This window comes from Lonchura striata, chromosome 18 (genome assembly GCF_050655825.1).
Source record: "Lonchura striata isolate lonStrDom1 chromosome 18, ASM5065582v1, whole genome shotgun sequence".
In the NCBI taxonomy this organism is placed as follows: domain Eukaryota; kingdom Metazoa; phylum Chordata; class Aves; order Passeriformes; family Estrildidae; genus Lonchura; species Lonchura striata.
In genome coordinates, this window is record NC_140720.1 from 9,986,453 (window position 1) to 10,056,024 (window position 69,572).

A 69,572-nucleotide genomic window follows, 5' to 3' on the forward strand; every position below is an offset into this window, starting at 1 on the left:
AGGTTCCTGATGTCAGTTTGTAGGGCTCCCTTGGGTCTATCAGGGCAGTACAAGTTTGAGGTGGGGAAAACTTCGGTGTGGGGTGCGTTCTTCGATATTAAGATTTTTTGCAATCAGGGCCAGGGGCCCCTGGGCACATCCTTTTTCCATTTTCCCTGGGAAAGAAAACTCAGCAGTCCCGGTTCCTGATGTCAGTTTGTAGGGCTCCCTTGGGTCTATCAGGGCAGCACAAGTTTGAGGTGGGGACAACTTCGGTGTGGGGTCCATCCTTCGATATTTGGATTCTTTGCAGTCAGGCCCCAGCCCAGGGCCAGTGGCCCCTGGGCACATCCTTTTTCCATTTTCCCTGGGAAAGAAAACTCAGCAGTCCAGGTTCCTGATGTCAGTTTGTAGGGCTCCCTTGGGTCTATCAGGGCAGCACAAGTTTGAGGTGGGGACAACTTCGGTGTGGGGTACATCCTTCGATATAAAGATTTTTTGCAGTCAGGGCCAGGGGCCCCTGGGCACATCCTTTTTCCATTTTCCCTAGGAAAGAAAACTCAGCAGTCCAGGTTCCTGATGTCAGTTTGTAGGGCTCCCTTGGGTCTATCAGGGTAGGACAAGTATGAGGTGGGGACAACATCGGTGTGGGGTCCATCCTTCGATATAAGGATTTTTTGTAGTGAGGTCCAGGGCCAGGGGCCCCTGTGCACAACCTTTTTCCATTTTCCCAGGGAAAGAAAACTCAGCAGTCCAGGTTCCTGATGTCAGTTTGTAGGGCTCCCTTGGGTCTATCAGGGCAGCACAAGTTTGAGGTTGCAACAGCTTTGGTGTGGGGTCCATCCTTCGATATAAGGATTTTTTGCAGTCAGGGCCAAAGGCCCCTGGGCACATCCTTTTTCCATTTTCCCTGGGAAAGAAAACTCAGCAGTCCAGGTTCCTGATGTCAGTTTGTAGGGCTCCCTTGGGTCTATCAGGGCAGCACAAGTTTGAGGTGGGGACAACTTCGGTGTGGGGTCCATCCTTCGATATAAGGATTTTTTGCAGTCAGGGCCAGCGGCCCCTGGGCACATCCTTTTTCCATTTTCCCTGGGAAAGAAAACTCAGCAGTCCAGGTTCCTGATGTCACTTTGTAGGGCTCCCTTGGGTCTATCAGGGTAGCACAAGTTTGAGGTTGCAACAACTTCGGTGTGGGATCCATCCTTCGATATAAGGATTTCTTTTAGTGAGGTTTTTGCCCAAGGCCACGGGACCCTGGGCACATCCTTTTTCCATTTTCCCTGGGAAAGAAAACTCAGCAGTCCAGGTTCCTGATGTCAGTTTGTAGGGCTCCCTTGGGTCTATCAGGGCAGCACAAGTTTGAGGTGGGGACAACTTCGGTGTGGGGTCCATCCTTCGATATAAGGATTCTTTGCAGTCAGGCCCCAGCCCAGGGCCAGGGGTCCCTGTGCACATCCTTTTTCCATTTTCCCTGGGAAAGAAAACTCAGCAGTCCAGGTTCCTGATGTCAGTTTGTAGGGCTCCCTTGGGTCTATCAGGGCAGCACAAGTTTGAGGTGGGGACAACTTCGGTCTGGGGTCCATCCTTCGATATAAGGATTCTTTGCAGTCAGGGCCAGGGGCCCCTGGGCACATCCTTTTTCCATTTTCCCTGGGAAAGAAAACTCAGCAGTCCAGGTTCCTGATGTCAGTTTGTAGGGCTCCCTTGGGTCTATCAGGGTAGCACAAGTTTGAGGTGGGGACAACTTCGGTGTGGGGTCCATCCTTCTATATAAGGATTCTTTGCAATCAGGGCCAGGGGCCCCTGGGCACATCCTTTTTCCATTTTCCCTGGGAAAGAAAACTCAGCAGTCCAGGTTCCTGATGTCAGTTTGTAGGGCTCCCTTGGGTGTATCAGGGCAGCACAAGTTTGAGGTGGGGACAACTTCGGTGTGGGGTCCATCCTTCGATATAAGGATTTTTTGCAGTCAGGGCCAGGGGCCCCTGGGCACATCCTTTTTCCATTTTCCCTGGGAAAGAAAACTCAGCAGTCCAGGTTCCTGATGTCACTTTGTAGGGCTCCCTTGGGTCTATCAGGGTAGCACAAGTTTGAGGTTGCAATAACTTCGGTGTGGGGTCCATCCTTCGATATAAGGATTTTTTGTAGTGAGGTACCTGTCCAGGGCCAGGGGCCCCTGGGCACAACCTTTTTCCATTTTCCCTGGGAAAGAAAACGCAGCAGTCCAGGTTCCTGATGTCAGTTTGTAGGGCTCCCTTGGGTCTATCAGGGCAGCACAAGTTTGAGGTGGGGACAACTTCAATGTGGGGTCCGTCCTTCGATATAAGGATTCTTTGCAGTCAGGGCCAGGGGCACCCGGGCACACCCTTTGGCCATTTTCCCTGGGAAAGAAAACTCAGCAGTCCAGGTTCCTGATGTCAGTTTGTAGGGCTCCCTTGGGTGTATCAGGGCAGCACAAGTTTGAGATGGGGACAACTTCGGTGTGGGGTCCATCCTTCGATATAAGGATTCTTTGCAGTGAGGTCCCTCTCCAGGGCCAGGGGCCCCTGAGCACATCCTTTTTCCATTTTCCCTGGGAAAGAAAACTCAGCAGTCCAGGTTCCTGATGTCAGTTTGTAGGGCTCCCTTGGGTCTATCAGGGCAGCACAAGTTGGAGGTTGCAACAGCTTTGGTGTGGGATCCATCCTTCGATATAAGGATTCTTTGCAGTCAGGGCCAAAGGCCCCTGGGCACATCCTTTTTCCATTTTCCCTGGGAAAGAAAACTCAGCAGTCCAGGTTCCTGATGTCACTTTGTAGGGCTCCCTTGGGTCTATCAGGGTAGCACAAGTTTGAGGTTGCAACAACTTCGGTGTGGGGTCCATCCTTCGATATAAGGATTTTTTGTAGTGAGGCCACAGTCCAGCGCCAGTGGTCCTGGGCACATCCTTTTTCCATTTTCCCTGGGAAAGAAAACTCAGCAGTCCAGGTTCCTGATGTCAGTTTGTAGGGCTCCCTTGGGTCTATCAGGGCAGCACAAGTTTGAGGTGGGGACAACTTCGGTGTGGGATCCATCCTTCGATATAAGGATTTCTTTTAGTGAGGTTTTTGCCCAAGGCCACGGGAGCCTGGGCACATCCTTTTTCCATTTTCCCTGGGAAAGAAAACTCAGCAGTCCAGGTTCCTGATGTCAGTTTGTAGGGCTCCCTTGGGTCTATCAGGGCAGCACAAGTTTGAGGTGGGGACAACTTCGGTGTGGGGTCCATCCTTCGATATAAGGATTCTTTGCAGTCAGGCCCCAGCCCAGGGCCAGGGGTCCCTGTGCACATCCTTTTTCCATTTTCCCTGGGAAAGAAAACTCAGCAGTCCAGGTTCCTGATGTCAGTTTGTAGGGCTCCCTTGGGTGTATCAGGGCAGCACAAGTTTGAGGTGGGGACAACTTCGGTCTGGGGTCCATCCTTCGATATAAGGATTTTTTGTAGTGAGGTCCCGGTCCAGCGCCAGGGGCCCCTGTGCACATCCTTTATCCATTTTCCCTGGGAAAGAAAACTCAGCAGTCCCGGTTCCTGATGTCAGTTTGTAGGGCTCCCTTGGGTCTATCAGGGCAGCACAAGTTTGAGGTGGGGACAACTTCGTTGTGGGGTCCATCCTTCGATATAAGGATCCTTTGCAGTCAGGCCCCAGCCCAGGGCCAGTGGCCCCTGTGCACATCCTTTTTCCATTTTCCCTGGGAAAGAAAACTCAGCAGTCCAGGTTCCTGATGTCAGTTTGTAGGGCTCCCTTGGGTCTATCAGGGCAGCACAAGTTTGAGGTGGGGGAAAACTTTGGTGTGGGATCCATCCTTCGATATAAGGATTTCTTGTAGTGAGGTTTTTGCCCAAGGCCACGGGACCCTGGGCACATCCTTTTTCCATTTTCCCTGGGAAAGAAAACTCAGCAGTCCAGGTTCCTGATGTCAGTTTGTAGGGCTCCCTTGGGTCTATCAGGGCAGCACAAGTTTGAGGTGGGGACAACTTCGGTGTGGGGTACATCCTTCGATATAAAGATTTTTTGCAGTCAGGGCCAGGGGCCCCTGGGCACATCCTTTTTCCATTTTCCCTGGGAAAGAAAACTCAGCAGTCCAGGTTCCTGATGTCAGTTTGTAGGGCTCCCTTGGTTCTATCAGGGCAGCACAAGTTTGAGGTGGGGACAACTTCGGTGTGGGGTCCATCCTTCGATATAAGGATTTTTTGTAGTGAGGTCCCGGTCCAGCGCCAGGGGCCCCTGTGCACATCCTTTATCCATTTTCCCTGGGAAAGAAAACTCAGCAGTCCAGGTTCCTGATGTCAGTTTGTAGGGCTCCCTTGGGTCTATCAGGGCAGCACAAGTTTGAGGTGGGGACAACTTCGGTGTGGGGTCCATCCTTCGATATAAGGATTTTTTTGCAGTCAGGGCCAGGGGCTCCTGGGAACAACCTTTTTCCATTTTCCCTGGGAAAGAAAACTTAGCAGTCCAGGTTTCTGATGTCAGTTTGTAGGGCTCCCTTGGGTCTATCAGGGCAGCACAAGTTTGAGGTGGGGACAACTTTGGTGTGGGGTCCATCCTTCGATATAAGGATTTTTTGCAGTCAGGGCCAGGGGCCCCTGGGAACAACCTTTTTCCATTTTCCCTGGGAAAGACAACTCAGCAGTCCAGGTTCCTGATGTCAGTTTGTAGGGCTCCCTTGGGTCTATCAGGGCAGCACAAGTTTGAGGTGGGGACAACTTCGGTGTGGGGTCCATCCTTCGATATAAGGATTTTTTGCAGTCAGGGCCAGCGGCCCCTGGGCACATCCTTTTTCCATTTTCCCTGGGAAAGAAAACTCAGCAGTCCAGGTTCCTGATGTCACTTTGTAGGGCTCCCTTGGGTCTATCAGGGTAGCACAAGTTTGAGGTTGCAACAACTTCGGTGTGGGATCCATCCTTCGATATAAGGATTTCTTTTAGTGAGGTTTTTGCCCAAGGCCACGGGACCCTGGGCACATCCTTTTTCCATTTTCCCTGGGAAAGAAAACTCAGCAGTCCAGGTTCCTGATGTCAGTTTGTAGGGCTCCCTTGGGTCTATCAGGGCAGCACAAGTTTGAGGTGGGGACAACTTCGGTGTGGGGTCCATCCTTCGATATAAGGATTCTTTGCAGTCAGGCCCCAGCCCAGGGCCAGGGGTCCCTGTGCACATCCTTTTTCCATTTTCCCTGGGAAAGAAAACTCAGCAGTCCAGGTTCCTGATGTCAGTTTGTAGGGCTCCCTTGGGTCTATCAGGGCAGCACAAGTTTGAGGTGGGGACAACTTCGGTCTGGGGTCCATCCTTCGATATAAGGATTCTTTGCAGTCAGGGCCAGGGGCCCCTGGGCACATCCTTTTTCCATTTTCCCTGGGAAAGAAAACTCAGCAGTCCAGGTTCCTGATGTCAGTTTGTAGGGCTCCCTTGGGTCTATCAGGGTAGCACAAGTTTGAGGTGGGGACAACTTCGGTGTGGGGTCCATCCTTCTATATAAGGATTCTTTGCAATCAGGGCCAGGGGCCCCTGGGCACATCCTTTTTCCATTTTCCCTGGGAAAGAAAACTCAGCAGTCCAGGTTCCTGATGTCAGTTTGTAGGGCTCCCTTGGGTGTATCAGGGCAGCACAAGTTTGAGGTGGGGACAACTTCGGTGTGGGGTCCATCCTTCGATATAAGGATTTTTTGCAGTCAGGGCCAGGGGCCCCTGGGCACATCCTTTTTCCATTTTCCCTGGGAAAGAAAACTCAGCAGTCCAGGTTCCTGATGTCACTTTGTAGGGCTCCCTTGGGTCTATCAGGGTAGCACAAGTTTGAGGTTGCAATAACTTCGGTGTGGGGTCCATCCTTCGATATAAGGATTTTTTGTAGTGAGGTACCTGTCCAGGGCCAGGGGCCCCTGGGCACAACCTTTTTCCATTTTCCCTGGGAAAGAAAACGCAGCAGTCCAGGTTCCTGATGTCAGTTTGTAGGGCTCCCTTGGGTCTATCAGGGCAGCACAAGTTTGAGGTGGGGACAACTTCAATGTGGGGTCCGTCCTTCGATATAAGGATTCTTTGCAGTCAGGGCCAGGGGCACCCGGGCACACCCTTTGGCCATTTTCCCTGGGAAAGAAAACTCAGCAGTCCAGGTTCCTGATGTCAGTTTGTAGGGCTCCCTTGGGTCTATCAGGGCAGCACAAGTTTGAGATGGGGACAACTTCGGTGTGGGGTCCATCCTTCGATATAAGGATTCTTTGCAGTGAGGTCCCTCTCCAGGGCCAGGGGCCCCTGAGCACATCCTTTTTCCATTTTCCCTGGGAAAGAAAACTCAGCAGTCCAGGTTCCTGATGTCAGTTTGTAGGGCTCCCTTGGGTCTATCAGGGCAGCACAAGTTGGAGGTTGCAACAGCTTTGGTGTGGGATCCATCCTTCGATATAAGGATTCTTTGCAGTCAGGGCCAAAGGCCCCTGGGCACATCCTTTTTCCATTTTCCCTGGGAAAGAAAACTCAGCAGTCCAGGTTCCTGATGTCACTTTGTAGGGCTCCCTTGGGTCTATCAGGGTAGCACAAGTTTGAGGTTGCAACAACTTCGGTGTGGGGTCCATCCTTCGATATAAGGATTTTTTGTAGTGAGGCCACAGTCCAGCGCCAGTGGTCCTGGGCACATCCTTTTTCCATTTTCCCTGGGAAAGAAAACTCAGCAGTCCAGGTTCCTGATGTCAGTTTGTAGGGCTCCCTTGGGTCTATCAGGGCAGCACAAGTTTGAGGTGGGGACAACTTCGGTGTGGGATCCATCCTTCGATATAAGGATTTCTTTTAGTGAGGTTTTTTCCCAAGGCCACGGGAGCCTGGGCACATCCTTTTTCCATTTTCCCTGGGAAAGAAAACTCAGCAGTCCAGGTTCCTGATGTCAGTTTGTAGGGCTCCCTTGGGTCTATCAGGGCAGCACAAGTTTGAGGTGGGGACAACTTCGGTGTGGGGTCCATCCTTCGATATAAGGATTCTTTGCAGTCAGGCCCCAGCCCAGGGCCAGGGGTCCCTGTGCACATCCTTTTTCCATTTTCCCTGGGAAAGAAAACTCAGCAGTCCAGGTTCCTGATGTCAGTTTGTAGGGCTCCCTTGGGTGTATCAGGGCAGCACAAGTTTGAGGTGGGGACAACTTCGGTCTGGGGTCCATCCTTCGATATAAGGATTTTTTGTAGTGAGGTCCCGGTCCAGCGCCAGGGGCCCCTGTGCACATCCTTTATCCATTTTCCCTGGGAAAGAAAACTCAGCAGTCCCGGTTCCTGATGTCAGTTTGTAGGGCTCCCTTGGGTCTATCAGGGCAGCACAAGTTTGAGGTGGGGACAACTTCGTTGTGGGGTCCATCCTTCGATATAAGGATCCTTTGCAGTCAGGCCCCAGCCCAGGGCCAGTGGCCCCTGTGCACATCCTTTTTCCATTTTCCCTGGGAAAGAAAACTCAGCAGTCCAGGTTCCTGATGTCAGTTTGTAGGGCTCCCTTGGGTCTATCAGGGCAGCACAAGTTTGAGGTGGGGGAAAACTTTGGTGTGGGATCCATCCTTCGATATAAGGATTTCTTGTAGTGAGGTTTTTGCCCAAGGCCACGGGACCCTGGGCACATCCTTTTTCCATTTTCCCTGGGAAAGAAAACTCAGCAGTCCAGGTTCCTGATGTCAGTTTGTAGGGCTCCCTTGGGTCTATCAGGGCAGCACAAGTTTGAGGTGGGGACAACTTCGGTGTGGGGTACATCCTTCGATATAAAGATTTTTTGCAGTCAGGGCCAGGGGCCCCTGGGCACATCCTTTTTCCATTTTCCCTGGGAAAGAAAACTCAGCAGTCCAGGTTCCTGATGTCAGTTTGTAGGGCTCCCTTGGTTCTATCAGGGCAGCACAAGTTTGAGGTGGGGACAACTTCGGTGTGGGGTCCATCCTTCGATATAAGGATTTTTTGTAGTGAGGTCCCGGTCCAGCGCCAGGGGCCCCTGTGCACATCCTTTATCCATTTTCCCTGGGAAAGAAAACTCAGCAGTCCAGGTTCCTGATGTCAGTTTGTAGGGCTCCCTTGGGTCTATCAGGGCAGCACAAGTTTGAGGTGGGGACAATTTCGGTGTGAGGTCCATCCTTCGATATAAGGATTTTTTGCAGTCAGGGCCAGGGGTTCCTGGGCACATCCTTTTTCCATTTTCCCTGGGAAAGAAAACTCAGCAGTCCAGGTTCCTGATGTCAGTTTGTAGGGCTCCCTTGGGTCTATCAGGGCAGCACAAGTTTGAGGTGGGGACAACTTCGGTGTGGGGTCCATCCTTCGATATAAGGATTTTTTGCAGTCAGGGCCAGGGGCCCCTGGGCACATCCTTTTTCCATTTTCCCTGGGAAAGAAAACTCAGCAGTCCAGGTTCCTGATGTCACTTTGTAGGGCTCCCTTGGGTCTATCAGGGTAGCACAAGTTTGAGGTTGCAATAACTTCGGTGTGGGGTCCATCCTTCGATATAAGGATTTTTTGTAGTGAGGTACCTGTCCAGGGCCAGGGGCCCCTGGGCACAACCTTTTTCCATTTTCCCTGGGAAAGAAAACGCAGCAGTCCAGGTTCCTGATGTCAGTTTGTAGGGCTCCCTTGGGTCTATCAGGGCAGCACAAGTTTGAGGTGGGGACAACTTCAATGTGGGGTCCGTCCTTCGATATAAGGATTCTTTGCAGTCAGGGCCAGGGGCACCCGGGCACACCCTTTGGCCATTTTCCCTGGGAAAGAAAACTCAGCAGTCCAGGTTCCTGATGTCAGTTTGTAGGGCTCCCTTGGGTCTATCAGGGCAGCACAAGTTTGAGATGGGGACAACTTCGGTGTGGGGTCCATCCTTCGATATAAGGATTCTTTGCAGTGAGGTCCCTCTCCAGGGCCAGGGGCCCCTGAGCACATCCTTTTTCCATTTTCCCTGGGAAAGAAAACTCAGCAGTCCAGGTTCCTGATGTCAGTTTGTAGGGCTCCCTTGGGTCTATCAGGGCAGCACAAGTTGGAGGTTGCAACAGCTTTGGTGTGGGATCCATCCTTCGATATAAGGATTCTTTGCAGTCAGGGCCAAAGGCCCCTGGGCACATCCTTTTTCCATTTTCCCTGGGAAAGAAAACTCAGCAGTCCAGGTTCCTGATGTCACTTTGTAGGGCTCCCTTGGGTCTATCAGGGTAGCACAAGTTTGAGGTTGCAACAACTTCGGTGTGGGGTCCATCCTTCGATATAAGGATTTTTTGTAGTGAGGCCACAGTCCAGCGCCAGTGGTCCTGGGCACATCCTTTTTCCATTTTCCCTGGGAAAGAAAACTCAGCAGTCCAGGTTCCTGATGTCAGTTTGTAGGGCTCCCTTGGGTCTATCAGGGCAGCACAAGTTTGAGGTGGGGACAACTTCGGTGTGGGATCCATCCTTCGATATAAGGATTTCTTTTAGTGAGGTTTTTGCCCAAGGCCACGGGAGCCTGGGCACATCCTTTTTCCATTTTCCCTGGGAAAGAAAACTCAGCAGTCCAGGTTCCTGATGTCAGTTTGTAGGGCTCCCTTGGGTCTATCAGGGCAGCACAAGTTTGAGGTGGGGACAACTTCGGTGTGGGGTCCATCCTTCGATATAAGGATTCTTTGCAGTCAGGCCCCAGCCCAGGGCCAGGGGTCCCTGTGCACATCCTTTTTCCATTTTCCCTGGGAAAGAAAACTCAGCAGTCCAGGTTCCTGATGTCAGTTTGTAGGGCTCCCTTGGGTGTATCAGGGCAGCACAAGTTTGAGGTGGGGACAACTTCGGTCTGGGGTCCATCCTTCGATATAAGGATTTTTTGTAGTGAGGTCCCGGTCCAGCGCCAGGGGCCCCTGTGCACATCCTTTATCCATTTTCCCTGGGAAAGAAAACTCAGCAGTCCCGGTTCCTGATGTCAGTTTGTAGGGCTCCCTTGGGTCTATCAGGGCAGCACAAGTTTGAGGTGGGGACAACTTCGTTGTGGGGTCCATCCTTCGATATAAGGATCCTTTGCAGTCAGGCCCCAGCCCAGGGCCAGTGGCCCCTGTGCACATCCTTTTTCCATTTTCCCTGGGAAAGAAAACTCAGCAGTCCAGGTTCCTGATGTCAGTTTGTAGGGCTCCCTTGGGTCTATCAGGGCAGCACAAGTTTGAGGTGGGGGAAAACTTTGGTGTGGGATCCATCCTTCGATATAAGGATTTCTTGTAGTGAGGTTTTTGCCCAAGGCCACGGGACCCTGGGCACATCCTTTTTCCATTTTCCCTGGGAAAGAAAACTCAGCAGTCCAGGTTCCTGATGTCAGTTTGTAGGGCTCCCTTGGGTCTATCAGGGCAGCACAAGTTTGAGGTGGGGACAACTTCGGTGTGGGGTACATCCTTCGATATAAAGATTTTTTGCAGTCAGGGCCAGGGGCCCCTGGGCACATCCTTTTTCCATTTTCCCTGGGAAAGAAAACTCAGCAGTCCAGGTTCCTGATGTCAGTTTGTAGGGCTCCCTTGGTTCTATCAGGGCAGCACAAGTTTGAGGTGGGGACAACTTCGGTGTGGGGTCCATCCTTCGATATAAGGATTTTTTGTAGTGAGGTCCCGGTCCAGCGCCAGGGGCCCCTGTGCACATCCTTTTTCCATTTTCCCTGGGAAAGAAAACTCAGCAGTCCAGGTTCCTGATGTCAGTTTGTAGGGCTCCCTTGGGTCTATCAGGGCAGCACAAGTTTGAGGTGGGGACAATTTCGGTGTGAGGTCCATCCTTCGATATAAGGATTTTTTGCAGTCAGGGCCAGGGGTTCCTGGGCACATCCTTTTTCCATTTTCCCTGGGAAAGAAAACTCAGCAGTCCAGGTTCCTGATGTCAGTTTGTAGGGCTCCCTTGGGTCTATCAGGGCAGCACAAGTTTGAGGTGGGGACAACTTCGGTGTGGGGTCCATCCTTCGATATAAGGATTTTTTGCAGTGAGGCCCAGCCCAGGGCCAGGGGCCCCTGGGCACATCCTTTTTCCATTTTCCCTGGGAAAGAAAACTCAGCAGTCCAGGTTCCTGATGTCAGTTTGTAGGGCTCCCTTGGGTCTATCAGGGCAGTACAAGTTTGAGGTGGGGACAACTTCAGTGTGGGGTCCATCCTTCGATATAAGGATTTTTTGCAGTCAGGGCCAGGGGCCCCTGTGCACATCCTTTTTCCATTTTCCCTGGGAAAGAAAACTCAGCAGTCCAGGTTCCTGATGTCAGTTTGTAGGGCTCCCTTGGGTCTATCAGGGTAGGACACGTATGAGGTGGGGACAACATCGGTGTGGGGTCCATCCTTCGATATAAGGATTTTTTGTAGTGAGGTCCAGGGCCAGGGGCCCCTGTGCACACCCTTTTTCCATTTTCCCAGGGAAAGAAAACTCAGCAGTCCAGGTTCCTGATGTCAGTTTGTAGGGCTCCCTTGGGTCTATCAGGGCAGTACAAGTTTGAGGTGGGGCCAACTTTGGTGTGGCGTCCATCCTTCGATATAAGGAGTTTTTGCAGTCAGGGCCAGGGGCCCCTGGGCACAACCTTTTTCCATTTTCCCTGGGAAAGAAAACTCAGCAGTCCAGGTTCCTGATGTCAGTTTGTAGGGCTCCCTTGGGTCTATCAGGATAGCACAAGTATGAGGTGGGGACAACTTCGGTGTGGGGTCCATCCTTTGATATAAGGATTTCGTGTAGTGAGGTCCCGGTCCAGCGCTAGGGGCCCCTGGGCACATCCTTTTTCCATTTTCCCTGGGAAAGAAAACTCAGCAGTCCAGGTTCCTGATGTCAGTTTGTAGGGCGCCCTTGGGTCTATCAGGGCAGCACATGTTTGAGGTGGGGACAACTTCGGTGTGGGGTCCATCCTTCGATATAAGGATTTTTTTGCAGTCAGGGCCAGGGGCTCCTGGGAACAACCTTTTTCCATTTTCCCTGGGAAAGAAAACTTAGCAGTCCAGGTTTCTGATGTCAGTTTGTAGGGCTCCCTTGGGTCTATCAGGGCAGCACAAGTTTGAGGTGGGGACAACTTTGGTGTGGGGTCCATCCTTCGATATAAGGATTTTTTGCAGTCAGGGCCAGGGGCCCCTGGGAACAACCTTTTTCCATTTTCCCTGGGAAAGAAAACTCAGCAGTCCAGGTTCCTGATGTCAGTTTGTAGGGCTCCCTTGGGTCTATCAGGGCAGCACAATTTTAAGGTGGGGACAACTTCGGTGTGGGGTCCATCCTTCGATATAAGGATTCTTTGCAGTGAGGCCCCAGCCCAGGGCCAGGGGCCCCTGGGCACATCCTTTTTCCATTTTCCCTGGGAAAGAAACCTCAGCAGTCCAGGTTCCTGATGTCAGTTTGTAGGGCTCCCTTGGGTGTATCAGGGCAGCACAAGTTTGAGGTGGGGACATCTTCGGTGTGGGGTCCATCCTTCGATATAAGGATTCTTTGCAGTGAGGCCCCAGCCCAGGGCCAGGGCCCCTGGGCACATCCTTTTTCCATTTTCCCTGGGAAAGAAACCTCAGCAGTCCAGGTTCCTGATGTCAGTTTGTAGGGCTCCCTTGGGTCTATCAGGGCAGCACAAGTTTGAGGTGGGGACAACTTCGGTGTGGGGTCCATCCTTCGATATAAGCATTTTTTGCAGTCAGGGCCAGGGGCCCCCGGGCACATCCACTGGCCATTTTCCCTGGGAAAGAAAACTCAGCAGTCCAGGTTCCTGATGTCAGTTTGTAGGGCTCCCTTGGGTCTATCAGGGCAGCACATGTTTGAGGTGGGGACAACTTCGGTGTGGGGTCCATCCTTCGATATAAGGATTTTTTGCAGTCAGGGCCAGGGGCCCCTGGGCACATCCTTTTTCCATTTTCCCTGGGAAAGAAAACTCAGCAGTCCAGGTTCCTGATGTCAGTTTGTAGGGCTCCCTTGGGTCTATCAGGGCAGCACAAGTTTGAGGTGGGGACATCTTCGGTGTGGGGTCCATCCTTCGATATAAGGATTTTTTGCAGTCAGGGCCAGGGGCCCCTGGGCACATCCTTTTTCCATTTTCCCTGGAAAAGAAAACTCAGCAGTCCAGGTTCCTGATGTCAGTTTGTAGGGCTCCCTTGGGTCTATCAGGGCAGCACAAGTTTGAGGTGGGGACAAATTCGGTGTGGGGTCCATCCTTCGATATAAGGATTCTTTGCAGTGAGGCCCCAGCCCAGGGCCAGGGGCCCCTGGGCACATCCTTTTTCCATTTTCCCTGGGAAAGACAACTCAGCAGTCCAGGTTCCTGATGTCAGTTTGTAGGGCTCCCTTGGGTCTATCAGGGTAGGACAAGTATGAGGTGGGGACAACATCGGTGTGGGGTCCATCCTTCGATATAAGGATTTTTTGTAGTGAGGTCCAGGGCCAGGGGCCCCTGTGCACATCCTTTTTCCATTTTCCCTGGGAAAGACAACTCAGCAGTCCAGGTTCCTGATGTCAGTTTGTAGGGCTCCCTTGGGTCTATCAGGGCAGCACAAGTTTGAGGTGGGGACAACTTCGGTGTGGGGTCCATCCTTCGATATAAGGATTTTTTGCAGTCAGGGCCAGGGGCCCCTGGGAACAACCTTTTTCCATTTTCCCTGGGAAAGAAACCTCAGCAGTCCAGGTTCCTGATGTCAGTTTGTAGGGCTCCCTTGGGTCTATCAGGGCAGCACAAGTTTGAGGTGGGGACATTTTCGGTGTGGGGTCCATCCTTCGATATAAGGATTCTTTGCAGTGAGGACCCAGCCCAGGGCCAGGGGCCCCTGGGCACATCCTTTTTCCATTTTCCCTGGGAAAGAAAACTCAGCAGTCCAGGTTCCTGATGTCAGTTTGTAGGGCGCCCTTGGGTCTATCAGGGCAGCACATATTTGAGGTGGGGACAACTTCGGTGTGGGGTCCATCCTTCGATATAAGGATTTTTTTGCAGTCAGGGCCAGGGGCTCCTGGGAACAACCTTTTTCCATTTTCCCTGGGAAAGAAAACTTAGCAGTCCAGGTTTCTGATGTCAGTTTGTAGGGCTCCCTTGGGTCTATCAGGGCAGCACAAGTTTGAGGTGGGGACAACTTTGGTGTGGGGTCCATCCTTCGATATAAGGATTTTTTGCAGTCAGGGCCAGGGGCCCCTGGGGACAACCTTTTTCCATTTTCCCTGGGAAAGAAAACTCAGCAGTCCAGGTTCCTGATGTCAGTTTGTAGGGCTCCCTTGGGTCTATCAGGGCAGCACAATTTTAAGGTGGGGACAACTTCGGTGTGGGGTCCATCCTTCGATATAAGGATTCTTTGCAGTGAGGCCCCAGCCCAGGGCCAGGGGCCCCTGGGCACATCCTTTTTCCATTTTCCCTGGGAAAGAAACCTCAGCAGTCCAGGTTCCTGATGTCAGTTTGTAGGGCTCCCTTGGGTGTATCAGGGCAGCACAAGTTTGAGGTGGGGACATCTTCGGTGTGGGGTCCATCCTTCGATATAAGGATTCTTTGCAGTGAGGCCCCAGCCCAGGGCCAGGGCCCCTGGGCACATCCTTTTTCCATTTTCCCTGGGAAAGAAACCTCAGCAGTCCAGGTTCCTGATGTCAGTTTGTAGGGCTCCCTTGGGTCTATCAGGGCAGCACAAGTTTGAGGTGGGGACAACTTCGGTGTGGGGTCCATCCTTCGATATAAGCATTTTTTGCAGTCAGGGCCAGGGGCCCCCGGGCACATCCACTGGCCATTTTCCCTGGGAAAGAAAACTCAGCAGTCCAGGTTCCTGATGTCAGTTTGTAGGGCTCCCTTGGGTCTATCAGGGCAGCACATGTTTGAGGTGGGGACAACTTCGGTGTGGGGTCCATCCTTCGATATAAGGATTTTTTGCAGTCAGGGCCAGGGGCCCCTGGGCACATCCTTTTTCCATTTTCCCTGGGAAAGAAAACTCAGCAGTCCAGGTTCCTGATGTCAGTTTGTAGGGCTCCCTTGGGTCTATCAGGGCAGCACAAGTTTGAGGTGGGGACATCTTCGGTGTGGGGTCCATCCTTCGATATAAGGATTTTTTGCAGTCAGGGCCAGGGGCCCCTGGGCACATCCTTTTTCCATTTTCCCTGGAAAAGAAAACTCAGCAGTCCAGGTTCCTGATGTCAGTTTGTAGGGCTCCCTTGGGTCTATCAGGGCAGCACAAGTTTGAGGTGGGGACAACTTCGGTGTGGGGTCCATCCTTCGATATAAGGATTCTTTGCAGTGAGGCCCCAGCCCAGGGCCAGGGGCCCCTGGGCACATCCTTTTTCCATTTTCCCTGGGAAAGACAACTCAGCAGTCCAGGTTCCTGATGTCAGTTTGTAGGGCTCCCTTGGGTCTATCAGGGCAGCACAAGTTTGAGGTGGGGACAACTTCGGTGTGGGGTCCATCCTTCGATATAAGGATTTTTTGCAGTCAGGGCCAGGGGCCCCTGGGCACATCCTTTTTCCATTTTCCCTGGGAAAGAAAACTCAGCAGTCCAGGTTCCTGATGTCAGTTTGTAGGGCTCCCTTGGGTGTATCAGGGCAGCACAAGTTTGAGGTGGGGACAACTTCGGTGTGGGGTCCATCCTTCGATATAAGGATTTTTTGCAGTCAGGGCCAGGGGCCCCTGGGAACAACCTTTTTCCATTTTCCCTGGGAAAGAAACCTCAGCAGTCCAGGTTCCTGATGTCAGTTTGTAGGGCTCCCTTGGGTCTATCAGGGCAGCACAAGTTTGAGGTGGGGACATTTTCGGTGTGGGGTCCATCCTTCGATATAAGGATTCTTTGCAGTGAGGACCCAGCCCAGGGCCAGGGGCCCCTGGGCACATCCTTTTTCCATTTTCCCTGGGAAAGAAAACTCAGCAGTCCAGGTTCCTGATGTCAGTTTGTAGGGCGCCCTTGGGTCTATCAGGGCAGCACATGTTTGAGGTGGGGACAACTTCGGTGTGGGGTCCATCCTTCGATATAAGGATTTTTTTGCAGTCAGGGCCAGGGGCTCCTGGGAACAACCTTTTTCCATTTTCCCTGGGAAAGAAAACTTAGCAGTCCAGGTTTCTGATGTCAGTTTGTAGGGCTCCCTTGGGTCTATCAGGGCAGCACAAGTTTGAGGTGGGGACAACTTTGGTGTGGGGTCCATCCTTCGATATAAGGATTTTTTGCAGTCAGGGCCAGGGGCCCCTGGGCACATCCTTTTTCCATTTTCCCTGGGAAAGAAAACTCAGCAGTCCAGGTTCCTGATGTCAGTTTGTAGGGCTCCCTTGGGTCTATCAGGGCAGCACAATTTTAAGGTGGGGACAACTTCGGTGTGGGGTCCATCCTTCGATATAAGGATTCTTTGCAGTGAGGCCCCAGCCCAGGGCCAGGGGCCCCTGGGCACATCCTTTTTCCATTTTCCCTGGGAAAGAAACCTCAGCAGTCCAGGTTCCTGATGTCAGTTTGTAGGGCTCCCTTGGGTGTATCAGGGCAGCACAAGTTTGAGGTGGGGACATCTTCGGTGTGGGGTCCATCCTTCGATATAAGGATTCTTTGCAGTGAGGCCCCAGCCGAGGGCCAGGGCCCCTGGGCACATCCTTTTTCCATTTTCCCTGGGAAAGAAACCTCAGCAGTCCAGGTTCCTGATGTCAGTTTGTAGGGCTCCCTTGGGTCTATCAGGGCAGCACAAGTTTGAGGTGGGGACAACTTCGGTGTGGGGTCCATCCTTCGATATAAGGATTTTTTGCAGTCAGGGCCAGGGGCCCCTGGGCACATCCTTTTTCCATTTTCCCTGGGAAAGAAAACTCAGCAGTCCAGGTTCCTGATGTCAGTTTGTAGGGCTCCCTTGGGTCTATCAGGGCAGCACAAGTTTGAGGTGGGGACAACTTCGGTGTGGGGTCCATCCTTCGATATAAGGATTTTTTGCAGTCAGGGCCAGGGGCCCCTGGGAACAACCTTTTTCCATTTTCCCTGGGAAAGAAACCTCAGCAGTCCAGGTTCCTGATGTCAGTTTGTAGGGCTCCCTTGGGTCTATCAGGGCAGCACAAGTTTGAGGTGGGGACATTTTCGGTGTGGGGTCCGTCCTTCGATATAAGGATTCTTTGCAGTGAGGACCCAGCCCAGGGCCAGGGGCCCCTGGGCACATCCTTTTTCCATTTTCCCTGGGAAAGAAAACTCAGCAGTCCAGGTTCCTGATGTCAGTTTGTAGGGCGCCCTTGGGTCTATCAGGGCAGCACATGTTTGAGGTGGGGACAACTTCGGTGTGGGGTCCATCCTTCGATATAAGGATTTTTTGCAGTCAGGGCCAGGGGCCCCTGGGCACATCCTTTTTCCATTTTCCCTGGGAAAGAAAACTCAGCAGTCCAGGTTCCTGATGTCAGTTTGTAGGGCTCCCTTGGCTCTATCAGGGCAGCACAATTTTAAGGTGGGGACAACTTCGGTGTGGGGTCCATCCTTCGATATAAGGATTCTTTGCAGTGAGGCCCCAGCCCAGGGCCAGGGGCCCCTGGGCACATCCTTTTTCCATTTTCCCTGGGAAAGAAACCTCAGCAGTCCAGGTTCCTGATGTCAGTTTGTAGGGCTCCCTTGGGTGTATCAGGGCAGCACAAGTTTGAGGTGGGGACATCTTCGGTGTGGGGTCCATCCTTCGATATAAGGATTCTTTGCAGTGAGGCCCCAGCCCAGGGCCAGGGCCCCTGGGCACATCCTTTTTCCATTTTCCCTGGGAAAGAAACCTCAGCAGTCCAGGTTCCTGATGTCAGTTTGTAGGGCTCCCTTGGGTCTATCAGGGCAGCACAAGTTTGAGGTGGGGACAACTTCGGTGTGGGGTCCATCCTTCGATATAAGGATTTTTTGCAGTCAGGGCCAGGGGCCCCTGGAAACAACCTTTTTCCATTTTCCCTGGGAAAGAAACCTCAGCAGTCCAGGTTCCTGATGTCAGTTTGTAGGGCTCCCTTGGGTCTATCAGGGCAGCACAAGTTTGAGGTGGGGACATTTTCGGTGTGGGGTCCATCCTTCGATATAAGGATTCTTTGCAGTGAGGACCCAGCCCAGGGCCAGGGGCCCCTGGGCACATCCTTTTTCCATTTTCCCTGGGAAAGAAAACTCAGCAGTCCAGGTTCCTGATGTCAGTTTGTAGGGCGCCCTTGGGTCTATCAGGGCAGCACATGTTTGAGGTGGGGACAACTTCGGTGTGGGGTCCATCCTTCGATATGAGGATTTTTTGCAGTCAGGGCCAGGGGCCCCTGGGCACATCCTTTTTCCATTTTCCCTGGGAAAGAAAACTCAGCAGTCCAGGTTCCTGATGTCAGTTTGTAGGGCTCCCTTGGGTCTATCAGGGCAGCACAATTTTAAGGTGGGGACAACTTCGGTGTGGGGTCCATCCTTCGATATAAGGATTCTTTGCAGTGAGGCCCCAGCCCAGGGCCAGGGGCCCCTGGGCACATCCTTTTTCCATTTTCCCTGGGAAAGAAACCTCAGCAGTCCAGGTTCCTGATGTCAGTTTGTAGGGCTCCCTTGGGTGTATCAGGGCAGCACAAGTTTGAGGTGGGGACATTTTCGGTGTGGGGTCCATCCTTCGATATAAGGATTCTTTGCAGTGAGGCCCCAGCCCAGGGCCAGGGCCCCTGGGCACATCCTTTTTCCATTTTCCCTGGGAAAGAAACCTCAGCAGTCCAGGTTCCTGATGTCAGTTTGTAGGGCTCCCTTGGGTCTATCAGGGCAGCACAAGTTTGAGGTGGGGACAACTTCGGTGTGGGGTCCATCCTTCGATATAAGGATTTTTTGCAGTCAGGGCCAGGGGCCCCCGGGCACATCCACTGGCCATTTTCCCTGGGAAAGAAAACTCAGCAGTCCAGGTTCCTGATGTCAGTTTGTAGGGCTCCCTTGGGTCTATCAGGGCAGCACATGTTTGAGGTGGGGACAACTTCGGTGTGGGGTCCATCCTTCGATATAAGGATTTTTTGCAGTCAGGGCCAGGGGCCCCTGGGCACATCCTTTTTCCATTTTCCCTGGGAAAGAAAACTCAGCAGTCCAGGTTCCTGATGTCAGTTTGTAGGGCTCCCTTGGGTCTATCAGGGCAGCACAAGTTTGAGGTGGGGACATCTTCGGAGTGGAGTCCATCCTTCGATATAAGGATTTTTTGCAGTCAGGCCCTAGCCCAGGGCCAGGGGCCACTGGGCATATCCTTTTTCCATTTTCCCTGGGAAAGAAAACTCAGCAGTCCAGGTTCCTGATGTCAGTTTGTAGGGCTCCCTTGGGTCTATCAGGGCAGCACAAGTTTGAGGTGGGGACAACTTCGGAGTGGGGTCCATCCTTCGATATAAGGATTTTTTGCAGTCAGGGCTCGGGGCCCCTGGGCACAACCTTTGGCCATTTTCCCTGGGAAAGGAAACTCATCAGTCCAAGTTCCTGATGTCAGTTTGTAGGGCTCCCTTGGGTCTATCAGGGCAGCACAAGTTTGAGGTGGGGACAATTTCGGTGTGGGGTCCATCCTTCGATATAAGGATTCTTTGCAGTGAGGCCCCAGCCCAGGGCCAGGGGCCCCTGGGCACATCCTTTTTCCATTTTCCCTGGGAAAGAAAACTCAGCAGTCCAGGTTCCTGATGTCAGTTTGTAGGGCTCCCTTGGGTCTATCAGGGCAGCACAAGTTTGAGGTGGGGACAACTTCGGTGTGGGGTCCATCCTTCGATATAAGGATTTTTTGCAGTCAGGGCCACGGGCCCCTGGGAACAAACTTTTTCCATTTTCCCTGGGAAAGAAAACTCAGCAGTCCAGGTTCCTGATGTCAGTTTGTAGGGCTCCCTTGGGTCTATCAGGTCAGCACAAGTCTGAGGTGGGGACAACTTCGGTGTGGGGTCCATCCTTCGATATAAGGATTCTTTGCAGTGAGGACCCAGCCCAGGGCCAGGGGCCCCTGGGCACATCCTTTTTCCATTTTCCCTGGGAAAGACAACTCAGCAGTCCAGGTTCCTGATGTCAGTTTGTAGGGCTCCCTTGGGTCTATCAGGGCAGCACAAGTTTGAGGTGGGGACAACTTCGGTGTGGGGTCCATCCTTCGATATAAGGATTTTTTGCAGTCAGGGCCAGGGGCCCCTGGGCAAATCCTTTTTCCATTTTCCCTGGGAAAGAAAACTCAGCAGTCCAGGTTCCTGATGTCAGTTTGTAGGGCTCCCTTGGGTCTATCAGGGCAGCACAAGTTTGAGGTCGGGACAACTTCAGTGTGGGGTCCATCCTTCGATATAAGTATTTTTTGCAGTCAGGGCCAGGGGCCCCTGGGCACATCCTTTTTCCATTTTCCCTGGAAAAGAAAACTCAGCAGTCCAGGTTCCTGATGTCAGTTTGTAGGGCTCCCTTGGGTCTATCAGGGCAGCACAAGTTTGAGGTGGGGACAACTTCGGTGTGGGGTCCATCCTTCGATATAAGGATTTTTTGCAGTCAGGTCCAGGGGCACCTGGGCACATCCTTTTTCCATTTTCCCTGGGAAAGAAAACTCAGCAGTCCAGGTTCCTGCTGTCAGTTTGTCGGGCTCCCTTGGGTCTATCAGGGCAGCACAAGTTTGAGGTGGGGACAACTTTGGTGTGGGGTCCATCCTTCGATATAAGGATTTTTTGCAGTCAGGGCCAGGGGCCCCTGGGCACATCCTTTTTCCATTTTCCCTGGGAAAGAAAACTCAGCAGTCCAGGTTCCTGATGTCAGTTTGTAGGGCTCCCTTGGGTCTATCAGGGCAGCACAAGTTTGAGGTGGGGACAACTTTGGTGTGGGGTCCATCCTTCGATATAAGGATTTTTTGCAGTCAGGGGTAGGGGCCCCTGGGCACAACCTTTGGCCATTTTCCCTGGGAAAGGAAACTCATCAGTCCAAGTTCCTTATGTCAGTTTGTAGGGCTCCCTTGGGTCTATCAGGGCAGCACAATTTTAAGGTGGGGACAACTTCGGTGTGGGGTCCATCCTTCGATATAAGGATCTTTTGCAGTGAGGCCCCAGCCCAGGGCCAGGGGCCCCTGGGCACATCCTTTTTCCATTTTCCCTGGGAAAGAAAACTCAGCAGTCCAGGTTCCTGATGTCAGTTTGTAGGGCTCCCTTGGGTCTATCAGGGCAGCACAAGTTTGAGGTGGGGACAACTTCGGTGTGGGGTCCATCCTTCGATATAAGGTTTTTTTCCGTCAGGGCCTGGGGCCCCTGGGCACATCCACTGGCCATTTTCCCTGGGAAAGAAAATTCAGCAGTCCAGGTTCCTGATGTCAGTTTGTAGGGCTCCCTTGGGTGTATCAGGGCAGCACAAGTTTGAGGTGGGGACAACTTCGGTGTGGGGTCTATCCTTCGATATAAGGATTTTTTGCAGTCAGGGCCAGGGGCCCCTGGGAACAACCTTTTTCCATTTTCCCTGGGAAAGAAACCTCAGCAGTCCAGGTTCCTGATGTCAGTTTGTAGGGCTCCCTTGGGTCTATCAGGGCAGCACAAGTTTGAGGTGGGGACATTTTCGGTGTGGGGTCCGTCCTTCGATATAAGGATTCTTTGCAGTGAGGACCCAGCCCAGGGCCAGGGGCCCCTGGGCACATCCTTTTTCCATTTTCCCTGGGAAAGAAAACTCAGCAGTCCAGGTTCCTGATGTCAGTTTGTAGGGCGCCCTTGGGTCTATCAGGGCAGCACATGTTTGAGGTGGGGACAACTTCGGTGTGGGGTCCATCCTTCGATATAAGGATTTTTTTGCAGTCAGGGCCAGGGGCTCCTGGGAACAAACTTTTTCCATTTTCCCTGGGAAAGAAAACTTAGCAGTCCAGGTTCCTGATGTCAGTTTGTAGGGCTCCCTTGGGTCTATCAGGGCAGCACAAGTTTGAGGTGGGGACAACTTTGGTGTGGGGTCCATCCTTCGATATAAGGATTTTTTGCAGTCAGGGCCAGGGGCCCCTGGGCACATCCTTTTTCCATTTACCCTGGGAAAGAAAACTCAGCAGTCCAGGTTCCTGATGTCAGTTTGTAGGGCTCCCTTGGGTCTATCAGGGCAGCACAATTTTAAGGTGGGGACAACTTCGGTGTGGGCTCCATCCTTCGATATAAGGATTTTTTGCAGTCAGGGCTCGGGGCCCCTGGGCACAACCTTCGGCCATTTTCCCTGGGAAGGGAAACTCATCAGTCCAAGTTCCTGATGTCAGTTTGTAGGGCTCCCTTGGGTCTATCAGGGCAGCACAAGTTTGAGGTGGGGACAATTTCGGTGTGGGGTCCATCCTTTGATATAAGTATTCTTTGCAGTGAGGCCCCAGCCCAGGGCCAGGGGCCCCTGGGCACATCCTTTTTCCATTTTCCCTGGGAAAGAAAACTCAGCAGTCCAGGTTCCTGATGTCAGTTTGTAGGGCTCCCTTGGGTCTATCAGGGCAGCACAAGTTTGAGGTGGGGACATTTTCGGTGTGGGGTCCGTCCTTCGATATAAGGATTCTTTGCAGTGAGGACCCAGCCCAGGGCCAGGGGCCCCTGGGCACATCCTTTTTCCATTTTCCCTGGGAAAGAGAACTCAGCAGTCCAGGTTCCTGATGTCAGTTTGTAGGGCGCCCTTGGGTCTATCAGGGCAGCACATGTTTGAGGTGGGGACAACTTCGGTGTGGGGTCCATCCTTCGATATAAGGATTTTTTTGCAGTCAGGGCCAGGGGCTCCTGGGAACAACCTTTTTCCATTTTCCCTGGGAAAGAAAACTCAGCAGTCCAGGTTCCTGATGTCAGTTTGTAGGGCTCCCTTGGGTCTATCAGGGCAGCACAAGTTTGAGGTGGGGACATCTTCGGTGTGGGGTCCATCCTTCGATATAAGGATTTTTTGCAGTCAGGTCCAGGGGCCCCTGGGCACATCCTTTTTCCATTTTCCCTGGAAAAGAAAACTCAGCAGTCCAGGTTCCTGCTGTCAGTTTGTAGGGCTCCCTTGGGTCTATCAGGGCAGCACAAGTTTGAGGTGGGGACAACTTCGGTGTGGGGTCCATCCTTCGATATAAGGATTCTTTGCAGTGAGGCCCCAGCCCAGGGCCACGGGCCCCTGGGCACATCCTTTTTCCATTTTCCCTGGGAAAGACAACTCAGCAGTCCAGGTTCCTGATGTCAGTTTGTAGGGCTCCCTTGGGTCTATCAGGGCAGCACAAGTTTGAGGTGGGGACAACTTCGGTGTGGGGTCCATCCTTCGATATAAGGATTTTTTGCAGTCAGGGCCAGGGGCCCCTGGGAACAACATTTCTCCATTTTCCCTGGGAAAGAAAACTCAGCAGTCCAGGTTCCTGATGTCAGTTTGTAGGGCTCCCTTGGGTCTATCAGGGCAGCACAAGTTTGAGGTGGGGACATCTTTGGTGTGGGGTCCATCCTTCGATATAAGGATTCTTTGCAGTGAGGCCCCAGCCCAGGGCCAGGGGCCCCTGGGCACATCCTTTTTCCATTTTCCCTGGGAAAGAAAACTCAGCAGTCCAGGTTGCAGATGTCAGTTTGTAGGGCTCCCTTGGCTCTATCAGGGCAGCACAAGTTTGAGGTGGGGACAACTTCGGTGTGGGGTCCATCCTTCGATATAAGGATTTTTTGCAGTCAGGGCCAGGGGCCCCTTAGAACAACCTTTTTCCATTTTCCCTGGGAAAGAAAACTCAGCAGTCCAGGTTCCTGATGTCAGTTTGTAGGGCTCCCTTGGGTCTATCAGGTCAGCACAAGTTTGAGGTGGGGACAACTTCGGTGTGGGGTGCATCCTTCGATATAAGGATTCTTTGCAGTGAGGCCCCAGCCCAGGGCCAGGGGCCCCTGGGCACATCCTTTTTCCATTTTCCCTGGGAAAGAAAACTCAGCAGTCCAGGTTCCTGATGTCAGTTTGTAGGGCTCCCTTGGGTCTATCAGGGCAGCACAAGTTTGAGGTGGGGACATCTTCGGTGTGGGGTCCATCCTTCGATATAACGATTTTTTGCAGTCAGGTCCAGGGGACCCTGGGCACATCCTTTTTCCATTTTCCCTGGAAAAGAAAACTCAGCAGTCCAGGTTCCTGATGTCAGTTTGTAGGGCTCCCTTGGCTCTATCAGGGCAGCACAAGTTTGAGGTGGGGACAACTTCGGTGTGGGGTCCATCCTTCGATATAAGGATTCTTTGCAGTCAGGCCCCAGCCCAGGGCCAGGGGCCCCTGGGCACATCCTTTTTCCATTTTCCCTGGGAAAGAAAACTCAGCAGTCCAGGTTCCTGATGTCAGTTTGTAGGGCTCCCTTGGGTCTATCAGGGCAGCACAAGTTTGAGGTGGGGACAACTTCGGTGTGGGGTCCATCCTTCAATATAAGGATTTTTTGCAGTCAGGGCCAGGGGCCCCTGGGAACAACCTTTTTCCATTTTCCCTGGGAAAGAAAACTCAGCAGTCCAGGTTCCTGATGTCAGTTTGTAGGGCTCCCTTGGGTCTATCAGGGCAGCACAAGTTTGAGGTGGGGACAACTTCGGTGTGGGGTCCATCCTTCGATATAAGGATTCTTTTCAGTGAGGCCCCAGCCCAGGGCCAGGGGCCCCTGGGCACATCCTTTTTCCATTTTCCCTGGGAAAGAAAACTCAGCAGTCCAGGTTCCTGATGTCAGTTTGTAGGGCTCCCTTGGGTCTATCAGGGCAGCACAAGTTTGAGGTGGGGACATCTTCGGTGTGGGGTCCATCCTTCGATATAAGGATTCTTTGCAGTGAGGCCCCAGCCCAGGGCCAGGGGCCCCTGGGCACATCCTTTTTCCATTTTCCCTGGGAAAGAAAACTCAGCAGTCCAGGTTCCTGATGTCAGTTTGTAGGGCTCCCTTGGGTCTATCAGGGCAGCACAAGTTTGAGGTTGGGGACAACTTCGGTGTGGGGTCCATCCTTCGATATAAGGATTTTTTGCAGTCAGGGCCAGGGGCCCCTGGGAACAACCTTTTTCCATTTTCCCTGGGAAAGAAAACTCAGCAGTCCAGGTTCCTGATGTCAGTTTGTAGGGCTCCCTTGGGTCTATCAGGTCAGCACAAGTTTGAGGTGGGGACAACTTCGGTGTGGGGTGCATCCTTCGATATAAGGATTCTTTGCAGTGAGGCCCCAGCCCAGGGCCAGGGGCCCCTGGGCACATCCTTTTTCCATTTTCCCTGGGAAAGAAAACTCAGCAGTCCAGGTTCCTGATGTCAGTTTGTAGGGCTCCCTTGGGTCTATCAGGGCAGCACAAGTTTGAGGTGGGGACATCTTCGGTGTGGGGTCCATCCTTCGATATAACGATTTTTTGCAGTCAGGTCCAGGGGACCCTGGGCACATCCTTTTTCCATTTTCCCTGGAAAAGAAAACTCAGCAGTCCAGGTTCCTGATGTCAGTTTGTAGGGCTCCCTTGGCTCTATCAGGGCAGCACAAGTTTGAGGTGGGGACAACTTCGGTGTGGGGTCCATCCTTCGATATAAGGATTCTTTGCAGTCAGGCCCCAGCCCAGGGCCAGGGGCCCCTGGGCACATCCTTTTTCCATTTTCCCTGGGAAAGAAAACTCAGCAGTCCAGGTTCCTGATGTCAGTTTGTAGGGCTCCCTTGGGTCTATCAGGGCAGCACAAGTTTGAGGTGGGGACAACTTCGGTGTGGGGTCCATCCTTCAATATAAGGATTTTTTGCAGTCAGGGCCAGGGGCCCCTGGGAACAACCTTTTTCCATTTTCCCTGGGAAAGAAAACTCAGCAGTCCAGGTTCCTGATGTCAGTTTGTAGGGCTCCCTTGGGTCTATCAGGGCAGCACAAGTTTGAGGTGGGGACAACTTCGGTGTGGGGTCCATCCTTCGATATAAGGATTCTTTTCAGTGAGGCCCCAGCCCAGGGCCAGGGGCCCCTGGGCACATCCTTTTTCCATTTTCCCTGGGAAAGAAAACTCAGCAGTCCAGGTTCCTGATGTCAGTTTGTAGGGCTCCCTTGGGTCTATCAGGGCAGCACAAGTTTGAGGTTGGGGACAACTTCGGTGTGGGGTCCATCCTTCGATATAAGGATTTTTTGCAGTCAGGGCCAGGGGCCCCTGGGAACAACCTTTTTCCATTTTCCCTGGGAAAGAAAACTCAGCAGTCCAGGTTCCTGATGTCAGTTTGAAGGGCTCCCTTGGGTCTATCAGGTCAGCACAAGTTTGAGGTGGGGACAACTTCGGTGTGGGGTGCGTCCTTCGATATAAGGATTCTTTGCGATGAGGCCCCAGCCCAGGGCCAGGGGCCCCTGGGCACATCCTTTTTCCATTTTCCCTGGGAAAGAAAACTCAGCAGTCCAGGTTCCTGATGTCAGTTTGTAGGGCTCCCTTGGGTCTATCAGGGCAGCACAAGTTTGAGGTGGGGACATCTTCGGTGTGGGGTCCATCCTTCGATATAAGGATTTTTTGCAGTCAGGGCCAGCGGCCCCTGGGCACATCCTTTTTCCATTTTCCCTGGAAAAGAAAACTCAGCAGTCCAGGTTCCTGATGTCAGTTTGTAGGGCTCCCTTGGGTCTATCAGGGCAGCACAAGTTTGAGGTGGGGACAACTTCGGTGTGGGGTCCATCCTTCGATATAAGGATTCTTTGCAGTGAGGCCCCAGCCCAGGGCCAGGGGCCCCTGGGCACATCCTTTTTCCATTTTCCCTGGGAAAGAAAACTCAGCAGTCCAGGTTCCTGATGTCAGTTTGTAGGGCTCCCTTGGGTCTATCAGGGCAGCACAAGTTTGAGGTGGGGACAACTTCGGTGTGGGGTCCATCCTTTGATATAAGGATTTTTTGCAGTCAGGGCCAGGGGCCCCTGGGCACATCCTTTTTCCATTTTCCCTGGGAAAGAAAACTCAGCAGTCCAGGTTCCTGATGTCAGTTTGTAGGGCTCCCTTGGGTCTATCAGGGCAGCACAAGTTTGAGGTGGGGACAACTTCGGTGTGGGGTCCATCCTTCGATATAAGGATTTTTTGCAGTCAGGGCTCGGGGCCCCTGGGCACAACCTTTGGCCATTTTCCCTGGGAAAGGAAACTCATCAGTCCAAGTTCCTGATGTCAGTTTGTAGGGCTCCCTTGGGTCTATCAGGGCAGCACAAGTTTGAGGTGGGGACAACTTCGGTGTGGGGTCCATCCTTCGATATAAGGATTCTTTGCAGTGAGGCCCCAGCCCAGGGCCAGGGGCCCCTGGGCACATCCTTTTTCCATTTTCCCTGGGAAAGAAAACTCAGCAGTCCAGGTTCCTGATGTCAGTTTGTAGGGCTCCCTTGGGTCTATCAGGGCAGCACAAGTTTGAGGTGGGGACATCTTCGCTGTGGGGTCCATCCTTCGATATAAGGATTCTTTGCAGTGAGGCCCCAGCCCAGGGCCAGGGGCCCCTGGGCACATCCTTTTTCCATTTTCCCTGGGAAAGAAAACTCAGCAGTCCAGATTCCTGATGTCAGTTTGTAGGGCTCCCTTGGGTCTATCAGGGCAGCACAAGTTTGAGGTGGGGACAACTTCGGTGTGGGGTCCATCCTTCGATATAAGGATTTTTTGGAGTCAGGGCCAGGGGCCACTGGGAACATCCTTTTTCCATTTTCCCTGGGAAAGAAAACTCAGCAGTCCAGGTTCCTGATGTCAGTTTGTAGGGCTCCCTTGGCTCTATCAGGGCAGCACAAGTTTGAGGTGGGGACAACTTCGGTGTGGGGTCCATCCTTCGATATAAGGATTCTTTGCAGTCAGGCCCCAGCCCAGGGCCAGGGGCCCCTGGGCACATCCTTTTTCCATTTTCCCTGGGAAAGAAAACTCAGCAGTCCAGGTTCCTGATGTCAGTTTGTAGGGCTCCCTTGGGTCTATCAGGGCAGCACAAGTTTGAGGTGGGGACAACTTCGGTGTGGGGTCCATCCTTCGATATAAGGATTTTTTGCAGTCAGGGCCAGGGGCCCCTGGGCACATCCTTTTTCCATTTTCCCTGGGAAAGAAAACTCAGCAGTCCAGGTTCCTGATGTCAGTTTGTAGGGCTCCCTTGGGTCTATCAGGGCAGCACAAGTTTGAGGTGGGGACAACTTCGGTGTGGGGTCCATCCTTCGATATAAGGATTTTTTGCAGTCAGGGCCAGGGGCCCCTGGGCACAACCTTTGGCCATTTTCCCTGGGAAAGGAAACTCATCAGTCCAAGTTCCTGATGTCAGTTTGTAGGGCTCCCTTGGGTCTATCAGGGCAGCACAAGTTTGAGGTGGGGACAACTTTGGTGTGGGGTCCATCCTTCGATATAAGGATTCTTTGCAGTGAGGCCCCAGCCCAGGGCCAGGGCCCCTGGGCACATCCTTTTTCCATTTTCCCTGGGAAAGAAAACTCAGCAGTCCAGGTTCCTGATGTCAGTTTGTAGGGCTCCCTTGGGTCTATCAGGGCAGCACAAGTTTGAGGTGGGGACATCTTCGCTGTGGGGTCCATCCTTCGATATAAGGATTCTTTGCAGTGAGGCCCCAGCCCAGGGCCAGGGGCCCCTGGGCACATCCTTTTTCCATTTTCCCTGGGAAAGAAAACTCAGCAGTCCAGGTTCCTGATGTCAGTTTGTAGGGCTCCCTTGGGTCTATCAGGGCAGCACAAGTTTGAGGTGGGGACAACTTCGGTGTGGGGTCCATCCTTCGATATTAGGATTTTTTGCAGTCAGGGCCAGGGGCCACTGGGAACAACCTTTTTCCATTTTCCCTGGGAAAGAAAACTCAGCAGTCCAGGTTCCTGATGTCAGTTTGTAGGGCTCCCTTGGGTCTATCAGGGCAGCACAAGTTTGAGGTTGGGGACAACTTCGGTGTGGGGTCCATCCTTCGATATAAGGATTTTTTGCAGTCAGGGCCAGGGGCCCCTGGGAACAACCTTTTTCCATTTTCCCTGGGAAAGAAAACTCAGCAGTCCAGGTTCCTGATGTCAGTTTGAAGGGCTCCCTTGGGTCTATCAGGTCAGCACAAGTTTGAGGTGGGGACAACTTCGGTGTGGGGTGCGTCCTTCGATATAAGGATTCTTTGCGATGAGGCCCCAGCCCAGGGCCAGGGGCCCCTGGGCACATCCTTTTTCCATTTTCCCTGGGAAAGAAAACTCAGCAGTCCAGGTTCCTGATGTCAGTTTGTAGGGCTCCCTTGGGTCTATCAGGGCAGCACAAGTTTGAGGTGGGGACATCTTCGGTGTGGGGTCCATCCTTCGATATAAGGATTTTTTGCAGTCAGGGCCAGCGGCCCCTGGGCACATCCTTTTTCCATTTTCCCTGGAAAAGAAAACTCAGCAGTCCAGGTTCCTGATGTCAGTTTGTAGGGCTCCCTTGGGTCTATCAGGGCAGCACAAGTTTGAGGTGGGGACAACTTCGGTGTGGGGTCCATCCTTCGATATAAGGATTCTTTGCAGTGAGGCCCCAGCCCAGGGCCAGGGGCCCCTGGGCACATCCTTTTTCCATTTTCCCTGGGAAAGAAAACTCAGCAGTCCAGGTTCCTGATGTCAGTTTGTAGGGCTCCCTTGGGTCTATCAGGGCAGCACAAGTTTGAGGTGGGGACAACTTCGGTGTGGGGTCCATCCTTTGATATAAGGATTTTTTGCAGTCAGGGCCAGGGGCCCCTGGGCACATCCTTTTTCCATTTTCCCTGGGAAAGAAAACTCAGCAGTCCAGGTTGCAGATGTCAGTTTGTAGGGCTCCCTTGGGTCTATCAGGGCAGCACAAGTTTGAGGTGGGGACATGTTTGGTGTGGGGTCCATCCTTCGATATAAGGATTCTTTGCAGTGAGGCCCCAGCCCAGGGCCAGGGGCCCCTGCGCACATCCTTTTCCCATTTTCCCTGGGAAAGAAAACTCAGCAGTCCAGGTTCCTGATGTCAGTTTGTAGGGCTCCCTTGGGTCTATCAGGGCAGCACAAGTTTGAGGTGGGGACAACTTCGGTGTGGGGTCCATCCTTCGATATAAGGATTTTTTGCAGTCAGGGCTCGGGGCCCCTGGGCACAACCTTTGGCCATTTTCCCTGGGAAAGGAAACTCATCAGTCCAAGTTCCTGATGTCAGTTTGTAGGGCTCCCTTGGGTCTATCAGGGCAGCACAAGTTTGAGGTGGGGACAACTTCGGTGTGGGGTCCATCCTTCGATATAAGGATTCTTTGCAGTGAGGCCCCAGCCCAGGGCCAGGGGCCCCTGGGCACATCCTTTTTCCATTTTCCCTGGGAAAGAAAACTCAGCAGTCCAGGTTCCTGATGTCAGTTTGTAGGGCTCCCTTGGGTCTATCAGGGCAGCACAAGTTTGAGGTGGGGACATCTTCGCTGTGGGGTCCATCCTTCGATATAAGGATTCTTTGCAGTGAGGCCCCAGCCCAGGGCCAGGGGCCCCTGGGCACATCCTTTTTCCATTTTCCCTGGGAAAGAAAACTCAGCAGTCCAGATTCCTGATGTCAGTTTGTAGGGCTCCCTTGGGTCTATCAGGGCAGCACAAGTTTGAGGTGGGGACAACTTCGGTGTGGGGTCCATCCTTCGATATAAGGATTTTTTGCAGTCAGGGCCAGGGGCCCCTGGGCACATCCTTTTTCCATTTTCCCTGGGAAAGAAAACTCAGCAGTCCAGGTTCCTGATGTCAGTTTGTAGGGCTCCCTTGGGTCTATCAGGGCAGCACAAGTTTGAGGTGGGGACAACTTCGGTGTGGGGTCCATCCTTCGATATAAGGATTTTTTGCAGTCAGGGCTCGGGGCCCCTGGGCACAACCTTTGGCCATTTTCCCTGGGAAAGGAAACTCATCAGTCCAAGTTCCTGATGTCAGTTTGTAGGGCTCCCTTGGGTCTATCAGGGCAGCACAAGTTTGAGGTGGGGACAACTTTGGTGTGGGGTCCATCCTTCGATATAAGGATTCTTTGCAGTGAGGCCCCAGCCCAGGGCCAGGGCCCCTGGGCACATCCTTTTTCCATTTTCCCTGGGAAAGAAAACTCAGCAGTCCAGGTTCCTGATGTCAGTTTGTAGGGCTCCCTTGGGTCTATCAGGGCAGCACAAGTTTGAGGTGGGGACATCTTCGCTGTGGGGTCCATCCTTCGATATAAGGATTCTTTGCAGTGAGGCCCCAGCCCAGGGCCAGGGGCCCCTGGGCACATCCTTTTTCCATTTTCCCTGGGAAAGAAAACTCAGCAGTCCAGGTTCCTGATGTCAGTTTGTAGGGCTCCCTTGGGTCTATCAGGGCAGCACAAGTTTGAGGTGGGGACAACTTCGGTGTGGGGTCCATCCTTCGATATTAGGATTTTTTGCAGTCAGGGCCAGGGGCCACTGGGAACATCCTTTTTCCATTTTCCCTGGGAAAGAAAACTCAGCAGTCCAGGTTCCTGATGTCAGTTTGTAGGGCTCCCTTGGCTCTATCAGGGCAGCACAAGTTTGAGGTGGGGACAACTTCGGTGTGGGGTCCATCCTTCGATATAAGGATTCTTTGCAGTGAGGCCCCAGCCCAGGGCCAGGGGCCCCTGGGCACATCCTTTTTCCATTTTCCCTGGGAAAGAAAACTCAGCAGTCCAGGTTCCTGATGTCAGTTTGTAGGGCTCCCTTGGGTCTATCAGGGCAGCACAAGTTTGTGGTGGGGACAACTTCGGTGTGGGGTCCATCCTTCGATATAAGGATTTTTTGCAGTCAGGGCCAGGGGCCCCTGGGCACATCCTTTTTCCATTTTCCCTGGGAAAGAAAACTCAGCAGTCCAGGTTCCTGATGTCAGTTTGTAGGGCTCCCTTGGGTCTATCAGGGCAGCACAAGTTTGAGGTGGGGACAACTTCGGTGTGGGGTCCATCCTTCGATATAAGGATTTTTTGCAGTCAGGGCTCGGGGCCCCTGGGCACAACCTTTGGCCATTTTCCCTGGGAAAGGAAACTCATCAGTCCAAGTTCCTGATGTCAGTTTGTAGGGCTCCCTTGGGTCTATCAGGGCAGCACAAGTTTGAGGTGGGGACAACTTTGGTGTGGGGTCCATCCTTCGATATAAGGATTCTTTGCAGTGAGGCCCCAGCCCAGGGCCAGGGCCCCTGGGCACATCCTTTTTCCATTTTCCCTGGGAAAGAAAACTCAGCAGTCCAGGTTCCTGATGTCAGTTTGTAGGGCTCCCTTGGGTCTATCAGGGCAGCACAAGTTTGAGGTGGGGACATCTTCGCTGTGGGGTCCATCCTTCGATATAAGGATTCTTTGCAGTGAGGCCCCAGCCCAGGGCCAGGGGCCCCTGGGCACATCCTTTTTCCATTTTCCCTGGGAAAGAAAACTCAGCAGTCCAGGTTCCTGATGTCAGTTTGTAGGGCTCCCTTGGGTCTATCAGGGCAGCACAAGTTTGAGGTGGGGACAACTTCGGTGTGGGGTCCATCCTTCGATATTAGGATTTTTTGCAGTCAGGGCCAGGGGCCACTGGGAACAACCTTTTTCCATTTTCCCTGGGAAAGAAAACTCAGCAGTCCAGGTTCCTGATGTCAGTTTGTAGGGCTCCCTTGGGTCTATCAGGGCAGCACAAGTTTGAGGTTGGGGACAACTGCGGTGTGGGGTCCATCCTTCGATATAAGGATTTTTTGCAGTCAGGGCCAGGGGCCCCTGGGAACAACCTTTTTCCATTTTCCCTGGGAAAGAAAACTCAGCAGTCCAGGTTCCTGATGTCAGTTTGAAGGGCTCCCTTGGGTCTATCAGGTCAGCACAAGTTTGAGGTGGGGACAACTTCGGTGTGGGGTGCGTCCTTCGATATAAGGATTCTTTGCGATGAGGCCCCAGCCCAGGGCCAGGGGCCCCTGGGCACATCCTTTTTCCATTTTCCCTGGGAAAGAAAACTCAGCAGTCCAGGTTCCTGATGTCAGTTTGTAGGGCTCCCTTGGGTCTATCAGGGCAGCACAAGTTTGAGGTGGGGACATCTTCGGTGTGGGGTCCATCCTTCGATATAAGGATTTTTTGCAGTCAGGGCCAGCGGCCCCTGGGCACATCCTTTTTCCATTTTCCCTGGGAAAGAAAACTCAGCAGTCCAGGTTCCTGATGTCAGTTTGTAGGGCTCCCTTGGGTCTATCAGGGCAGCACAAGTTTGAGGTGGGGACAACTTCGGTGTGGGGTCCATCCTTCGATATAAGGATTCTTTGCAGTGAGGCCCCAGCCCAGGGCCAGGGGCCCCTGGGCACATCCTTTTTCCATTTTCCCTGGGAAAGAAAACTCAGCAGTCCAGGTTCCTGATGTCAGTTTGTAGGGCTCCCTTGGGTCTATCAGGGCAGCACAAGTTTGAGGTGGGGACAACTTCGGTGTGGGGTCCATCCTTTGATATAAGGATTTTTTGCAGTCAGGGCCAGGGGCCCCTGGGCACATCCTTTTTCCATTTTCCCTGGGAAAGAAAACTCAGCAGTCCAGGTTGCAGATGTCAGTTTGTAGGGCTCCCTTGGGTCTATCAGGGCAGCACAAGTTTGAGGTGGGGACATCTTCGGTGTGGGGTCCATCCTTCGATATAAGGATTTTTTGCAGTGAGGCCCCAGCCCAGGGCCAGGGGCCCCTGGGCACATCCTTTTTCCATTTTCCCTGGGAAAGAAAACTCAGAAGTCCAGGTTCCTGATGTCAGTTTGTAGGGCTCCCTTGGGTCTATCAGGGCAGCACAAGTTTGAGGTGGGGACATGTTTGGTGTGGGGTCCATCCTTCGATATAAGGATTCTTTGCAGTGAGGCCCCAGCCCAGGGCCAGGGGCCCCTGCGCACATCCTTTTCCCATTTTCCCTGGGAAAGAAAACTCAGCAGTCCAGGTTCCTGATGTCAGTTTGTAGGGCTCCCTTGGGTCTATCAGGGCAGCACAAGTTTGAGGTGGGGACAACTTCGGTGTGGGGTCCATCCTTCGATATAAGGATTTTTTGCAGTCAGGGCTCGGGGCCCCTGGGCACAACCTTTGGCCATTTTCCCTGGGAAAGGAAACTCATCAGTCCAAGTTCCTGATGTCAGTTTGTAGGGCTCCCTTGGGTCTATCAGGGCAGCACAAGTTTGAGGTGGGGACAACTTCGGTGTGGGGTCCATCCTTCGATATAAGGATTCTTTGCAGTGAGGCCCCAGCCCAGGGCCAGGGGCCCCTGGGCACATCCTTTTTCCATTTTCCCTGGGAAAGAAAACTCAGCAGTCCAGGTTCCTGATGTCAGTTTGTAGGGCTCCCTTGGGTCTATCAGGGCAGCACAAGTTTGAGGTGGGGACATCTTCGCTGTGGGGTCCATCCTTCGATATAAGGATTCTTTGCAGTGAGGCCCCAGCCCAGGGCCAGGGGCCCCTGGGCACATCCTTTTTCCATTTTCCCTGGGAAAGAAAACTCAGCAGTCCAGATTCCTGATGTCAGTTTGTAGGGCTCCCTTGGGTCTATCAGGGCAGCACAAGTTTGAGGTGGGGACAACTTCGGTGTGGGGTCCATCCTTCGATATAAGGATTTTTTGGAGTCAGGGCCAGGGGCCACTGGGAACATCCTTTTTCCATTTTCCCTGGGAAAGAAAACTCAGCAGTCCAGGTTCCTGATGTCAGTTTGTAGGGCTCCCTTGGCTCTATCAGGGCAGCACAAGTTTGAGGTGGGGACAACTTCGGTGTGGGGTCCATCCTTCGATATAAGGATTCTTTGCAGTGAGGCCCCAGCCCAGGGCCAGGGGCCCCTGGGCACATCCTTTTCCCATTTTCCCTGGGAAAGAAAACTCAGCAGTCCAGGTTCCTGATGTCAGTTTGTAGGGCTCCCTTGGGTCTATCAGGGCAGCACAAGTTTGAGGTGGGGACAACTTCGGTGTGGGGTCCATCCTTCGATATAAGGATTTTTTGCAGTCAGGGCCAGGGGCCCCTGGGCACATCCTTTTTCCATTTTCCCTGGGAAAGAAAACTCAGCAGTCCAGGTTCCTGATGTCAGTTTGTAGGGCTCCCTTGGGTCTATCAGGGCAGCACAAGTTTGAGGTGGGGACAACTTCGGTGTGGGGTCCATCCTTCGATATAAGGATTTTTTGCAGTCAGGGCTCGGGGCCCCTGGGCACAACCTTTGGCCATTTTCCCTGGGAAAGGAAACTCATCAGTCCAAGTTCCTGATGTCAGTTTGTAGGGCTCCCTTGGGTCTATCAGGGCAGCACAAGTTTGAGGTGGGGACAACTTTGGTGTGGGGTCCATCCTTCGATATAAGGATTCTTTGCAGTGAGGCCCCAGCCCAGGGCCAGGGCCTCTGGGCACATCCTTTTTCCATTTTCCCTGGGAAAGAAAACTCAGCAGTCCAGGTTCCTGATGTCAGTTTGTAGGGCTCCCTTGGGTCTATCAGGGCAGCACAAGTTTGAGGTGGGGACAACTTCGGTGTGGGGTCCATCCTTCGATATTAGGATTTTTTGCAGTCAGGGCCAGGGGCCACTGGGAACAACCTTTTTCCATTTTCCCTGGGAAAGAAAACTCAGCAGTCCAGATTCCTGATGTCAGTTTGTAGGGCTCCCTTGGGTCTATCAGGGCAGCACAAGTTTGAGGTGGGGACAACTTCGGTGTGGGGTCCATCCTTCGATATAAGGATTTTTTGCAGTCAGGGCCAGGGGCCCCTGGGCACATCCTTTTTCCATTTTCCCTGGGAAAGAAAACTCAGCAGTCCAGGTTCCTGATGTCAGTTTGTAGGGCTCCCTTGGGTCTATCAGGGCAGCACAAGTTTGAGGTGGGGACAACTTCGGTGTGGGGTCCATCCTTCGATATAAGGATTTTTTGCAGTCAGGGCTCGGGGCCCCTGGGCACAACCTTTGGCCATTTTCCCTGGGAAAGGAAACTCATCAGTCCAAGTTCCTGATGTCAGTTTGTAGGGCTCCCTTGGGTCTATCAGGGCAGCACAAGTTTGAGGTGGGGACAACTTTGGTGTGGGGTCCATCCTTCGATATAAGGATTCTTTGCAGTGAGGCCCCAGCCCAGGGCCAGGGCCCCTGGGCACATCCTTTTTCCATTTTCCCTGGGAAAGAAAACTCAGCAGTCCAGGTTCCTGATGTCAGTTTGTAGGGCTCCCTTGGGTCTATCAGGGCAGCACAAGTTTGAGGTGGGGACATCTTCGCTGTGGGGTCCATCCTTCGATATAAGGATTCTTTGCAGTGAGGCCCCAGCCCAGGGCCAGGGGCCCCTGGGCACATCCTTTTTCCATTTTCCCTGGGAAAGAAAACTCAGCAGTCCAGGTTCCTGATGTCAGTTTGTAGGGCTCCCTTGGGTCTATCAGGGCAGCACAAGTTTGAGGTGGGGACAACTTCGGTGTGGGGTCCATCCTTCGATATTAGGATTTTTTGCAGTCAGGGCCAGGGGCCACTGGGAACATCCTTTTTCCATTTTCCCTGGGAAAGAAAACTCAGCAGTCCAGGTTCCTGATGTCAGTTTGTAGGGCTCCCTTGGCTCTATCAGGGCAGCACAAGTTTGAGGTGGGGACAACTTCGGTGTGGGGTCCATCCTTCGATATAAGGATTCTTTGCAGTGAGGCCCCAGCCCAGGGCCAGGGGCCCCTGGGCACATCCTTTTTCCATTTTCCCTGGGAAAGAAAACTCAGCAGTCCAGGTTCCTGATGTCAGTTTGTAGGGCTCCCTTGGGTCTATCAGGGCAGCACAAGTTTGTGGTGGGGACAACTTCGGTGTGGGGTCCATCCTTCGATATAAGGATTTTTTGCAGTCAGGGCCAGGGGCCCCTGGGCACATCCTTTTTCCATTTTCCCTGGGAAAGAAAACTCAGCAGTCCAGGTTCCTGATGTCAGTTTGTAGGGCTCCCTTGGGTCTATCAGGGCAGCACAAGTTTGAGGTGGGGACAACTTCGGTGTGGGGTCCATCCTTCGATATAAGGATTTTTTGCAGTCAGGGCTCGGGGCCCCTGGGCACAACCTTTGGCCATTTTCCCTGGGAAAGGAAACTCATCAGTCCAAGTTCCTGATGTCAGTTTGTAGGGCTCCCTTGGGTCTATCAGGGCAGCACAAGTTTGAGGTGGGGACAACTTTGGTGTGGGGTCCATCCTTCGATGTAAGGATTCTTTGCAGTGAGGCCCCAGCCCAGGGCCAGGGCCCCTGGGCACATCCTTTTTCCATTTTCCCTGGGAAAGAAAACTCAGCAGTCCAGGTTCCTGATGTCAGTTTGTAGGGCTCCCTTGGGTCTATCAGGGCAGCACAAGTTTGAGGTGGGGACATCTTCGCTGTGGGGTCCATCCTTCGATATAAGGATTCTTTGCAGTGAGGCCCCAGCCCAGGGCCAGGGGCCCCTGGGCACATCCTTTTTCCATTTTCCCTGGGAAAGAAAACTCAGCAGTCCAGGTTCCTGATGTCAGTTTGTAGGGCTCCCTTGGGTCTATCAGGGCAGCACAAGTTTGAGGTGGGGACAACTTCGGTGTGGGGTCCATCCTTCGATATTAGGATTTTTTGCAGTCAGGGCCAGGGGCCACTGGGAACAACCTTTTTCCATTTTCCCTGGGAAAGAAAACTCAGCAGTCCAGGTTCCTGATGTCAGTTTGTAGGGCTCCCTTGGGTCTATCAGGGCAGCACAAGTTTGAGGTTGGGGACAACTTCGGTGTGGGGTCCATCCTTCGATATAAGGATTTTTTGCAGTCAGGGCCAGGGGCCCCTGGGAACAACCTTTTTCCATTTTCCCTGGGAAAGAAAACTCAGCAGTCCAGGTTCCTGATGTCAGTTTGAAGGGCTCCCTTGGGTCTATCAGGTCAGCACAAGTTTGAGGTGGGGACAACTTCGGTGTGGGGTGCGTCCTTCGATATAAGGATTCTTTGCGATGAGGCCCCAGCCCAGGGCCAGGGGCCCCTGGGCACATCCTTTTTCCATTTTCCCTGGGAAAGAAAACTCAGCAGTCCAGGTTCCTGATGTCAGTTTGTAGGGCTCCCTTGGGTCTATCAGGGCAGCACAAGTTTGAGGTGGGGACATCTTCGGTGTGGGGTCCATCCTTCGATATAAGGATTTTTTGCAGTCAGGGCCAGCGGCCCCTGGGCACATCCTTTTTCCATTTTCCCTGGAAAAGAAAACTCAGCAGTCCAGGTTCCTGATGTCAGTTTGTAGGGCTCCCTTGGGTCTATCAGGGCAGCACAAGTTTGAGGTGGGGACAACTTCGGTGTGGGGTCCATCCTTCGATATAAGGATTCTTTGCAGTGAGGCCCCAGCCCAGGGCCAGGGGCCCCTGGGCACATCCTTTTTCCATTTTCCCTGGGAAAGAAAACTCAGCAGTCCAGGTTCCTGATGTCAGTTTGTAGGGCTCCCTTGGGTCTATCAGGGCAGCACAAGTTTGAGGTGGGGACAACTTCGGTGTGGGGTCCATCCTTTGATATAAGGATTTTTTGCAGTCAGGGCCAGGGGCCCCTGGGCACATCCTTTTTCCATTTTCCCTGGGAAAGAAAACTCAGCAGTCCAGGTTGCAGATGTCAGTTTGTAGGGCTCCCTTGGGTCTATCAGGGCAGCACAAGTTTGAGGTGGGGACATCTTCGGTGTGGGGTCCATCCTTCGATATAAGGATTTTTTGCAGTGAGGCCCCAGCCCAGGGCCAGGGGCCCCTGGGCACATCCTTTTTCCATTTTCCCTGGGAAAGAAAACTCAGAAGTCCAGGTTCCTGATGTCAGTTTGTAGGGCTCCCTTGGGTCTATCAGGGCAGCACAAGTTTGAGGTGGGGACATGTTTGGTGTGGGGTCCATCCTTCGATATAAGGATTCTTTGCAGTGAGGCCCCAGCCCAGGGCCAGGGGCCCCTGCGCACATCCTTTTCCCATTTTCCCTGGGAAAGAAAACTCAGCAGTCCAGGTTCCTGATGTCAGTTTGTAGGGCTCCCTTGGGTCTATCAGGGCAGCACAAGTTTGAGGTGGGGACAACTTCGGTGTGGGGTCCATCCTTCGATATAAGGATTTTTTGCAGTCAGGGCTCGGGGCCCCTGGGCACAACCTTTGGCCATTTTCCCTGGGAAAGGAAACTCATCAGTCCAAGTTCCTGATGTCAGTTTGTAGGGCTCCCTTGGGTCTATCAGGGCAGCACAAGTTTGAGGTGGGGACAACTTCGGTGTGGGGTCCATCCTTCGATATAAGGATTCTTTGCAGTGAGGCCCCAGCCCAGGGCCAGGGGCCCCTGGGCACATCCTTTTTCCATTTTCCCTGGGAAAGAAAACTCAGCAGTCCAGGTTCCTGATGTCAGTTTGTAGGGCTCCCTTGGGTCTATCAGGGCAGCACAAGTTTGAGGTGGGGACATCTTCGCTGTGGGGTCCATCCTTCGATATAAGGATTCTTTGCAGTGAGGCCCCAGCCCAGGGCCAGGGGCCCCTGGGCACATCCTTTTTCCATTTTCCCTGGGAAAGAAAACTCAGCAGTCCAGATTCCTGATGTCAGTTTGTAGGGCTCCCTTGGGTCTATCAGGGCAGCACAAGTTTGAGGTGGGGACAACTTCGGTGTGGGGTCCATCCTTCGATATAAGGATTTTTTGGAGTCAGGGCCAGGGGCCACTGGGAACATCCTTTTTCCATTTTCCCTGGGAAAGAAAACTCAGCAGTCCAGGTTCCTGATGTCAGTTTGTAGGGCTCCCTTGGCTCTATCAGGGCAGCACAAGTTTGAGGTGGGGACAACTTCGGTGTGGGGTCCATCCTTCGATATAAGGATTCTTTGCAGTGAGGCCCCAGCCCAGGGCCAGGGGCCCCTGGGCACATCCTTTTTCCATTTTCCCTGGGAAAGAAAACTCAGCAGTCCAGGTTCCTGATGTCAGTTTGTAGGGCTCCCTTGGGTCTATCAGGGCAGCACAAGTTTGAGGTGGGGACAACTTCGGTGTGGGGTCCATCCTTCGATATAAGGATTTTTTGCAGTCAGGGCCAGGGGCCCCTGGGCACATCCTTTTTCCATTTTCCCTGGGAAAGAAAACTCAGCAGTCCAGGTTCCTGATGTCAGTTTGTAGGGCTCCCTTGGGTCTATCAGGGCAGCACAAGTTTGAGGTGGGGACAACTTCGGTGTGGGGTCCATCCTTCGATATAAGGATTTTTTGCAGTCAGGGCTCGGGGCCCCTGGGCACAACCTTTGGCCATTTTCCCTGGGAAAGGAAACTCATCAGTCCAAGTTCCTGATGTCAGTTTGTAGGGCTCCCTTGGGTCTATCAGGGCAGCACAAGTTTGAGGTGGGGACAACTTTGGTGTGGGGTCCATCCTTCGATATAAGGATTCTTTGCAGTGAGGCCCCAGCCCAGGGCCAGGGCCTCTGGGCACATCCTTTTTCCATTTTCCCTGGGAAAGAAAACTCAGCAGTCCAGGTTCCTGATGTCAGTTTGTAGGGCTCCCTTGGGTCTATCAGGGCAGCACAAGTTTGAGGTGGGGACAACTTCGGTGTGGGGTCCATCCTTCGATATTAGGATTTTTTGCAGTCAGGGCCAGGGGCCACTGGGAACAACCTTTTTCCATTTTCCCTGGGAAAGAAAACTCAGCAGTCCAGGTTCCTGATGTCAGTTTGTAGGGCTCCCTTGGGTCTATCAGGTCAGCACAAGTTTGAGGTGGGGACAACTTGGATGTGGGGTCCATCCTTCGATATAAGGATTCTTTGCAGTGAGGCCCCAGCCCAGGGCCAGGGGCCCCTGGGCACATCCTTTTTCCATTTTCCTTGGGAAAGACAACTCAGCAGTCCAGGTTCCTGATGTCAGTTTGTAGGGCTCCCTTAGGTCTATCAGGGCAGCACAAGTTTGAGGTGGGGACAACTTCGGTGTGGGGTCCATCCTTCGATATAAGGATTTTTTGCAGTCAGGGCCAGGGGCCCCTGGGCACATCCTTTTTCCATTTTCCCTGGGAAAGAAACCTCAGCAGTCCAGGTTCCTGATGTCAGTTTGTAGGGCTCCCTTGGGTCTATCAGGGCAGCACAAGTTTGAGGTGGGGACAACTTCGGTGTGGGGTCTATCCTTGGATATAAGGATTCTTTGCAGTGAGGCCCCAGCCCAGGGCCCGGGGCCCCTGGGCACATCCTTTTTCCATTTTCCCTGGGAAAGAAAACTCAGCAGTCCAGGTTCCTGATGTCAGTTTGTAGGGCTCCCTTGGGTCTATCAGGGCAGCACAAGTTTGAGGTGGGGACAACTTCGGTGTGGGGTCCATCCTTCGATATAAGGATTCTTTGCAGTGAGGTCCCGGCCCAGGGCCAGGGGCCCCTGGGCACATCCTTTTTCCATTTTCCCTGGGAAAGAAAACTCAGCAGTCCAGGTTCCTGATGTCAGTTTGTAGGGCTCCCTTGGGTCTATCAGGGCAGCACAAGTTTGAGGTGGGGACAACTTCGGTGTGGGGTCCATCCTTCGATATAAGATTTTTTGCAGTCAGGGCCAGGGGCCCCTGGGCACATCCTTTTTCCATTTTCCCTGGGAAAGAAAACTCAGCAGTCCAGGTTCCTGATGTCAGTTTGTAGGGCTCCCTTGGGTCTATCAGGGCAGCACAAGTTTGAGGTGGGGACATCTTCGGTGTGGGGTCCATCCTTCGATATAAGGATTTTTTGCAGTCAGGTCCAGGGGCCCCTGGGCACATCCTTTTTCCATTTTCCCTGGAAAAGAAAACTCAGCAGTCCAGGTTCCTGATGTCAGTTTGTAGGGCTCCCTTGGCTCTATCAGGGCAGCACAAGTTTGAGGTGGGGACAACTTCGGTGTGGGGTCCATCCTTCGATATAAGGATTCTTTGCAGTGAGGCCCCAGCCCAGGGCCAGGGGCCCCTGGGCACATCCTTTTTCCATTTTCCCTGGGAAAGAAAACTCAGCAGTCCAGGTTCCTGATGTCAGTTTGTAGGGCTCCCTTGGGTCTATCAGGGCAGCACAAGTTTGAGGTGGGGACAACTTCGGTGTGGGGTCCATCCTTCGATATAAGGATTTTTTGCAGTCAGGGCCAGGGGCCCCTGGGCACATCCTTTTTCCATTTTCCCTGGGAAAGAAAACTCAGCAGTCCAGGTTCCTGATGTCAGTTTGTAGGGCTCCCTTGGGTCTATCAGGGCAGCACAAGTTTGAGGTGGGGACAACTTCGGTGTGGGGTCCATCCTTCGATATAAGGATTTTTTGCAGTTAGGGCTCGGGGCCCCTGGGCACAACCTTTGGCCATTTTCCCTGGGAAAGGAAACTCATCAGTCCAAGTTCCTGATGTCAGTTTGTAGGGCTCCCTTGGGTCTATCAGGGCAGCACAAGATTGAGGTGGGGACAACTTTGGTGTGGGGTCCATCCTTCGATATAAGGATTCTTTGCAGTGAGGCCCCAGCCCAGGGCCAGGGGCCCCTGGGCACATCCTTTTTCCATTTTCCCTGGGAAAGAAAACTCAGCAGTCCAGGTTCCTGATGTCAGTTTGTAGGGCTCCCTTGGGTCTATCAGGGCAGCACAAGTTTGAGGTGGGGACATCTTCGGTGTGGGATCCATCCTTCGATATAAGGATTCTTTGCAGTGAGGCCCCAGCCCAGGGCCAGGGGCCCCTGGGCACATCCTTTTTCCATTTTCCCTGGGAAAGAAAACTCAGCAGTCCAGGTTCCTGATGTCAGTTTGTAGGGCTCCCTTGGGTCTATCAGGGCAGCACAAGTTTGAGGTGGGGACAACTTCGGTGTGGGGTCCATCCTTCGATATAATGATTTTTTGCAGTCAGGGCCAGGGGCCCCTGGGAACAACATTTTTCCATTTTCCCTGGGAAAGAAAACTCAGCAGTCCAGGTTCCTGATGTCAGTTTGTAGGGCTCCCTTGGGTCTATCAGGGCAGCACAAGTTTGAGGTGGGGACAACTTCGGTGTGGGGTCCATCCTTCGATATAAGGATTTTTTGCAGTCAGGGCCAGGGGCCCCTGGGCACATCCTTTTTCCATTTTCCCTGGGAAAGAAAACTCAGCAGTCCAGGTTCCTGATGTCAGTTTGTAGGGCTCCCTTGGGTCTATCAGGGCAGCACAAGTTTGAGGTGGGGACAACTTCGGTGTGGGGTCCATCCTTCGATATAAGGATTTTTTGCAGTCAGGGCTCGGGGCCCCTGGGCACAACCTTTGGCCATTTTCCCTGGGAAAGGAAACTCATCAGTCCAAGTTCCTGATGTCAGTTTGTAGGGCTCCCTTGGGTCTATCAGGGCAGCACAAGTTTGAGGTGGGGACAACTTTGGTGTGGGGTCCATCCTTCGATATAAGGATTCTTTGCAGTGAGGCCCCAGCCCAGGGCCAGGGCCTCTGGGCACATCCTTTTTCCATTTTCCCTGGGAAAGAAAACTCAGCAGTCCAGGTTCCTGATGTCAGTTTGTAGGGCTCCCTTGGGTCTATCAGGGCAGCACAAGTTTGAGGTGGGGACAACTTCGGTGTGGGGTCCATCCTTCGATATTAGGATTTTTTGCAGTCAGGGCCAGGGGCCACTGGGAACAACCTTTTTCCATTTTCCCTGGGAAAGAAAACTCAGCAGTCCAGGTTCCTGATGTCAGTTTGTAGGGCTCCCTTGGGTCTATCAGGTCAGCACAAGTTTGAGGTGGGGACAACTTGGATGTGGGGTCCATCCTTCGATATAAGGATTCTTTGCAGTGAGGCCCCAGCCCAGGGCCAGGGGCCCCTGGGCACATCCTTTTTCCATTTTCCTTGGGAAAGACAACTCAGCAGTCCAGGTTCCTGATGTCAGTTTGTAGGGCTCCCTTAGGTCTATCAGGGCAGCACAAGTTTGAGGTGGGGACAACTTCGGTGTGGGGTCCATCCTTCGATATAAGGATTTTTTGCAGTCAGGGCCAGGGGCCCCTGGGCACATCCTTTTTCCATTTTCCCTGGGAAAGAAACCTCAGCAGTCCAGGTTCCTGATGTCAGTTTGTAGGGCTCCCTTGGGTCTATCAGGGCAGCACAAGTTTGAGGTGGGGACAACTTCGGTGTGGGGTCTATCCTTGGATATAAGGATTCTTTGCAGTGAGGCCCCAGCCCAGGGCCCGGGGCCCCTGGGCACATCCTTTTTCCATTTTCCCTGGGAAAGAAAACTCAGCAGTCCAGGTTCCTGATGTCAGTTTGTAGGGCTCCCTTGGGTCTATCAGGGCAGCACAAGTTTGAGGTGGGGACAACTTCGGTGTGGGGTCCATCCTTCGATATAAGGATTCTTTGCAGTGAGGCCCCGGCCCAGGGCCAGGGGCCCCTGGGCACATCCTTTTTCCATTTTCCCTGGGAAAGAAAACTCAGCAGTCCAGGTTCCTGATGTCAGTTTGTAGGGCTCCCTTGGGTCTATCAGGGCAGCACAAGTTTGAGGTGGGGACAACTTCGGTGTGGGGTCCATCCTTCGATATAAGGATTTTTTGCAGTCAGGGCCAGGGGCCCCTGGGCACATCCTTTTTCCATTTTCCCTGGGAAAGAAAACTCAGCAGTCCAGGTTCCTGATGTCAGTTTGTAGGGCTCCCTTGGGTCTATCAGGGCAGCACAAGTTTGAGGTGGGGACATCTTCGGTGTGGGGTCCATCCTTCGATATAAGGATTTTTTGCAGTCAGGTCCAGGGGCCCCTGGGCACATCCTTTTTCCATTTTCCCTGGAAAAGAAAACTCAGCAGTCCAGGTTCCTGATGTCAGTTTGTAGGGCTCCCTTGGCTCTATCAGGGCAGCACAAGTTTGAGGTGGGGACAACTTCGGTGTGGGGTCCATCCTTCGATATAAGGATTCTTTGCAGTGAGGCCCCAGCCCAGGGCCAGGGGCCCCTGGGCACATCCTTTTTCCATTTTCCCTGGGAAAGAAAACTCAGCAGTCCAGGTTCCTGATGTCAGTTTGTAGGGCTCCCTTGGGTCTATCAGGGCAGCACAAGTTTGAGGTGGGGACAACTTCGGTGTGGGGTCCATCCTTCGATATAAGGATTTTTTGCAGTCAGGGCCAGGGGCCCCTGGGCACATCCTTTTTCCATTTTCCCTGGGAAAGAAAACTCAGCAGTCCAGGTTCCTGATGTCAGTTTGTAGGGCTCCCTTGGGTCTATCAGGGCAGCACAAGTTTGAGGTGGGGACAACTTCGGTGTGGGGTCCATCCTTCGATATAAGGATTTTTTGCAGTTAGGGCTCGGGGCCCCTGGGCACAACCTTTGGCCATTTTCCCTGGGAAAGGAAACTCATCAGTCCAAGTTCCTGATGTCAGTTTGTAGGGCTCCCTTGGGTCTATCAGGGCAGCACAAGATTGAGGTGGGGACAACTTTGGTGTGGGGTCCATCCTTCGATATAAGGATTCTTTGCAGTGAGGCCCCAGCCCAGGGCCAGGGGCCCCTGGGCACATCCTTTTTCCATTTTCCCTGGGAAAGAAAACTCAGCAGTCCAGGTTCCTGATGTCAGTTTGTAGGGCTCCCTTGGGTCTATCAGGGCAGCACAAGTTTGAGGTGGGGACATCTTCGGTGTGGGATCCATCCTTCGATATAAGGATTCTTTGCAGTGAGGCCCCAGCCCAGGGCCAGGGGCCCCTGGGCACATCCTTTTTCCATTTTCCCTGGGAAAGAAAACTCAGCAGTCCAGGTTCCTGATGTCAGTTTGTAGGGCTCCCTTGGGTCTATCAGGGCAGCACAAGTTTGAGGTGGGGACAACTTCGGTGTGGGGTCCATCCTTCGATATAATGATTTTTTGCAGTCAGGGCCAGGGGCCCCTGGGAACAACATTTTTCCATTTTCCCTGGGAAAGAAAACTCAGCAGTCCAGGTTCCTGATGTCAGTTTGTAGGGCTCCCTTGGGTCTATCAGGGCAGCACAAGTTTGAGGTGGGGACAACTTCGGTGTGGGGTCCATCCTTCGATATAAGGATTCTTTGCAGTGAGGCCCCAGCCCAGGGCCAGGGGCCCCTGGGCACATCCTTTTTCCATTTTCCCTGGGAAAGAAAACTCAGCAGTCCAGGTTCCTGATGTCAGTTTGTAGGGCTCCCTTGGGTCTATCAGGGCAGCACAAGTTTGAGGTGGGGACATCTTCGCTGTGGGGTCCATCCTTCGATATAAGGATTCTTTGCAGTGAGGCCCCAGCCCAGGGCCAGGGGCCCCTGGGCACATCCTTTTTCCATTTTCCCTGGGAAAGAAAACTCAGCAGTCCAGGTTCCTGATGTCAGTTTGTAGGGCTCCCTTGGGTCTATCAGGGCAGCACAAGTTTGAGGTGGGGACAACTTCGGTGTGGGGTCCATCCTTCGATATAAGGATTTTTTGCAGTCAGGGCCAGGGGCCCCTGGGCACATCCTTTTTCCATTTTCCCTGGGAAAGAAAACTCAGCAGTCCAGGTTCCTGATGTCAGTTTGTAGGGCTCCCTTGGGTCTATCAGGGCAGCACAAGTTTGAGGTGGGGACAACTTCGGTGTGGGGTCCATCCTTCGATATAAGGATTCTTTGCAGTGAGGCCCCGGCCCAGGGCCAGGGGCCCCTGGGCACATCCTTTTTCCATTTTCCCTGGGAAAGAAAACTCAGCAGTCCAGGTTCCTGATGTCAGTTTGTAGGGCTCCCTTGGGTCTATCAGGGCAGCACAAGTTTGAGGTGGGGACAACTTCGGTGTGGGGTCCATCCTTCGATATAAGGATTTTTTGCAGTCAGGGCCAGGGGGCCCTGGGCACATCCTTTTTCCATTTTCCCTGGGAAAGAAAACTCAGCAGTCCAGGTTCCTGATGTCAGTTTGTAGGGCTCCCTTGGGTCTATCAGGGCAGCACAAGTTTGAGGTGGGGACATCTTCGGTGTGGGGTCCATCCTTCGATATAAGGATTTTTTGCAGTGAGGCCCCAGCCCACGGCCAGGGGCCCCTGGGCACATCCTTTTTCCATTTTCCCTGGGAAAGAAAACTCAGCAGTCCAGGTTCCTGATGTCAGTTTCTAGGGCTCCCTTGGGTCTATCAGGGCAGCACAAGTTTGAGGTCGGGACAACTTCGGTGTGGGGTCCATCCTTCGATATAAGGATTTTTTGCAGTCAGGGCCAGGGGCCCCTGGGAACAACCTTTTTCCATTTTCCCTGGGAAAGAAAACTCAGCAGTCCAGGTTCCTGATGTCAGTTCTTAGGGCTCCCTTGGGTCTATCAGGTCAGCACAAGTTTGAGGTGGGGACAACTTCGGTGTGGGGTGCATCCTTCGATATAAGGATTCTTTGCAGTGAGGCCCCAGCCCAGGGCCAGGGGCCCCTGGGCACATCCTTTTACCATTTTCCCTGGGAAAGAAAACTCAGCAGTCCAGGTTCCTGATGTCAGTTTGTAGGGCTCCCTTGGGTCTATCAGGGCAGTACAAGTTTGAGGTGGGGACAACTTCGGTGTGGGGTCCATCCTTCGATATAAGGATTCTTTGCAGTGAGGCCCCAGCCCAGGGCCAGGGGCCCCTGGGCACATCCTTTTTCCATTTTCCCTGGGAAAGAAAACTCAGCAGTCCAGGTTCCTGATGTCAGTTTGTAGGGCTCCCTTGGGTCTATCAGGGCAGCACAAGTTTGAGGTGGGGACAACTTCGGTGTGGGGTCCATCCTTCGATATAAGGATTTTTTGCAGTCAGGACTCGGGGCCCCTGGGCACAACCTTTGGCCATTTTCCCTGGGAAAGGAAACTCAGCAGTCCAGGTTCCTGATGTCAGTTTGTAGGGCTCCCTTGGGTCTATCAGGGCAGCACAAGTTTGAGGTGGGGACATCTTCGCTGTGGGGTCCATCCTTCGATATAAGGATTCTTTGCAGTGAGGCCCCAGCCCAGGGCCAGGGGCCCCTGGGCACATCCTTTTTCCATTTTCCCTGGGAAAGAAAACTCAGCAGTCCAGGTTCCTGATGTCAGTTTGTAGGGCTCCCTTGGGTCTATCAGGGCAGCACAAGTTTGAGGTGGGGACAACTTCGGTGTGGGGTCCATCCTCCGATATAAGGATTTTTTGCAGTCAGGGCCAGGGGCCCCTGGGAACAACCTTTTTCCATTTTCCCTGGGAAAGAAAACTCAGCAGTCCAGGTTCCTGATGTCAGTTTGTAGGGCTCCCTTGGGTCTATCAGGGCAGCACAAGTTTGAGGTGGGGACAACTTCGGTGTGGGGTCCATCCTTCGATATAAGGATTTTTTGGAGTCAGGGCCAGGGGCCACTGGGAACAACCTTTTTCCATTTTCCCTGGGAAAGAAAACTCAGCAGTCCAGGTTCCTGATGTCAGTTTGTAGGGCTCCCTTGGGTCTATCAGGGCAGCACAAGTTTGAGGTGGGGACATCTTCGGTGTGGGGTCCATCCTTCGATATATGGATTTTTTGCAGTCAGGGCCAGGGGCCCCTGGGCACATCCTTTTTCCATTTTCCCTGGAAAAGAAAACTCAGCAGTCCAGGTTCCTGCTGTCAGTTTGTAGGGCTCCCTTGGGTCTATCAGGGCAGCACAAGTTTGAGGTGGGGACAACTTCGGTGTGGGGTCCATCCTTCGATATAAGGATTCTTTGCAGTGAGGCCCCAGCCCAGGGCCAGGGGCCCCTGGGCACATCCTTTTTCCATTTTCCCTGGGAAAGAAAACTCAGCAGTCCAGGTTCCTGATGTCAGTTTGTAGGGCTCCCTTGGGTCTATCAGGGCAGCACAAGTTTGAGGTGGGGACAACTACGGTGTGGGGTCCATCCTTCGATATAAGGATTTTTTGCAGTCAGGGCCAGGGGCCCCTGGGAACAACATTTTTCCATTTTCCCTGGGAAAGAAAACTCAGCAGTCCAGGTTCCTGATGTCAGTTTGTAGGGCTCCCTTGGGTCTATCAGGGCAGCACAAGTTTGAGGTGGGGACATCTTTGGTGTGGGGTCCATCCTTCGATATAAGGATTCTTTGCAGTGAGGCCCCAGCCCAGGGCCAGGGGCCCCTGGGCACATCCTTTTTCCATTTTCCCTGGGAAAGAAAACTCAGCAGTCCAGGTTGCAGATGTCAGTTTGTAGGGCTCCCTTGGGTCTATCAGGGCAGCACAAGTTTGAGGTGGGGACAACTTTGGTGTGGGGTCCATCCTCCGATATAAGGATTTTTTGCAGTCAGGACTCGGGGCCCCTGGGCACAACCTTTGGCCATTTTCCCTGGGAAAGGAAACTCAGCAGTCCAGGTTCCTGATGTCAGTTTGTAGGGCTCCCTTGGCTCTATCAGGGCAGCACAAGTTTGAGGTGGGGACATCTTCGCTGTGGGGTCCATCCTTCGATATAAGGATTCTTTGCAGTGAGGCCCCAGCCCAGGGCCAGGGGCCCCTGGGCACATCCTTTTTCCATTTTCCCTGGGAAAGAAAACTCAGCAGTCCAGGTTCCTGATGTCAGTTTGTAGGGCTCCCTTGGGTCTATCAGGGCAGCACAAGTTTGAGGTGGGGACAACTTCGGTGTGGGGTCCATCCTCCGATATAAGGATTTTTTGCAGTCAGGGCCAGGGGCCCCTGGGAACAACCTTTTTCCATTTTCCCTGGGAAAGAAAACTCAGCAGTCCAGGTTCCTGATGTCAGTTTGTAGGGCTCCCTTGGGTCTATCAGGGCAGCACAAGTTTGAGGTGGGGACAACTTCGGTGTGGGGTCCATCCTTCGATATAAGGATTTTTTGGAGTCAGGGCCAGGGGCCACTGGGAACAACCTTTTTCCATTTTCCCTGGGAAAGAAAACTCAGCAGTCCAGGTTCCTGATGTCAGTTTGTAGGGCTCCCTTGGGTCTATCAGGGCAGCACAAGTTTGAGGTGGGGACATCTTCGGTGTGGGGTCCATCCTTCGATATATGGATTTTTTGCAGTCAGGGCCAGGGGCCCCTGGGCACATCCTTTTTCCATTTTCCCTGGAAAAGAAAACTCAGCAGTCCAGGTTCCTGATGTCAGTTTGTAGGGCTCCCTTGGGTCTATCAGGGCAGCACAAGTTTGAGGTGGGGACAACTTCGGTGTGGGGTCCATCCTTCGATATAAGGATTCTTTGCAGTGAGGCCCCAGCCCAGGGCCAGGGGCCCCTGGGCACATCCTTTTTCCATTTTCCCTGGGAAAGAAAACTCAGCAGTCCAGGTTCCTGATGTCAGTTTGTAGGGCTCCCTTGGGTCTATCAGGGCAGCACAAGTTTGAGGTGGGGACAACTACGGTGTGGGGTCCATCCTTCGATATAAGGATTTTTTGCAGTCAGGGCCAGGGGCCCCTGGGAACAACATTTTTCCATTTTCCCTGGGAAAGAAAACTCAGCAGTCCAGGTTCCTGATGTCAGTTTGTAGGGCTCCCTTGGGTCTATCAGGGCAGCACAAGTTTGAGGTGGGGACATCTTTGGTGTGGGGTCCATCCTTCGATATAAGGATTCTTTGCAGTGAGGCCCCAGCCCAGGGCCAGGGGCCCCTGGGCACATCCTTTTTCCATTTTCCCTGGGAAAGAAAACTCAGCAGTCCAGGTTGCAGATGTCAGTTTGTAGGGCTCCCTTGGGTCTATCAGGGCAGCACAAGTTTGAGGTGGGGACAACTTCGGTGTGGGGTCCATCCTTCGATATAAGGATTTTTTGCAGTCAGGGCCAGGGGCCCCTTGGAACAACCTTTTTCCATTTTCCCTGGGAAAGAAAACTCAGCAGTCCAGGTTCCTGATGTCAGTTTGTAGGGCTCCCTTGGGTCTATCAGGTCAGCACAAGTTTGAGGTGGGGACAACTTCGGTGTGGGGTGCATCCTTCGATATAAGGATTCTTTGCAGTGAGGCCCCAGCCCAGGGCCAGGGGCCCCTGGGCACATCCTTTTTCCATTTTCCCTGGGAAAGAAAACTCAGCAGTCCAGGTTCCTGATGTCAGTTTGTAGGGCTCCCTTGGGTCTATCAGGGCAGCACAAGTTTGAGGTGGGGACATCTTCGGTGTGGGGTCCATCCTTCGATATAACGATTTTTTGCAGTCAGGTCCAGGGGACCCTGGGCACATCCTTTTTCCATTTTCCCTGGAAAAGAAAACTCAGCAGTCCAGGTTCCTGATGTCAGTTTGTAGGGCTCCCTTGGCTCTATCAGGGCAGCACAAGTTTGAGGTGGGGACAACTTCGGTGTGGGGTCCATCCTTCGATATAAGGATTCTTTGCAGTGAGGCCCCAGCCCAGGGCCAGGTGCCCCTGGGCACATCCTTTTTCCATTTTCCCTGGGAAAGAAAACTCAGCAGTCCAGGTTCCTGATGTCAGTTTGTAGGGCTCCCTTGGGTCTATCAGGGCAGCACAAGTTTGAGGTGGGGACAACTTCGGTGTGGGGTCCATCCTTCGATATAAGGATTTTTTGCAGTCAGGGCCAGGGGCCCCTGGGAACAACCTTTTTCCATTTTCCCTGGGAAAGAAAACTCAGCAGTCCAGGTTCCTGATGTCAGTTTGTAGGGCTCCCTTGGGTCTATCAGGGCAGCACAAGTTTGAGGTGGGGACAACTTCGGTGTGGGGTCCATCCTTCGATATAAGGATTTTTTGCAGTCAGGGCCAGGGGCCCCTGGGCACATCCTTTTTCCATTTTCCCTGGGAAAGAAAACTCAGCAGTCCAGGTTCCTGATGTCAGTTTGTAGGGCTCCCTTGGGTCTATCAGGGCAGCACAAGTTTGAGGTGGGGACAACTTCGGTGTGGGGTCCATCCTTCGATATAAGGATTTTTTGCAGTCAGGGCTCGGGGCCCCTGGGCACAACCTTTGGCCATTTTCCCTGGGAAAGGAAACTCATCAGTCCAAGTTCCTGATGTCAGTTTGTAGGGCTCCCTTGGGTCTATCAGGGCAGCACAAGTTTGAGGTGGGGACAACTTCGGTGTGGGGTCCATCCTTCGATATAAGGATTTTTTGGAGTCAGGGCCAGGGGCCACTGGGAACAACCTTTTTCCATTTTCCCTGGGAAAGAAAACTCAGCAGTCCAGGTTCCTGATGTCAGTTTGTAGGGCTCCCTTGGGTCTATCAGGGCAGCACAAGTTTGAGGTGGGGACATCTTCGGTGTGGGGTCCATCCTTCGATATATGGATTTTTTGCAGTCAGGGCCAGGGGCCCCTGGGCACATCCTTTTTCCATTTTCCCTGGAAAAGAAAACTCAGCAGTCCAGGTTCCTGCTGTCAGTTTGTAGGGCTCCCTTGGGTCTATCAGGGCAGCACAAGTTTGAGGTGGGGACAACTTCGGTGTGGGGTCCATCCTTCGATATAAGGATTCTTTGCAGTGAGGCCCCAGCCCAGGGCCAGGGGCCCCTGGGCACATCCTTTTTCCATTTTCCCTGGGAAAGAAAACTCAGCAGTCCAGGTTCCTGATGTCAGTTTGTAGGGCTCCCTTGGGTCTATCAGGGCAGCACAAGTTTGAGGTGGGGACAACTACGGTGTGGGGTCCATCCTTCGATATAAGGATTTTTTGCAGTCAGGGCCAGGGGCCCCTGGGAACAACATTTTTCCATTTTCCCTGGGAAAGAAAACTCAGCAGTCCAGGTTCCTGATGTCAGTTTGTAGGGCTCCCTTGGGTCTATCAGGGCAGCACAAGTTTGAGGTGGGGACAACTTCGCTGTGGGGTCCATCCTTCGATATAAGGATTTTTTGCAGTCAGGGCCAGGGGCCCCTTGGAACAACCTTTTTCCATTTTCCCTGGGAAAGAAAACTCAGCAGTCCAGGTTCCTGATGTCAGTTTGTAGGGCTCCCTTGGGTCTATCAGGTCAGCACAAGTTTGAGGTGGGGACAACTTCGGTGTGGGGTGCATCCTTCGATATAAGGATTCTTTGCAGTGAGGCCCCAGCCCAGGGCCAGGGGCCCCTGGGCACATCCTTTTTCCATTTTCCCTGGGAAAGAAAACTCAGCAGTCCAGGTTCCTGATGTCAGTTTGTAGGGCTCCCTTGGGTCTATCAGGGCAGCACAAGTTTGAGGTGGGGACATCTTCGGTGTGGGGTCCATCCTTCGATATAACGATTTTTTGCAGTCAGGTCCAGGGGACCCTGGGCACATCCTTTTTCCATTTTCCCTGGAAAAGAAAACTCAGCAGTCCAGGTTCCTGATGTCAGTTTGTAGGGCTCCCTTGGCTCTATCAGGGCAGCACAAGTTTGAGGTGGGGACAACTTCGGTGTGGGGTCCATCCTTCGATATAAGGATTCTTTGCAGTGAGGCCCCAGCCCAGGGCCAGGGGCCCCTGGGCACATCCTTTTTCCATTTTCCCTGGGAAAGAAAACTCAGCAGTCCAGGTTCCTGATGTCAGTTTGTAGGGCTCCCTTGGGTCTATCAGGGCAGCACAAGTTTGAGGTGGGGACAACTTCGGTGTGGGGTCCATCCTTCGATATAAGGATTTTTTGCAGTCAGGGCCAGGGGCCCCTGGGAACAACCTTTTTCCATTTTCCCTGGGAAAGAAAACTCAGCAGTCCAGGTTCCTGATGTCAGTTTGTAGGGCTCCCTTGGGTCTATCAGGGCAGCACAAGTTTGAGGTGGGGACAACTTCGGTGTGGGGTCCATCCTTCGATATAAGGATTCTTTGCAGTGAGGCCCCAGCCCAGGGCCAGGGGCCCCTGGGCACATCCTTTTTCCATTTTCCCTGGGAAAGAAAACTCAGCAGTCCAGGTTCCTGATGTCAGTTTGTAGGGCTCCCTTGGGTCTATCAGGGCAGCACAAGTTTGAGGTGGGGACATCTTCGGTGTGGGGTCCATCCTTCGATATAAGGATTCTTTGCAGTGAGGCCCCAGCCCAGGGCCAGGGGCCCCTGGGCACATCCTTTTTCCATTTTCCCTGGGAAAGAAAACTCAGCAGTCCAGGTTCCTGATGTCAGTTTGTAGGGCTCCCTTGGGTCTATCAGGGCAGCACAAGTTTGAGGTTGGGGACAACTTCGGTGTGGGGTCCATCCTTTGATATAAGGATTTTTTGCAGTCAGGGCCAGGGGCCCCTGGGTACAACCTTTTTCCATTTTCCCTGGGAAAGAAAACTCAGCAGTCCAGGTTCCTGATGTCAGTTTGAAGGGCTCCCTTGGGTCTATCAGGTCAGCACAAGTTTGAGGTGGGGACAACTTCGGTTTGGAGTGAGTCCTTCGATATAAGGATTCTTTGCGATGAGGCCCCAGCCCAGGGCCAGGGGCCCCTGGGCACATCCTTTTTCCATTTTCCCTGGGAAAGAAAACTCAGCAGTCCAGGTTCCTGATGTCAGTTTGTAGGGCTCCCTTGGGTCTATCAGGGCAGCACAAGTTTGAGGTGGGGACATCTTCGGTGTGGGGTCCATCCTTCGATATAAGGATTTTTTGCAGTCAGGGCCAGGGGCCCCTGGGCACATCCTTTTTCCATTTTCCCTGGAAAAGAAAACTCAGCAGTCCAGGTTCCTGATGTCAGTTTGTAGGGCTCCCTTGGGTCTATCAGGGCAGCACAAGTTTGAGGTGGGGACAACTTCGGTGTGGGGTCCATCCTTCGATATAAGGATTCTTTGCAGTGAGGCCCCAGCCCAGGGCCAGGGGCCCCTGGGCACATCCTTTTTCCATTTTCCCTGGGAAAGAAAACTCAGCAGTCCAGGTTCCTGATGTCAGTTTGTAGGGCTCCCTTGGGTCTATCAGGGCAGCACAAGTTTGAGGTGGGGACAACTTCGGTGTGGGGTCCATCCTTCGATATAAGGATTTTTTGCAGTCAGGGCCAGGGGCCCCTGGGCACATCCTTTTTCCATTTTCCCTGGGAAAGAAAACTCAGCAGTCCAGGTTGCAGATGTCAGTTTGTAGGGCTCCCTTGGGTCTATCAGGGCAGCACAAGTTTGAGGTGGGGACATCTTCGGTGTGGGGTCCATCCTTCGATATAAGGATTTTTTGCAGTGACGCCCCAGCCCAGGGCCAGGGGCCCCTGGGCACATCCTTTTTCCATTTTCCCTGGGAAAGAAAACTCAGAAGTCCAGGTTCCTGATGTCAGTTTGTAGGGCTCCCTTGGGTCTATCAGGGCAGCACAAGTTTGAGGTGGGGACATGTTTGGTGTGGGGTCCATCCTTCGATATAAGGATTCTTTGCAGTGAGGCCCCAGCCCAGGGCCAGGGGCCCCTGGGCACATCCTTTTCCCATTTTCCCTGGGAAAGAAAACTCAGCAGTCCAGGTTCCTGATGTCAGTTTGTAGGGCTCCCTTGGGTCTATCAGGGCAGCACAAGTTTGAGGTGGGGACAACTTCGGTGTGGGGTCCATCCTTCGATATAAGGATTTTTTGCAGTCAGGGCTCGGGGCCCCTGGGCACAACCTTTGGCCATTTTCCCTGGGAAAGGAAACTCATCAGTCCAAGTTCCTGATGTCAGTTTGTAGGGCTCCCTTGGGTCTATCAGGGCAGCACAAGTTTGAGGTGGGGACAACTTCGGTGTGGGGTCCATCCTTCGATATAAGGATTCTTTGCAGTGACGCCCCAGCCCAGGGCCAGGGGCCCCTGGGCACATCCTTTTTCCATTTTCCCTGGGAAAGAAAACTCAGCAGTCCAGGTTCCTGATGTCAGTTTGTAGGGCTCCCTTGGGTCTATCAGGGCAGCACAAGTTTGAGGTGGGGACATCTTCGCTGTGGGGTCCATCCTTCGATATAAGGATTCTTTGCAGTGAGGCCCCAGCCCAGGGCCAGGGGCCCCTGGGCACATCCTTTTTCCATTTTCCCTGGGAAAGAATACTCAGCAGTCCAGATTCCTGATGTCAGTTTGTAGGGCTCCCTTGGGTCTATCAGGGCAGCACAAGTTTGAGGTGGGGACAACTTCGGTGTGGGGTCCATCCTTCGATATAAGGATTTTTTGGAGTCAGGGCCAGGGGCCACTGGGAACATCCTTTTTCCATTTTCCCTGGGAAAGAAAACTCAGCAGTCCAGGTTCCTGATGTCAGTTTGTAGGGCTCCCTTGGGTCTATCAGGTCAGCACAAGTTTGAGGTGGGGACAACTTCGGTGTGGGGTCCATCCTTCGATATAAGGATTCTTTGCAGTGAGGCCCCAGCCCAGGGCCAGGGGCCCCAGGGCACATCCTTTTTCCATTTTCCTTGGGAAAGACAACTCAGCAGTCCAGGTTCCTGATGTCAGTTTGTAGGGCTCCCTTGGGTCTATCAGGGCAGCACAAGTTTGAGGTGGGGACAACTTCGGTGTGGGGTCCATCCTTCGATATAAGGATTTTTTGGAGTCACGGCCAGGGGCCACTGGGAACAACCTTTTTCCATTTTCCCTGGGAAAGAAAACTCAGCAGTCCAGGTTCCTGATGTCAGTTTGTAGGGCTCCCTTGGGTCTATCAGGGCAGCACAAGTTTGAGGTGGGGACATCTTCGGTGTGGGGTCCATCCTTCGATATAAGGATTCTTTGCAGTCAGGGCCAGGGGCCCCTGGGCACATCCTTTTTCCATTTTCCCTGGGAAAGAAAACTCAGCAGTCCAGGTTCCTGATGTCAGTTTGTAGGGCTCCCTTGGGTCTCTCAGGGCAGCACAAGTTTGAGGTGGGGACAACTTCGGTGTGGGGTCCATCCTTCGATATAAGGATCTTTTGCAGTGAGGCCCCAGCCCAGGGCCAGGGGCCCCTGGGCACATCCTTTTTCCATTTTCCCTGGGAAAGAAAACTCAGCAGTCCAGGTTCCTGATGTCAGTTTGTAGGGCTCCCTTGGGTCTATCAGGGCAGCACAAGTTTGAGGTGGGGACAACTTCGGTGTGGGGTCCATCCTTCGATATAAGGATTTTTTGCAGTCAGGGCCAGGGGCCCCCGGGCACATCCTTTGGCCATTTTCCCTGGGAAAGAAAACTCAGCAGTCCAGGTTCCTGATGTCAGTTTGTAGGGCTCCCTTGGGTCTATCAGGGCAGCACAAGTTTGAGGTGGGGACATGTTTGGTGTGGGGTCCATCCTTCGATATAAGGATTCTTTGCAGTGAGGCCCCAGCCCAGGGCCAGGGGCCCCTGGGCACATCCTTTTCCCATTTTCCCTGGGAAAGAAAACTCAGCAGTCCAGGTTCCTGATGTCAGTTTGTAGGGCTCCCTTGGGTCTATCAGGGCAGCACAAGTTTGAGGTGGGGACAACTTCGGTGTGGGGTCCATCCTTCGATATAAGGATTTTTTGCAGTCAGGGCTCGGGGCCCCTGGACACAACCTTTGGCCATTTTCCCTGGGAAAGGAAACTCATCAGTCCAAGTTCCTGATGTCAGTTTGTAGGGCTCCCTTGGGTCTATCAGGGCAGCACAAGTTTGAGGTGGGGACAACTTCGGTGTGGGGTCCATCCTTCGATATAAGGATTCTTTGCAGTGAGGCCCCAGCCCAGGGCCAGGGGCCCCTGGGCACATCCTTTTTCCATTTTCCCTGGGAAAGAAAACTCAGCAGTCCAGGTTCCTGATGTCAGTTTGTAGGGCTCCCTTGGGTCTATCAGGGCAGCACAAGTTTGAGGTGGGGACAACTTCGGTGTGGGGTCCATCCTTCGATATAAGGATTTTTTGCAGTCAGGGCCAGGGGCCCCCGGGCACATCCTTTGGCCATTTTCCCTGGGAAAGAAAACTCAGCAGTCCAGGTTCCTGATGTCAGTTTGTAGGGCTCCCTTGGGTCTATCAGGGTAGCACAAGTTTGAGATGGGGACAACTTCGGTGTGGGGTCCATCCTTCTATATAAGGATTTTTTGCAGTCAGGGCCAGGGGCCCCTGGGCACATCCTTTTTCCATTTTCCATGGGAAAGAAAACTCAGCAGTCCACGCTCCTGATGTCAGTTTGTAGGGCTCCCTTGGGTCTATCAGGGCAGCACAAGTTTGAGGTGGGGACAACTTCGGTGTGGGGTCCATCCTTCGATATAAGGTTTTTTTCCGTCAGGGCCAGGGGCCCCTGGGCACATCCTTTTTCCATTTTCCCTGGGAAAGAAAACTCAGCAGTCCAGGTTCCTGATGTCAGTTTGTAGGGCTCCCTTGGGTCTATCAGGGCAGCACAAGATTGAGATGAGGACAACTTCGCAGTGGGTTCCATCCTTCGATATAAGGATTCTTTGCAGTCAGGGCTAGGCGCCCCTGGGCACACCCTTTGGCCATTTTCCCTGGGAAAGAAAACTCAGCAGTCCAGGTTCCTGATGTCAGTTTGTAGGGCTCCCTTGGGTCTATCAGGGCAGCACAAGTTTGAGGTGGGGACAACTTCGGTGTGGGGTCCATCCTTCGATATAAGGATTCTTTGCAGTGAGGCCCCAGCCCAGGGCCAGGGGCCCCTGGGCACATCCTTTTTCCATTTTCCCTGGGAAAGAAAACTCAGCAGTCCAGATTCCTGATGTCAGTTTGTAGGGCTCCCTTGGGTCTATCAGGGCAGCACAAGTTTGAGGTGGGGACAACTTCGGTGTGGGGTCCATCCTTCGATATAAGGATTTTTTGGAGTCAGGGCCAGGGGCCACTGGGAACATCCTTTTTCCATTTTCCCTGGGAAAGAAAACTCAGCAGTCCAGGTTCCTGATGTCAGTTTGTAGGGCTCCCTTGGGTCTATCAGGTCAGCACAAGTTTGAGGTGGGGACAACTTCGGTGTGGGGTCCATCCTTCGATATAAGGATTCTTTGCAGTGAGGCCCCAGCCCAGGGCCAGGGGCCCCAGGGCACATCCTTTTTCCATTTTCCTTGGGAAAGACAACTCAGCAGTCCAGGTTCCTGATGTCAGTTTGTAGGGCTCCCTTGGGTCTATCAGGGCAGCACAAGTTTGAGGTGGGGACAACTTCGGTGTGGGGTCCATCCTTCGATATAAGGATTTTTTGGAGTCACGGCCAGGGGCCACTGGGAACAACCTTTTTCCATTTTCCCTGGGAAAGAAAACTCAGCAGTCCAGGTTCCTGATGTCAGTTTGTAGGGCTCCCTTGGGTCTATCAGGGCAGCACAAGTTTGAGGTGGGAACATCTTCGGTGTGGGGTCCATCCTTCGATATAAGGATTCTTTGCAGTCAGGGCCAGGGGCCCCTGGGCACATCCTTTTTCCATTTTCCCTGGGAAAGAAAACTCAGCAGTCCAGGTTCCTGATGTCAGTTTGTAGGGCTCCCTTGGGTCTCTCAGGGCAGCACAAGTTTGAGGTGGGGACAACTTCGGTGTGGGGTCCATCCTTCGATATAAGGATCTTTTGCAGTGAGGCCCCAGCCCAGGGCCAGGGGCCCCTGGGCACATCCTTTTTCCATTTTCCCTGGGAAAGAAAACTCAGCAGTCCAGGTTCCTGATGTCAGTTTGTAGGGCTCCCTTGGGTCTATCAGGGCAGCACAAGTTTGAGGTGGGGACAACTTCGGTGTGGGGTCCATCCTTCGATATAAGGATTTTTTGCAGTCAGGGCCAGGGGCCCCCGGGCACATCCTTTGGCCATTTTCCCTGGGAAAGAAAACTCAGCAGTCCAGGTTCCTGATGTCAGTTTGTAGGGCTCCCTTGGGTCTATCAGGGCAGCACAAGTTTGAGGTGGGGACATGTTTGGTGTGGGGTCCATCCTTCGATATAAGGATTCTTTGCAGTGAGGCCCCAGCCCAGGGCCAGGGGCCCCTGGGCACATCCTTTTCCCATTTTCCCTGGGAAAGAAAACTCAGCAGTCCAGGTTCCTGATGTCAGTTTGTAGGGCTCCCTTGGGTCTATCAGGGCAGCACAAGTTTGAGGTGGGGACAACTTCGGTGTGGGGTCCATCCTTCGATATAAGGATTTTTTGCAGTCAGGGCTCGGGGCCCCTGGACACAACCTTTGGCCATTTTCCCTGGGAAAGGAAACTCATCAGTCCAAGTTCCTGATGTCAGTTTGTAGGGCTCCCTTGGGTCTATCAGGGCAGCACAAGTTTGAGGTGGGGACAACTTCGGTGTGGGGTCCATCCTTCGATATAAGGATTCTTTGCAGTGAGGCCCCAGCCCAGGGCCAGGGGCCCCTGGGCACATCCTTTTTCCATTTTCCCTGGGAAAGAAAACTCAGCAGTCCAGGTTCCTGATGTCAGTTTGTAGGGCTCCCTTGGGTCTATCAGGGCAGCACAAGTTTGAGGTGGGGACATCTTCGCTGTGGGGTCCATCCTTCGATATAAGGATTCTTTGCAGTGAGGCCCCAGCCCAGGGCCAGGGGCCCCTGGGCACATCCTTTTTCCATTTTCCCTGGGAAAGAAAACTCAGCAGTCCAGATTCCTGATGTCAGTTTGTAGGGCTCCCTTGGGTCTATCAGGGCAGCACAAGTTTGAGGTGGGGACAACTTCGGTGTGGGGTCCATCCTTCGATATAAGGATTTTTTGGAGTCAGGGCCAGGGGCCACTGGGAACATCCTTTTTCCATTTTCCCTGGGAAAGAAAACTCAGCAGTCCAGGTTCCTGATGTCAGTTTGTAGGGCTCCCTTGGGTCTATCAGGTCAGCACAAGTTTGAGGTGGGGACAACTTGGGTGTGGGTTGCATCCTTCGATATAAGGATTCTTTGCAGTGAGGCCCCAGCCCAGGGCCAGGGGCCCCAGGGCACATCCTTTTTCCATTTTCCTTGGGAAAGACAACTCAGCAGTCCAGGTTCCTGATGTCAGTTTGTAGGGCTCCCTTGGGTCTATCAGGGCAGCACAAGTTTGAGGTGGGGACAACTTCGGTGTGGGGTCCATCCTTCGATATAAGGATTTTTTGGAGTCACGGCCAGGGGCCACTGGGAACAACCTTTTTCCATTTTCCCTGGGAAAGAAAACTCAGCAGTCCAGGTTCCTGATGTCAGTTTGTAGGGCTCCCTTGGGTCTATCAGGGCAGCACAAGTTTGAGGTGGGGACATGTTTGGTGTGGGGTCCATCCTTCGATATAAGGATTCTTTGCAGTGAGGCCCCAGCCCAGGGCCAGGGGCCCCTGGGCACATCCTTTTCCCATTTTCCCTGGGAAAGAAAACTCAGCAGTCCAGGTTCCTGATGTCAGTTTGTAGGGCTCCCTTGGGTCTATCAGGGCAGCACAAGTTTGAGGTGGGGACAACTTCGGTGTGGGGTCCATCCTTCGATATAAGGATTTTTTGCAGTCAGGGCTCGGGGCCCCTGGACACAACCTTTGGCCATTTTCCCTGGGAAAGGAAACTCATCAGTCCAAGTTCCTGATGTCAGTTTGTAGGGCTCCCTTGGGTCTATCAGGGCAGCACAAGTTTGAGGTGGGGACAACTTCGGTGTGGGGTCCATCCTTCGATATAAGGATTCTTTTCAGTGAGGCCCCAGCCCAGGGCCAGGGGCCCCTGGGCACATCCTTTTTCCATTTTCCCTGGGAAAGAAAACTCAGCAGTCCAGGTTCCTGATGTCAGTTTGTAGGGCTCCCTTGGGTCTATCAGGGCAGCACAAGTTTGAGGTGGGGACATCTTCGCTGTGGGGTCCATCCTTCGATATAAGGATTCTTTGCAGTGAGGCCCCAGCCCAGGGCCAGGGGCCCCTGGGCACATCCTTTTTCCATTTTCCCTGGGAAAGAAAACTCAGCAGTCCAGATTCCTGATGTCAGTTTGTAGGGCTCCCTTGGGTCTATCAGGGCAGCACAAGTTTGAGGTGGGGACAACTTCGGTGTGGGGTCCATCCTTCGATATAAGGATTTTTTGGAGTCAGGGCCAGGGGCCACTGGGAACATCCTTTTTCCATTTTCCCTGGGAAAGAAAACTCAGCAGTCCAGGTTCCTGATGTCAGTTTGTAGGGCTCCCTTGGGTCTATCAGGTCAGCACAAGTTTGAGGTGGGGACAACTTGGGTGTGGGTTGCATCCTTCGATATAAGGATTCTTTGCAGTGAGGCCCCAGCCCAGGGCCAGGGGCCCCAGGGCACATCCTTTTTCCATTTTCCTTGGGAAAGACAACTCAGCAGTCCAGGTTCCTGATGTCAGTTTGTAGGGCTCCCTTGGGTCTATCAGGGCAGCACAAGTTTGAGGTGGGGACAACTTCGGTGTGGGGTCCATCCTTCGATATAAGGATTTTTTGGAGTCACGGCCAGGGGCCACTGGGAACAAACTTTTTCCATTTTCCCTGGGAAAGAAAACTCAGCAGTCCAGGTTCCTGATGTCAGTTTGTAGGGCTCCCTTGGGTCTATCAGGGCAGCACAAGTTTGAGGTGGGGACATCTTCGGTGTGGGGTCCATCCTTCGATATAAGGATTCTTTGCAGTCAGGGCCAGGGGCCCCTGGGCACATCCTTTTTCCATTTTCCCTGGGAAAGAAAACTCAGCAGTCCAGGTTCCTGATGTCAGTTTGTAGGGCTCCCTTGGGTCTCTCAGGGCAGCACAAGTTTGAGGTGGGGACAACTTCGGTGTGGGGTCCATCCTTCGATATAAGGATTTTTTGCAGTCAGGTCCAGGGGCCCCTGGGCACATCCTTTTTCCATTTTCCCTGGGAAAGAAAACTCAGCAGTCCAGGTTCCTGATGTCAGTTTGTAGGGCTCCCTTGGGTCTATCAGGGCAGTACAAGTTTGAGGTGGGGACAACTTTGGTGTGGGGTCCATCCTTCGATATAAGGATTTTTTGCAGTCAGGGCTCGGGGCCCCTGGGCACAACCTTTGGCCATTTTCCCTGGGAAAGGAAACTCATCAGTCCAAGTTCCTGATGTCAGTTTGTAGGGCTCCCTTGGGTCTATCAGGGCAGCACAATTTTAAGGTGGGGACAACTTCGGTGTGGGGTCCATCCTTCGATATAAGGATCTTTTGCAGTGAGGCGCCAGCCCAGGGCCAGGGGCCCCTGGGCACATCCTTTTTCCATTTTCCCTGGGAAAGAAAACTCAGCAGTCCAGGTTCCTGATGTCAGTTTGTAGGGCTCCCTTGGGTCTATCAGGGCAGCACAAGTTTGAGGTGGGGACAACTTCGGTGTGGGGTCCATCCTTCGATATAAGGATTTTTTGCAGTCAGGGCCAGGGGCCCCCGGGCACATCCTTTGGCCATTTTCCCTGGGAAAGAAAACTCAGCAGTCCAGGTTCCTGATGTCAGTTTGTAGGGCTCCCTTGGGTCTATCAGGGTAGCACAAGTTTGAGATGGGGACAACTTCGGTGTGGGGTCCATCCTTCTATATAAGGATTTTTTGCAGTCAGGGCCAGGGGCCCCTGGGCACATCCTTTTTCCATTTTCCATGGGAAAGAAAACTCAGCAGTCCACGCTCCTGATGTCAATTTGTAGGGCTCCCTTGGGTCTATCAGGGCAGCACAAGTTTGAGGTGGGGACAACTTCGGTGTGGGGTCCATCCTTCGATATAAGGTTTTTTTCCGTCAGGACCAGGGGCCCCTGGGCACATCCTTTTTCCATTTTCCCTGGGAAAGAAAACTCAGCAGTCCAGGTTCCTGATGTCAGTTTGTAGGGCTCCCTTGGGTCTATCAGGGCAGCACAAGTTTGAGATGAGGACAACTTCGCAGTGGGTTCCATCCTTCGATATAAGGATTCTTTGCAGTCAGGGCTAGGCGCCCCTGGGCACACCCTTTGGCCATTTTCCCTGGGAAAGAAAACTCAGCAGTCCAGGTTCCTGATGTCAGTTTGTAGGGCTCCCTTGGGTCTATCAGGGCAGCACAAGTTTGAGGTGGGGACAACTTCGGTGTGGGGTCCATCCTTCGATATAAGGATTCTTTGCAGTGAGGCCCCAGCCCAGGCCCAGGGGCCCCTGGGCACAACCTTTTTCCATTTTCCCTGGGAAAGAAAACTCAGCAGTCCAGGTTCCTGATGTCAGTTTGTAGGGCTCCCTTGGGTCTATCAGGGCAGCACAAGTTTGAGGTGGGGACAACTTCGGTGTGGGGTCCATCCTTCGATATAAGGATTTTTTGCAGTCAGGGCCAGGGGCCCCTGGGAACAACCTTTTTCCATTTTCCCTGGGAAAGAAAACTCAGCAGTCCAGGTTGCAGATGTCAGTTTGTAGGGCTCCCTTGGGTCTATCAGGGCAGCACAAGTTTGAGGTGGGGACAACTTCGGTGTGGGGTCCATCCTTCGATATAAGGATTCTTTGCAGTGAGGCCCCAGCCCAGGGCCAGGGGCCCCTGGGCACATCCTTTTTCCATTTTCCCTGGGAAAGACAACTCAGCAGTCCAGGTTCCTGATGTCAGTTTGTAGGGCTCCCTTGGGTCTATCAGGGCAGCACAAGTTTGAGGTGGGGACATCTTCGGTGTGGGGTCCATCCTTCGATATAAGGATTCTTTGCAGTCAGGGCCAGGGGCCCCTGGGCACATCCTTTTTCCATTTTCCCTGGGAAAGAAAACTCAGCAGTCCAGGTTCCTGATGTCAGTTTGTAGGGCTCCCTTGGGTCTCTCAGGGCAGCACAAGTTTGAGGTGGGGACAACTTCGGTGTGGGGTCCATCCTTCGATATAAGGATCTTTTGCAGTGAGGCCCCAGCCCAGGGCCAGGGGCCCCAGGGCACATCCTTTTTCCATTTTCCTTGGGAAAGACAACTCAGCAGTCCAGGTTCCTGATGTCAGTTTGTAGGGCTCCCTTGGGTCTATCAGGGCAGCACAAGTTTGAGGTGGGGACAACTTCGGTGTGGGGTCCATCCTTCGATATAAGGATTTTTTGGAGTCACGGCCAGGGGCCACTGGGAACAACCTTTTTCCATTTTCCCTGGGAAAGAAAACTCAGCAGTCCAGGTTCCTGATGTCAGTTTGTAGGGCTCCCTTGGGTCTATCAGGGCAGCACAAGTTTGAGGTGGGGACATCTTCGGTGTGGGGTCCATCCTTCGATATAAGGATTCTTTGCAGTCAGGGCCAGGGGCCCCTGGGCACATCCTTTTTCCATTTTCCCTGGGAAAGAAAACTCAGCAGTCCAGGTTCCTGATGTCAGTTTGTAGGGCTCCCTTGGGTCTATCAGGGCAGCACAAGTTTGAGGTGGGGACAACTTCGGTGTGGGGTCCATCCTTCGATATAAGGATTTTTTGCAGTCAGGTCCAGGGGCCCCTGGGCACATCCTTTTTCCATTTTCCCTGGGAAAGAAAACTCAGCAGTCCAGGTTCCTGATGTCAGTTTGTAGGGCTCCCTTGGGTCTATCAGGGCAGTACAAGTTTGAGGTGGGGACAACTTTGGTGTGGGGTCCATCCTTCGATATAAGGATTTTTTGCAGTCAGGGCTCGGGGCCCCTGGGCACAACCTTTGGCCATTTTCCCTGGGAAAGGAAACTCATCAGTCCAAGTTCCTGATGTCAGTTTGTAGGGCTCCCTTGGGTCTATCAGGGCAGCACAATTTTAAGGTGGGGACAACTTCGGTGTGGGGTCCATCCTTCGATATAAGGATCTTTTGCAGTGAGGCGCCAGCCCAGGGCCAGGGGCCCCTGGGCACATCCTTTTTCCATTTTCCCTGGGAAAGAAAACTCAGCAGTCCAGGTTCCTGATGTCAGTTTGTAGGGCTCCCTTGGGTCTATCAGGGCAGCACAAGTTTGAGGTGGGGACAACTTCGGTGTGGGGTCCATCCTTCGATATAAGGATTTTTTGCAGTCAGGGCCAGGGGCCCCCGGGCACATCCTTTGGCCATTTTCCCTGGGAAAGAAAACTCAGCAGTCCAGGTTCCTGATGTCAGTTTGTAGGGCTCCCTTGGGTCTATCAGGGTAGCACAAGTTTGAGATGGGGACAACTTCGGTGTGGGGTCCATCCTTCTATATAAGGATTTTTTGCAGTCAGGGCCAGGGGCCCCTGGGCACATCCTTTTTCCATTTTCCATGGGAAAGAAAACTCAGCAGTCCACGCTCCTGATGTCAGTTTGTAGGGCTCCCTTGGGTCTATCAGGGCAGCACAAGTTTGAGGTGGGGACAACTTCGGTGTGGGGTCCATCCTTCGATATAAGGTTTTTTTCCGTCAGGGCCAGGGGCCCCTGGGCACATCCTTTTTCCATTTTCCCTGGGAAAGAAAACTCAGCAGTCCAGGTTCCTGATGTCAGTTTGTAGGGCTCCCTTGGGTCTATCAGGGCAGCACAAGTTTGAGATGAGGACAACTTCGCAGTGGGTTCCATCCTTCGATATAAGGATTCTTTGCAGTCAGGGCTAGGCGCCCCTGGGCACACCCTTTGGCCATTTTCCCTGGGAAAGAAAACTCAGCAGTCCAGGTTCCTGATGTCAGTTTGTAGGGCTCCCTTGGGTCTATCAGGGCAGCACAAGTTTGAGGTGGGGACAACTTCGGTGTGGGGTCCATCCTTCGATATAAGGATTCTTTGCAGTGAGGCCCCAGCCCAGGCCCAGGGGCCCCTGGGCACAACCTTTTTCCATTTTCCCTGGGAAAGAAAACTCAGCAGTCCAGGTTCCTGATGTCAGTTTGTAGGGCTCCCTTGGGTCTATCAGGGCAGCACAAGTTTGAGGTGGGGACAACTTCGGTGTGGGGTCCATCCTTCGATATAAGGATTTTTTGCAGTCAGGGCCAGGGGCCCCTGGGAACAACCTTTTTCCATTTTCCCTGGGAAAGAAAACTCAGCAGTCCAGGTTGCAGATGTCAGTTTGTAGGGCTCCCTTGGGTCTATCAGGGCAGCACAAGTTTGAGGTGGGGACAACTTCGGTGTGGGGTCCATCCTTCGATATAAGGATTCTTTGCAGTGAGGCCCCAGCCCAGGGCCAGGGGCCCCTGGGCACATCCTTTTTCCATTTTCCCTGGGAAAGACAACTCAGCAGTCCAGGTTCCTGATGTCAGTTTGTAGGGCTCCCTTCGGTCTATCAGGGCAGCACAAGTTTGAGGTGGGGACAACTTCGGTGTGGGGTCCATCCTTCGATATAAGGATTTTTTGCAGTCAGGGCCAGGGGCCCCCGGGCACATCCACTGGCCATTTTCCCTGGGAAAGAAAACTCAGCAGTCCAGGTTCCTGATGTCAGTTTGTAGGGCTCCCTTGGGTGTATCAGGGCAGCACAAGTTTGAGGTGGGGACAACTTTGGTGTGGGGTCCATCCTTCGATATAAGGATTTTTTGCAGTCAGGGCCAGGGGCCCCTGGGCACATCCTTTTTCCATTTTCCCTGGGAAAGAAAACTCAGCAGTCCAGGTTCCTGATGTCAGTTTGTAGGGCTCCCTTGGGTCTATCAGGGCAGCACAAGTTTGAGATGAGGACAACTTCGGTGTGGGGTCCATCCTTCGATATAAGGATTTTTTGCAGTCAGGGCCAGGGGCCCCTGGGAACAACCTTTTTCCATTTTCCCTGGGAAAGAAAACTCAGCAGTCCAGGTTCCTGATGTCAGTTTGTAGGGCTCCCTTGGGTCTATCAGGGCAGCACAAGTTTGAGGTGGGGACATCTTCGGTGTGGGGTCCATCCTTCGATATAAGGATTCTTTGCAGTGAGGACCCAGCCCAGGGCCAGGGGCCCCTGGGCACATCCTTTTTCCATTTTCCCTGGGAAAGAAAACTCAGCAGTCCAGGTTCCTGATGTCAGTTTGTAGGGCGCCCTTGGGTCTATCAGGGCAGCACATGTTTGAGGTGGGGAGAACTTCGGTGTGGGGTCCATTCTTCGATATAAGGATTTTTTTGCAGTCAGGGACAGGGGCTCCTGGGAACAAACTTTTTCCATTTTCCCTGGGAAAGAAAACTCAGCAGTCCAGGTTCCTGATGTCAGTTTGTAGGGCTCCCTTGGGTCTATCAGGGCAGCACAAGTTTGAGGTGGGGACATCTTCGGTGTGGGGTCCATCCTTCGATATAAGGATTCTTTGCAGTGAGGACCCAGCCCAGGGCCAGGGGCCCCTGGGCACATCCTTTTTCCATTTTCCCTGGGAAAGAAAACTCAGCAGTCCAGGTTCCTGATGTCAGTTTGTAGGGCGCCCTTGGGTCTATCAGGGCAGCACAAGTTTGAGATGAGGACAACTTCGGTGTGGGGTCCATCCTTCGATATAAGGATTTTTTGCAGTCAGGGCCAGGGGCCCCTGGGAACAACCTTTTTCCATTTTCCCTGGGAAAGAAAACTCAGCAGTCCAGGTTCCTGATGTCAGTTTGTAGGGCTCCCTTGGGTGTATCAGGGCAGCACAAGTTTGAGGTGGGGACAACTTTGGTGTGGGGTCCATCCTTCGATATAAGGATTTTTTGCAGTCAGGGCCAGGGGCCCCTGGGCACATCCTTTTTCCATTTTCCCTGGGAAAGAAAACTCAGCAGTCCAGGTTCCTGATGTCAGTTTGTAGGGCTCCCTTGGGTCTATCAGGGCAGCACAAGTTTGAGGTGGGGACATCTTCGGTGTGGGGTCCATCCTTCGATATAAGGATTCTTTGCAGTGAGGACCCAGCCCAGGGCCAGGGGCCCCTGGGCACATCCTTTTTCCATTTTCCCTGGGAAAGAAAACTCAGCAGTCCAGGTTCCTGATGTCAGTTTGTAGGGCGCCCTTGGGTCTATCAGGGCAGCACATGTTTGAGGTGGGGAGAACTTCGGTGTGGGGTCCATTCTTCGATATAAGGATTTTTTTGCAGTCAGGGACAGGGGCTCCTGGGAACAAACTTTTTCCATTTTCCCTGGGAAAGAAAACTCAGCAGTCCAGGTTCCTGATGTCAGTTTGTAGGGCTCCCTTGGGTCTATCAGGGCAGCACAAGTTTGAGGTGGGGACATCTTCGGTGTGGGGTCCATCCTTCGATATAAGGATTCTTTGCAGTGAGGACCCAGCCCAGGGCCAGGGGCCCCTGGGCACATCCTTTTTCCATTTTCCCTGGGAAAGAAAACTCAGCAGTCCAGGTTCCTGATGTCAGTTTGTAGGGCGCCCTTGGGTCTATCAGGGCAGCACATGTTTGAGGTGGGGACAACTTCGGTGTGGGGTCCATCCTTCGATATAAGGATTTTTTTGCAGTCAGGGCCAGGGGCTCCTGGGAACAACCTTTTTCCATTTTCCCTGGGAAAGAAAACTCAGCAGTCCAGGTTCCTGATGTCAGTTTGTAGGGCTCCCTTGGGTCTATCAGGGAGCACAACTTTGAGGTGGGGACAACTTCGGTGTGGGGTCCATCCTTCGATATAAGGATTTTTTGCAGTCAGGGCCAGGGTCCACCGGGCACATCCTTTTCCCATTTTCCCTGGGAAAGAAAACTCAGCAGTCCAGGTTCCTGCTGTCAGTTTGTAGGGCTCCCTTGGGTCTATCAGGGCAGCACAAGTTTGAGGTGGGGACAACTTCGGTGTGGGGTCTATCCTTGGATATAAGGATTCCTTGCAGTGAGGCCCCAGCCCAGGTCCAGGGGCCCCTGGGCACAACCTTTTTCCATTTTCCCTGGGAAAGAAAACTCAGCAGTCCAGGTTGCTGATGTCAGTTTGAAGGGCTCCCTTGGGTCTATCAGGGCAGCACAAGTTTGAGGTGGGGACAACTTCGGTGTGGGGTCCATCCTTCGATATAAAGATTTTTTACAGTCAGGGCCAGGGGCCCCTGGGCACATCCTTTTTCCATTTTCCCTGGGAAAGAAAACTCAGCAGTCCAGGTTCCTGATGTCAGTTTGTAGGGCTCCCTTGGGTCTATCAGGGCAGCACAAGTTTGAGGTGGGGACAACTTCGGTGTGGGGTCCATCCTTCGATATATGGATTTTTTGCAGTCAGGGCCAGGGGCGCCTGGCTACATCCTTTTTCCATTTTCCCTGGGAAAGAAAACTCAGCAGTCCAGGTTCCTGATGTCAGTTTGTAGGGCTCCCTTGGGTCTATCAGGGCAGCACAAGTTTGAGGTGGGGACAACTTCGGTGTGGGGTCCATGCTTCGATATAAGGATTTTTTGCAGTCAGGGCCAGGGGCCCCTGGGCACATCCTTTTTCCATTTTCCCTGGGAAAGAAAACTCAGCAGTCCAGGTTGCTGATGTCAGTTTGTAGGGCTCCCTTGGGTCTATCAGGGCAGCACAAGTTTGAGGTGGGGACGACTTCGGTGTGGGGTCCATCCTTCGATATAAGGATTTTTTGCAGTCAGAGCCAGCAGCCCCTGGCCACATCCTTTTTCCATTTTCCCTGGGAAAGAAAACTCAGCAGTCCAGGTTCCTGATGTCAGTTTGTAGGGCTCCCTTGGGTCTATCAGGGCAGCACAAGTTTGAGGTGGGGACAACTTCGGTGTGGCTCCATGCTTCGATATAAGTATTTTTTGCAGTCAGAGCCAGCGGCCCCTGGGCACATCCTTTTTCCATTTTCCCTGGGAAAGAAAACTCAGCAGTCCAGGTTCCTGATGTCAGTTTGTAGTGCTCCCTTGGGTCTATCAGGACAGCACAAGTTTGAGGTGGGGACAACTTCGGTGTGGGGTCCATGCTTCGATATAAGGATTTTTTGCAGTCAGGGCCAGGGGCCCCTGGGCACATCCTTTTTCCATTTTCCCTGGGAAAGAAAACTCAGCAGTCCAGGTTCCTGATGTCAGCTTGTAGGGTTCCCTTGGGTCTATCAGGGCAGC